The sequence below is a fragment of the Piliocolobus tephrosceles genome, chromosome 14, assembly GCF_002776525.5.
Source record: "Piliocolobus tephrosceles isolate RC106 chromosome 14, ASM277652v3, whole genome shotgun sequence".
In the NCBI taxonomy this organism is placed as follows: domain Eukaryota; kingdom Metazoa; phylum Chordata; class Mammalia; order Primates; family Cercopithecidae; genus Piliocolobus; species Piliocolobus tephrosceles.
The window spans coordinates 102,315,731-102,373,301 of NC_045447.1; the positions used below are offsets into that span (position 1 = coordinate 102,315,731).

At 39.7% G+C, this 57,571-nt stretch overlaps 1 long non-coding RNA gene across 1 annotated transcript; it reads right to left on the reverse strand.

The window, feature by feature from the left end:
* Nucleotides 1-11,472: 11,472 nt before the first annotated feature.
* Nucleotides 11,473-35,403, reverse strand: LOC111527960. Its single transcript, XR_002726824.2, has 4 exons — nt 35,205-35,403; nt 30,862-31,606; nt 12,538-12,627; nt 11,473-11,686 (listed from the first exon to the last, which is right to left on the reverse strand). It is a non-coding gene; the product is annotated as an uncharacterized LOC111527960 (long non-coding RNA).
* Between the last annotated feature and the right edge of the window lie 22,168 nt (nt 35,404-57,571).

Genomic DNA, 57,571 nt, shown 5'->3' on the forward strand with positions numbered 1-57,571 from the left:
TTTGATTGCAAACAAAAATTTATACTTTTACTTCTCCCCCTCACATTTTAGTTTATTAATGTTACAATTTATATCTTTTTACATTGTGTATCCAATAACAAATTATTGTAGTTACAGTTATTTTTAATATGTTTGTTTTTTAACTTTTATACCAGAATTAAAACTGATTTATGCATCATTATTACAATACTAGGGAATTCTGACATTGATTATATATTTACCTTTATGGTGAGGCTTATACATTCATATGTTTTTATGTTGTTGATTACTGTTCTTTTGTTTCAGCTTGAAAAACTTCCTTTAGTGTTTCTTATAAGGCAGGTCTGGTGGTGATAAACTCCTTCAGTTGTTGTTTGTTTGGGAAACTCTTTATCTCTTTTATTTCTGAAGTATAGCTTTTCCAGGTATAGTATTCTTGGTTCAGAGTATTTTTTCTTTCACTATTTTGAATATATCATCCAACTCCTTCCTGGCCTGCAAGGTTTCTGTTAAGAAAATCTACTGGTAGTCTTAAGGGGGCTTACACGTATGTAATGAGTTGCTTTTCTCTTGCTGCTTTTAAGTTTCTCCTTGTCTTTGACTTTTGCCAATTTGATTATAATGTGTCTTGGTGTAGACTTTTTGAACCCAACCTATTTGGAGACTTTTGGGCCTCATGAGTGTGGATGTTCATTTCTCTTCTCAAATTTTAGAAGTTTTCAGCCATTTTTTTTTGTCAAATTAACACTTTTTAATTTTTTTTATTTTTAAAATTAAGTTCTGGGGTACAAGTGTAGGATGCAGAAGTTTGTTACATAGGTAAATGTGTGCCATGGTGGTTTGCTGCACCTTTCAACCCATCACCTAGGTATTAAGCTCAGCATGCATCAGCTGTTTCCCCAATGCTCTCCCACCCCTGCCCTCCCCCAACAGGCCCCAGTAAGTGTTCTTCCCCTCCCTGTGCCCATGTGTTCTCATTGTTCAGCTCTCACTTATAAGTGAGAACATGCAGTGTTTGGTTTTGTGCTCCTGCATTAGTTTGCTGAGGATAATGGCTTCCAACTTCATCGATGTCCCTGCAAAGGACATGATCTCATTCTTTTTTATGGCTGGATAGTATTCCATGGTGTACACGTACCACATTTTCTTTATCCAGCTATCACTGATGGGCGTTTGTGTTGATTCCATGTCTTTGCTGTTATGAATAGTGCTGCAGTGAAAATACATGTGCATGTATCTTTATAACAGAATTATTTATATTACTTTGGGTATATACCCAGTAATAGGGTGGCTGGGTCAAATGGTATTTCTGGTTCTAAATCTTTGAGGAATCATCACACTGTCTTCCACAATGGCTGAACTAATTTGCATTCCCACCAACAGTGTAAAAGCGCTCCTATTTCTCCACAACCTCACCAGCATCTGTTGTTTCCTGACTTTTTAATAATCGTCATTCTGACTGGTGTGAGATGGTATCTCACTGTGGTTTTGATTTGCATTTATCTAATGATCAGTGATGTTAAGCTATTTTTCTTTCTTTTCTTAAACAGTTTATTTTAATTTCCGGGATACATGTGCAGAATGTGTAGGTTTGTTATATAGGTTTACATGTGCCATGGTGGTTTGCTGCACCTATCAACCCATCATCTAAGTTTTAAGCCCCACATGCATTAGGTATTTGTCCTAATGCTCTCCCTCCCCTTGTCCCCCACCCTCCGACAGGTCCCGGTGTGTGCTGTTCCTCTCCCTGTGTCCAAGTGTTGTCATTGTTCAACTCCCACTTATAAGAACATGTGGTGTTTGGTTTTCTGTTCCTGTGTTAGTTTGCTGAGGATGAGGGCTTCCAGCTTCATCCATGTCCCTGCAAAGGACATGATCTCATTCCTTTTTATGGCTGCACAGTATTCCATGGTGTATATGTACTACATTTTCTTTATTCAGTCTATCACTGATGGACATTTGGGTTGGCTCCATGTCTTTGCTATTAACTAGCACTGCAGTAAATATACGTGTGCATGTGTATTTATAGTAGAATGATTTATATCACTTTGGGTATATACCCAGCAATGAGATAGCTGGGTCAAATGGTATTTCTGGTTCTAGATTCTTTTTTTTTTTTTTTTTTTTTTTGAGATGTAGTTTTGCTCTGTCACCCAGGCTGGAGTGCAGTGGTGCGATCTCGGCTCACTGCAAGCTCCGCCTCCCGGGTTCCCGCCATTCTCCTGCCTCAGCCTCCCAAGTAGATGGGACCACAGGCGCCCGCCACCAGGCCTGGCTAAATTTTTTGTATTTTTAGTAGAGATGGGGTTTCACCGTGTTAGCCAGGATGGTCTCCATCTCCTGACCTCATGATCCGCCTGCCTTGGCCTCCCAAAGTGCTGGGATTACAGGCATAAGCCACCGTGCCTGGCCTGTAGATTCTTGAGGAACCACCACACTGTCTTCCACAATGGTTGAACTAATTTACATCCCCACCAACAGCGTAAAAGTGTTCCTATTTATCCACAGCCTTGCCAGCATCTATTGTTTCTTGACTTTTTAATAATCACCATTCTGACTGACATGAGATGGTATCTCACTGTAGTTTCGATTTGCATTTCTCTGATGATCAGGGATGTTGAGCTTTTTTCTTATGTTTGTTGACTATGTAAATGTCTTATTTTGAGACGTGTCTGTTCGTATTCTTTGCCCACTTTTTAATTGGGTTGTTTATTTTTTTCTTGTAAATTTGATTAAGTTCCTCGTAGATTCTGGATATTAAACCTTGTCAGATGGATAGATTGCACACATTTTTTTCCCATTCTTTAGGTTGTCTGTTCACTCTGATGATAGTTTTGCTTGCTATGCAGAAGCTCTTTAATTAGATCTCATTTGTCAATTTTTGCTTTTGTTGCAATTGCTTTTAGTGATTTCTTCATAACATTTTTGCCCATGCCTATATCCTGAATGGCCTATTGCCCGAATTTTCTTCTAGGATTTTTATAGTTTTGGGTTTTACATTTAAGTCTTTAATCCATCTTGAGTTAATTTTTGTATAAGGTGTAAGGAAGAGATCCAGTTTCAATTTTCTGGATATGGTTTCAGCCTTATTTATTTATTTATTTATTTTTGAGACAGAGTCTCACTCTGTCACCCAGGCTGGAGTGCAATTGCACAATCTCAGTTCACTGCAACCTCTGCCTTTCAGATTCAAGCAGTTCTCTAGCCTCAGCCTCACAAATAGCTGGGACTACAGGTGCACACCACCATGCCTGGCTAATTTTTGTATTTTTAGTAGAAATGGGGTTTCACCATGTTGGCCAGGCTGCTCTTGAACTCCTGACCTCAACTGATCCTCCTGCCGTGGCCTCCCAAAGTGCTGGGATTACAGGTGTGAGCCACTGCAACTGGCCAGTCATTATTTTTAAAAACACATTCTATCCTTTTCTCTCTCCATCTTCTCCTGGAATTTCTATAATGCAAATTTATTTCTCTTGGTTGTGTCCCATACATCTTGTAGGTTTTCCTCACTGCTTTTTGTTTTTTTTCCTTTTGCCCTCTGATCAGATCATTCCAAATGACCTATCTTCTGGTCCTCTGATTCTTTATTGTGCTTGACTGAGTCTGCTGTTGAAGTTCTCTACTGACCTTTTCAGTTCAGTCACTGCAATCCTAATCTGTGGGATTTCTATTTGGGATTTTAAAACATTTATATTGTCTTTTGTTTCTTTGTTGAACTACTCATTTTGTTCATGTGCTGTTTTTTGGAATATCGTTTAGCTATCTACTTATGTTTTCTTGTAGTTCATCAAACTTTCCTAAGAGGATTATTCTGAATTATTTTTTAGACTGTTTATAGATCTCCATCTCTTTTGGGTAAATTATTGGAGCTTTGTTAGTTTCCTTTGATGGTGTCGTGTTCCCTGACTCTTTCCAGTTTTTGTATTCTTGTGTTTGTTTCTGTGCATTTGTGGAAGTGCTCTCCTTGTCTAGCTTTACAAGTTCACTTTGGCAGGGATATACCTTAACCATTCAGTCCAACCTGGGGTCTGGACAGACCAGTTGGTAGTGTCATTGGGCAGGTGGGGCTTGCTGTTAATTCTCTAGTTGGGCAGGACCACTGACTGTACTCTGAGCTTGGGTGGGGTTGCTGGATGGACTCTGAAGTCAGGTGGGTCAGCTAGCAGGGCTTGTAGTCAAGCAAGGCTGCTGGCTGGGCTCCGAGTTCAGGCAGGTTGTTGGCTGGGCTTCTTAGTTGTGTGGTGCCACTAACTGGGCTCCACAATTGCCTCTGGTTGTGGAGTTGTGGGCTGTGGTCCTGGCAAGGTGATGATAATGGTTGGACCCCACAATTAGGTGGAATGTCAGCCTCACCCCCCAGGTTCTGGGATTGTCATAAAGGTGTTCTTGTCTGTGAGTAGTTGCTAGTTGGACTTCGTGTGTTGGGAAATAAAGCTGAAAACTTCCTAATCTGACATCTTACTGATGTCACTAACACCTTTAGTGTTTTCAATTTTAGCCATTCTAATAGAAATGCAGTAGTATAGTATCTCATTGTTTTAATTGCTTTTTTATTTTAATTTTAATTTTTTTTTTTGAGACAGAGTCTCACTCTGTCACCCAGGCTGGAGTGCAATGGGGCGATCTCGGCCCACTGCATCCTCTGCCTCCTGGGTTCAAGCGATTCTCCTACCACAGCCTCCTGAGTAGCTGGGATTACAGGTGCATGCCACCATGCCTGGCTAATTTTTGTATTTTTAGTAGAGACAGGGTTTCACCATGTTGGTCAGGCAGGTCTCAAACTCCCGATCTTGTGATCCACCCGCCTCAGCCTCCCAAAGTGCTGGGATTACAGGCGTGAGCCACTGCGACTGGCCTTAATTGCTTTTCAAAAACTTCCTTAATGACATATAATGTTGAACATATTTTCATATGCTTATTTGCTATCTGTGTATCTTCTTCAGTGAAGCGTCTGTTCAGATCTGTGGCCTCATTTTCAGTTGGGTTGTTTATTGTCTCATTACTGAATTTTAAGAGGCCTTTGTATATTTTGGAGGCCAGTCCTTTAACAGATATATGTTTTGGAAATGTTTTTTCTAGTCTGTGTGTTTTTTTTATTGTCATAATCTTTTGCAAAGCATATATTTTTGATTTTACTGAAGTCCAACTTATCAATGTTCTCTTTCATGGATTGTGTCTTTGGTGTGGCATCTAAATACTAAATCCAAGGACACTTAGGTTTTCTTCTACATTACCTTCTAGGAATTTTATAATTTAGCATTTTACGATTAGGCCTAGGATCCATTTTGAGTTAATTTTTGTAAATGGGTAAAGGCTATGTCTGGATCCTTATTTTTCCTGTGAATGTCCTACTGTTTCAACCTAATTTGTTGAAAACACTACCCTTTCTTCACCAAAATGTTTTTGCTCCTTTGTTAAAGATCAGATGACTGTATTTATGTGGGTCTGTTTCTGGTATCTGGATTCTGTTCACTGATCTATTTATTTATTCTTCTGCCAATACCACATTGTTTTTATTACTTTAGCTTTATCGTAAGTCTTGAAATTAGTTTCTGTCCTTCAACTTTGCTGTTTTATAATATTGTCTTGACTATTCTGGGTCTCTTGCCCCTCCATATAAACTTTAGAGTCTTGTTGTCCTTATCCACACAATAGCTTGCTGAGATTATAATTGGGATTATGTTGAATCTACAGATCAAGTTGGGAAGAGCTGACATTTTGACAATATTAAATCTTTCTATTTATGTACATGAAATATCTCTCCATTTATTTAGGTATTCTTCAACTTCCATCATAGTTTTGTGGTTTTTATGCAACTCATATAGGTCTTGTACATATTTTGTTAGGTTTTGTTTAAAAGCCCCTAGCTAAATTGGTGTTCCAGTACCACAGTGGCTAGTAACCCTACCCTAACAGGAAATGAAGGGTAGTAGATGGGGGTGTTTATAGACTGGCTTTCATGGGATCCTTATTTTACTTGGTAGACAGCCTAATGCCTCATTGTCTGACCTATGGCCAGTGTCCCTCACACAGGAAACTTGTTTACCTTAGCAGATGACCTTGTGGTTCTTGTTTGAGCTGTGTCCGATTTATGCCTACCTGAGTATTGCTTCAGTGCCGGGAGCCCAACCTTGAGTTCTCCTCAGTTTCCCAGGGAAAACCCAGCCTGGGGTAGCCCTTGGTTCTTCAGATGGAAGGCACAAATTCAGATTGAAGGCTCATCTGCTTAAAGGAAGCAGTAGAAAAAACAGAGAGCCCAGTCTGCTAGGCAGGAAAGATACCTCTAAGTTCTTATCTTTGGCCACTGGCTTGAGCTATTTGAACGTGGTGTTCTATTTCTAATGCCTAGACACAGCAACCTTTGCTGTGCCATTTCCATTACAGATTTATACACAAGGACTTCACTTTTTGGTGATAATAAAACCAATATTGTGTTTTTAATGTTCAATTTCAGTGTTCATTGTTGCTCTGTAAGAAAGCAATTAACTTTTTAAAAAAATTATTACCTTGCATTCTGCAACTTGCCTGTAGGTTAATTCTCCTGTGGATCCTTGGCTGAAGAAAGCTGTGATGAGAAAACTCTGGGAACAGATTTAGGCCTTCTGAGGTTTCTGAGCCTGTCATTCATTCAACAGATAATTATTTACTACTTCTCTATGACAAGGTACTGTGGGAGGCTAAGGATGCAGGATTCCTACCCTGGAGAGGCGAATAGCCCCATAGGCATTGCTAATGACAAGTTTGCACATGTTATCAGAGGGGAAGAGAAAGAATTTCCAGGTGTGAGGGAAGACTCTTCTTCTTCTTAGATGTCTCACTAAGAGGAGAGCATAGTGGCCCCAGAAAATTAAGCCGACTGGGTGCCACTAGGAAGATATTTTCCTAGTCTATATCTCCCAGGGCAGAACATTAAAAATTGTTTTCCTCCAATATATATTTTCATGGAAGATAAAGATCAGAATTATACTGACCAGGAGAGATGGTGAATTAGAATGAATCTCATCTTTAGTGCTATTGATTTTGTTCAGGAAGCTAATCTCCAGATAGGGGTCACAGTATGCCTAGGTAAGACACTGCAAATATCAATTCATGTAATGAAACACACAAGTTAGGAATAATTATGAAAATATATTTGCATAATGTGAAATAATCTTAAGTGCATGTGAAAATACATTCAAAATGCCACAAAGCATTAACTGAACATATTGTTTGTGTATGTTTTTTTCTACTAGTCATTTGTTCTTTATTCATTTTGTTTTCTACCAGTTCTCAGTGGATAATTGGTACCAAGCTTCTAAATTTAAGAAAAATTTAGGAGACAAAAACTTAAAATAAAGAAAATTTTATCCAATATTCTATAGGTATGAGTATTTGGTAAAAATTTGGCATAATTTAATTTTAGCAGCAGGACATCTTGTTCAGGGTAGAGAGAAAGGGCATTATTTGAAAACTACTAATCTGAAAATCATGGAGGAGGATCATGTAGGAAATTCTCCTGAAATGGCAGAAACCTTCTCTTTATCTCCTGCCTGCAAGTCATTCTTTATTCCATCCCATGAGGAACTTCATTATGAACCCTCATTGCCTCCCTCTGTAATGGAAAAGCAGAGGTGGAAAACCCTGTCAACTATAAGTTCGAGATCTGGTCTCAGCTGCATCATTACTTGGTTACTTAGGGCAAGTCAAAGATTGTTTTTGCTCCATTTTTCTCATCCACAAAAAGGAAATAATACCTCTTTGCTGGCATCACATTAATTTTTTCCATGAAAATAAACGAACCAATGAATAAATATAAAGAAGAATTAATTTGGTTGCTTGAGGATTATGTGTTCACTGTTCTATCTTTTCCTGGGTCATAAGATGATGAGTTCCTTATGGTAGATAGCCTCCATGGCAGTTCCCAACCTCCCAAGATTCCCACCTCCAAAGATTCATGCCTTTGTGGGTTACTTTCTGGATTATTCTGTGTGATTCACAGAATATAGCAGGAGTAATGACATATCACTTCAATAGGCTATAAAAGACTCTGTTGCTTCTGTTTTTTTCTCTCTCTCTCTCTCTCTCTCTCTCTGATCACTCACTCTGGGAGAAGTCAGCTGCTATTTCACTAAAAGTCTATCATGTTAGTCTATTTGCATTGCTATAAAGAAAACCAGAGGCTGGGTAATTTATAAAGAAAAGATGTTTATTTAGCTCATGGTTCTGCAGGCTGTACAGGAAGCGTGGTGCCAGCATCGACTTTTGGGGAGGGCCTCAGGGAGCTTCCGATCATGGCAGAAAGTGAAGGCAGGGGGCAACATGTCACATGATGAGAGATGGAGCGAGAGACAAAAAGGGTGCCACATTCTTTTAAACAACCAGATCTTGTGTGAAATCAGAGTGAGAGCTCACTCATTACTGTGAGGAGGACACTAAGCCATTCATGAGGGATCCACCCCCAAAACTCAAACCCTCCCACTAGGCCCACCTTCAACATTGGGGATTACATTTCAACATGGGATTTGGAGGGGACAAACCATATCATTCTGCCCCCAGCCCTCCAAATCTCATGTCCTTTCACATGGCAAAAAACAATAATCCCTTCTCAATAGTCCCCCAAAGTCTTAACTCATTCTAGCATTAACTCAAAAGTCTCAAGTTCAAAGTCCTAAGTCTCATCAGAGACTCAAGGCAAGTTTTTTCTACCTATGAGCCTGTAAAATTATAAAAAACAAGTCATTTACTTACAAGATACAATGATGGAAAAGGTATTGGGTAAAGATTTCCATTCCAAATGGAAAATAATTGGCCAAAAGAAAGGGGCAACACGACCCACACAAGTCTGAAACCCAGCAGGAGAGACATTAAACCTTAAAGCTCCAACATAATCTTCCTTGACACCATGTCCAACATGCTGGGCACAGTGGTGCAAGGTGTGGGTTCCCAAGGCCCTAGTAGTTCTGCCCCTGTGATTTTGCAGGGTGCAACCCCTCTGGCTGTTTCATGGGTTAGAGTTGAATGCCTGGAGCTTTTCTAGGCTCAGGGTATAAACTGCTGATGGCTCTACATTTTCTGGTTTGGAGGGCAGTGACTCTCTTCCCACAGCTCCACTAAACAGTGCCCTGGTGGTGGAGACTCTGTGTGGGGGCTCCAACCCCATATTTCCCTTCAGCATGTCTTTAGCAGAGTTTCTCTGTGAGGGCTCCACCCATGTTGCAGGCATCTGCCTGGGCACTCAGGCTTTCCAATACATCCTCTGAAACCTAGGAGGAAGCTTCCAAACCTCCTTCACTTCTGCATTCTGCACATCTGCAGGCTTAACACCATGTGGAAACCACCAAGGTTTATGGCTTGTGCCATTTGGAGTTGTGGCCTGAACTGTATCTGTGGTCCTTTTCACTGAGGCTGGAGATGGAGTTGCCAGGATTCTGGGAGCAGGGCAGTGGAGCCCTGGGCCTGGCCCCTGAAACTATTCTTTCCTCTCGGCCCTCTAGGTCTGTGATGGGAGGGTCTGCCTCAGAGATTCTGAAATGCCTTCAAGCACTTTTTTTTGTTGTCTTGACTATTAGCACTTGGCTCCCTTTTAGTTATGTTAGTCTCTCTAACAAGTGGTTATTTCTTAGCCTGCTTGGATTCTTCGCCTGAAAATGCTCTTTTCTTCTCTACCACATAGTGAGACTGCAGATTTTCCAAATTTTTACACTATACTTGCCTTTTAACGACAAGTTCCAACTTAAGTTTTTCCTCTGCTTCCATATCTGATCTTAGATTGTTAGAAGCAGCTAGGGCACATCTTGCATGCTTTGCTGCTTAGAAATTTCTTCTGCCAGATATGCTAAGTCATCACTCTTAAGTTCAGCCTTTCATAAAACTGTAAGACATGGACACAATGAAGCAAAGCTCTTTGCTAGGGTATAATAAGGGTGACCTTTGCTGTAGCTCCCAGTAACTTCTTCATTTTTGTCTGGGACCTTATCAGCTTGGCCTTCACTGTCTGTATTTCTTTTTTTTTTAAGTTTTGTTTGTTCTTATAGTTTCTTGTCGGAAAAACACTGTCTATATTTCTATCAGTACCTTGGTCACAACCAGTTAACCAGTCTCTAAGAAGTTTCAAACTTTCCCTTGTCTTCCTGTCTTCTTCTGAGCTCTCCAAACTCTTCCAACGTCTGTCTGTTACCCAACTTCAAAGCTTCTTCCACATCTTCAAGTATCTTTATAGCAGCATCCCACTCCTCAGTAACAATTTTCTGTGTTAGTCCACTTGTATTGATATAAAGAAATACCAGAAACTGGGTAATTTATAAAGAAAAGAGGTTTATTTTGGCTCATGATTCTGCAGGATGTACAGGAAGCATGGTGATGGCATCTGCTTCTGGTGAGGGCCTCAGCAAGCTTCTAATGATGGTGGAATGTGAAGAGGGAGCAGTATGTCACATGGTGAGAAAGGGAGCAAGAAAAAGGGAGGAGAGAGCTGCCTGGCTCTTTGAAGTGACCACATCTTACGTGAAATCATAGTGAGAACTTACTCATTACTGCAAGGAGGGCACTAAGCCACTCATGAGGGATCCACCTCCATGACCCAAATACCTTTCACTGGGTCCACCTCCAATATCGGGGATCACATTTCAACATGAGATTTGGAGGGCAAGCACATCCCAACCATATCACCTATGGAGGAGTCTACATAATGAGAAACTGAGGCCTCTTGCCAATGGCATGTGAATGACTTGAAGTGGCTATTTCTTGGAAGCAGATCTTCCAGCCCTGGTCAAGCCTTCAGATAACTGCAGTCCTGGCCAACAACTCGACTGAAACCTCATAACAGAGCCTGAGTCAGAAAGACCCAGATAAACCACTCCAAGATTTTTGACTGTCCGGAACTTTGTGAGTTAATAGAGAATTGTTGCTTTAAGTTGCTAAGTTTTGGGGGTAATTTGTTATGCAGCAATAGGTAACTAACGAATTCCTCAAGTACGAAAATACATGTATTTGCCCATGGAATCCAACCCAGTGCTGGTCACATAGAGGGCATGGAATTCAACAAATACTTGAAAAACGAAGTGAAATTAAAGGGAAGAATGACAGGGAAGCAGAATGTATGTAGGCACACTTGCCATTTATCCCCAGCTAGGAGGCTGGCTGTTTGTCTTACACAGATGGCCAGAATGATGCCATGAAGGTCTTTCTTCCAACTTCCTTGGCCTGATAACAAATGTGCTTCCAGGTGTGACAACCTGAGCCATTGTTTCAAATGAGCCCAGCCTTCTTCCCCTCTTTTTTGAAAAAAGCTCTCACTTTATTGAGGTATAATTGTAGCACAAAAAAACTGTATTTAATTAATGTATACAATCTGATGAATTTGGAGATAAATATATGCCCATGAAACCATCCTACAATCAATCTGCCTCTTTGTGGATGCAGTTCTGTGTGTGACCCTGTAGTTAGGGCAGACTTTCAGCATAACAACCTCAGAAGCCCAAGTGTGGAAAGACATGATAATATCACAATGAGGAGGAGGAGGTCATTGTATCTTTCAATATAACTGTGTCCATGACTTCCTGTCTCTGTACACACATTTTTCCTTCCCCACCTTTAGTTAGATCCTTTTAATTGCTCTAGTGTGTTATATGCCATTCAGGGATTTGACCTTAGGTAGGGGTGGGAGCTGGTGATGGCAGTCGCCTTCATATTTGGTGCTGGAGCTTGAAGGCACCCACATAAAGGGTACCTGGAAAATAAGATGAATATGAAAAGGGGAGAGCAAGAAGGAGCTGAAATGCATCAGCTGGAGCCCAGGAGAACAGATAGAAATGCAGACCCTTTATTGTGTTCCTTCTGCCCTTGATGGTCTGCATGTCCTGGAGGGGCCAGGTCTTTCATCACACACAGCTGGCCCAGCAGTCAGAGAACCTGAAGGAGGATTGGGGGGAAAGTGGAGCAGCAGGAGGCCTGGCTGTGCCTTGCGCCAAGGAGGTGCATCCACAGATGAGGGGTGAATACCAAAGGCATGTGAATGACTTGAAGTGGCTATTTCTTGGAAGCAGACATGGTAAGGTGATTTACAAGATGGTGGTTGCTTCATGTCTGTGCTTCAAATACTGCACTAGAGCCTTTCTTTGGCTCCCTCTGGCCAGAAACACATGAGAAAGGCAACTGTGGAAATGTGTTTCAGCCTGGCCAAGTGGACACCTTACAAAGCTGCCATATCTAGCCCCAAAGAGATTCTATCAGACAAGGCCAAAATAAAATAAGCCAATTTAATAAAATTGTTTGTTTTAAATTGTACTAGAAAAGTAGTAATCAATTTTTCTGTCATTTCTCTTTGACATTCTTAAACATAATTGAGGATCCCAAATAGCTTTTGTTTATGTGGATCATAGCTATTGATATTTATCGTTTTAGAAATGAAAACAAATAAATCTAAAAATTAACTTATTTATTTAAAAATAAGAATATAAACCATTACATGTTAATATAAATAAAATCTTTTTATAAAAATAACTACATTTCCCAAAATAAAGGCTATTTAGGGAGATGAATGGCATTGTGTTACCTTTTTAAAATATCTTTAATGCCTACCTTAATAGAAGGCAGCTGGATTCTTATAGCTGGCTCTGCACTCAGTCTGTCGTGATGTCACTCATCATGTAGCCTCTGGAAAATTCCATTCTAGACTCATAAGAGGATGAGACAAATAATGTCTTAGTGTTATCATGAAAATAGTTTTGACTTCATGAATCCCTTGAAAGGATCTTGGAAACTCCTGGAGTCCCTGGACCATACTTTGAGAACCACTTTACTGGAGAAAAATGCGTTGTTCTCTAATTTTGGTGAAGCACTGGGGAAAAAAACTACACTTGGAAGTTTTAGTTCTAAACCTCTGAGTTATAAAACCTACGGCTATCCACGAGTGAATTCCTGAGGCAATGGTCTGGATAATATAACTCCAAGCAATATGCTAATGGCTCCATTATTTGACTAACTCAGATATTTGTCCCTATCATTGCAAGAAAATCACAACAACATTTTGTCTCTGTAGATACTAATAGTAAGAGACAAAATAATTGGGAAGAGAGAGGGCTAGAGAAAGAACAGGGACGGGAAGAGAGAAGAAACAGATAATGTCACTGGTGCAAGCATCTGTCTGCAGACCCCAGAGCCCATTTGCTGTTAAGGAACATGCTCTGGAATTATGTGTATGGACTCAGAAGAGGTTGACCTTAGAAGGTGTTTCAACAGCCTCAGGAATCAGTTTCCACACATTTCCTGAAGTTGTAAACAGTGGACCAAGAATTTTCCTGGGTGGGAGGAGTGAGCTGATTGTGAATATTTACAGATTTTCAATGCCCATGGCTCATCCCTAGTATGTTTACCAGCAGAATGTAAACCACATTATTGTACCGTTTGCCTGTTTAGAGCTTTTCATGTGACTCAAAATATTTTTGCAGGTTTCTTTCAAGAAGTATTTGTTTTAAAGATGATTATAAGGCAAAACTCTTTTCTCCTAGAAAATATGAACATATTCATTGAGCAGCTAACTGCTGTTCAAGATAATATAAATTTTTATAATATCCTTATTATAAATCAAAGCCCTTATTTGGAATCAAAGTCCCTAGAATATCAACACTTTTTTGTTTTCATGAAGTCGTGGGCCTTAGCCCAGTTTTCAGAAATATTTTGGAAAAGTACCAGCTTGTGATACTAATCATCCAGATATTATCTGGACATAGCCACTATTTTTATAATCATTACCCTCTCATTGAACCTTCATGGAATGAAGATAAAATCATGGTCAATGTTTTCCTGAAAATAAACTTTAAAAATGCAACATGATTTTCTTTCAAATTAAATTAAAATGATGAGGCATTAAAAACAATTTTATTTCAATAGTTTTTGAGGTACAGGTGGTTCTTGGTTACAAGGATAAGTTATTTGGTGGTGATTTCTGAGATTTTAGGGCACCTGTCACCTGCGCAGTGTACGATGTACCCAGTATGTAGTCTTTTATCCCTTACCCCGTTCCAGCCTTCCCCACTGAGTCCTCAAAGTCCATTATGCCATTCTTGTGTCTTTGAGTCCTCATAGCTTAGCTGCCTCTTATAAGCAGGAAATATGATATTTGGTTTTCCATTCCTGAGTTACTTCACTTAGAATAATGGCCTCCAGCTCCATCTAAGTTGCTGCAAAAGACATTATTTCATTCCTTTGTATGGCTGAGAAGCATTCCATGCTATGTATATACACTTTCTTCATCTACTTGCTTGTCCATGGGCGCTTAGGTTGGTTCCATATCTTTGCCATTGCAAATTTTGTTGCTATAACCATGTGTGTGCAAGTGTCTTTTTCATATAGTGACTTCTTTTCCTTTGGGTAGATACCCAGTAGTGGGATTGCTGGATCAAATGATAGCTATGCTTTTAGTTCTTTAAATAATCTCCATACTGTTTTCCAGAGTGGTTGTATTAATTCACATTTCCAGCAGTAGCGTAAAAGTTTTCCCTTTTCACCACATTTTTGACATTTTCTTATGGCAATTATTGCAGGAGTCAGGTGGTTTAAATAATCATTTCCCAGGTGATTATTGGTGTTGAGTAATTTTTCTTTTTTATTTACTGTCGAGTATTTTTATTTAATATGTTCATGACATTCATTCAAGTTGCTGCAATTAGTCGTAGTTAGTTAAGTTATGCTCTTCTTTTGGTGTTTTATTTTATGACTTACAATTTATTGTTATTTTTTAAACTTTTATTTTAGGTTTGAGGGTACATGTGAAGGTTTGCTACATAGGCAAACATGTGTCATGGGGGTTTGTTTTACATATTATTTCTTCATCCAGGTATTAAGCCAAGTACCCAATAGTTATCTTTCTGCTCCTCTCCCTCCTCTCATGCTCCCTCTTTGAGCAGACCCCAGTGTCTGTTATTTCCTTCTTTGTGTTCATAAGTTCTTATCATTTAGCTCCCACTTGTAAGTGAGAACATACAGTATTTAGTTTTCTGTTTCTGCGTTAGTTTGCTAAGGATAAGAGCCTCCTGCTCCATCCATGTTCCCACAAAAGACATAGTCCCATTCTTTTTTATGACTGCGTAGTATTCTGTGGTGTATATGTATTTAACATTTACACCATTTTCTTTAACCAATCTGTCATTGATGGATATTTAGGTTGATTCCATGACTTTGCTATTGTGAATAGTGCTGCAATGAACATTTGTATACATCTGTCTTTATGGTAGAATGATTTATATTCCTCTGGGTATGTACCCAGTAGCGGGATTGCTGGGTCAAATTATAGTTCTGCTTTCAGCTCTTTGAGGAATTGCCATAATGCCTTCCACAATGGTTAAACTAATTTACACTTTCACTGACAGTGTGCAAGTGTTCCCTTCTCTGCAAACTCACCAGCCTCTGTTATTTTTTGACTTTTTAATAGTAGCCATTCAGACTGGTGTGAGATGGTATATCGTTGGCTTTGATTTGCATTTCTCTAATGATCAGTGATGTCGAGCTTTTTAAAATATGCTTGTTGGCTGCATGTATGTCTTCTTTTGAGAGGTGTCTGTTCATATCCTTTGCCCACTTTTTAATGGGGTTGTTTGTTTTTCTGTTGTAAATTTGTTTAGGTTCCTTATGGATGCTGGATATTAGACTTTGTCAGATGCTTAGTTTGCAAATGTTTTCTCCCATTCTGTAGGTTTTCTGTTTACTCTGTTGATAATTTATTTTGCTGTTCAGGAGCGCTTAAGTTTAATTAGATAACATTTGTCAATTTTCCTGTGTCCAGGATGGTATTGCCTAGGTTGTCTTCCACGGTTTTTATGGTTTTGGGTTTCACATGAAAGTCCTTAATCCATGTTGAGTTATTTTTTGTATATGATGTCGGGGTCCAGTATCAATCTTCTGCATATGGCTAACCAGTTATCCCAGCACCATTTATTGAATAGGGAGTCCTTTCCCCATTGCTTGTTTTTGTCAGTTTTGTCAAAGATCAGATGGCTGTAGATGTGTGACCTTATTTTTGGGATCTCTGTTCTGTTCCATTGGTTTATGTGCCTGCATTTGCACCAGTACATGCTATTCTGGTTACTGTAGCCTTGTAATATAGTTTGAAGTCAGCTGATGTGATGCCTCTAGCTTTGTTCTTCTTGCTTATGATTGCGTTGACTATTTGGGCTTTTTTTTGCTTTCATGTGAATTTAAAATAGCTTTTTTCCAGTTCTGTGAAGAATGTAATTGGTAGTTTGATAGGAATAGCATTGAATCTATAAATTGCTTTGGGCAGTATAGCCATTTTAATGATATTGGTTCTTCCTATCCATGAGCATGGAATGTCTTTCCATTTGTTTGTATCTTCTCTGATTTCTTTGAGCCATGCTTTGTAATTCTCATTGTAGAGATCTTTCACCTTTCTTGTTAGCTCTATTCCTAGGTATTTTATTCTTTTTGTGGCAGTTATGAATGGGATGGCTTTTCTGATTAGGCTGTTGTTGGTGTATAGGAATGCTGGTGATTTTTGTATTGATTTTGTATCCTGCAACTTTGCTGAGGTTGTTTATCAGCTGGAGGTACTTTTGGGATGAGACTATGGGGTGTTCTAGGTATAAAATCATGTCGTTTGCAAACAGAGGTAGTTTGACTTCCTCTTTTTCTATTTTATGCCCTTGATTTCTTTCCCTTGCCTGATTGATCTGGCTAGGACTTTCAATACTATGTTGAATAGAAGTGGTGAGAGATGGCATCCTTGTCTTGTGCCGCTTTTCAAGGTGAATGCTTCCAGCTTTTGCCCATTCAATATAATGTTGGCTGTGGGTTTGTAATCGGCGGCTCTTACTTCAATATAATGTTGGCTGTGGGTTTGTAATCGGCGGCTCTTACTGGTGTCTTTCTTCAATACCTAGTTCATTGAGTGTTTTTAACATGAAGGGGTGTTGAATTTTGTCAAAAGCCTTTTCTTCTGCATCTATTGAGATAATCATGTGGTTTTTGTCTTTAGTTCTGTTTATGAGATGAATCACATTTATTGATTTGAGTGTGTTGAACCAACCTCTCATCCTGGGGATGAAGCTTACTTGATCATGGTGGATTAACTTTTTTTTCTTTTTTTTTTTTGAGACAGAGTCTTGCTTTGTCACCCAGGCTGGAGTGCAGTGGCGTGATCTTGGCTCACTGCAACCTCCACCTCCCGGGTTCAAGCAATTCTCCCGCCTCAGCCTCCTGAGTAACTGGGATTAGAGGTGCCCCTGACCATGCCCAGCTAATTTTTTGTATTTTTGTAGAGAGAGGGTTTCGCCATGTTGGCTAGGTTAATTTTGAACTCCTGAGCTCAGGCAATCCTCCTGCCTTGGCCTCCTAAAGTGCTGGGATTACAGGCGTGAGCCACTGCACCTAGCCTGGATTAACTTTTTGATGTGCTACTGGATCCAGTTTGCAAGTATTTTGTTGAGACCTTTTGCATCAATGTTCATCAAGGATATTGGCCTGAAGTTTTCTTTTTTGTGTGTGTCTCTGCCAGGTTTTGGTATCAAGTTGATGCTGGCCTCATAGAATGAGTTGGGGAGAAGTTTCTCCTCAATTTTTTGGAATAGTTTCTGTAGAAACGGTACCAGCTCTTCTTTGTACATCTGGCAGAATTTGGCTATGAATTCATTAGGTCCCAGGTTTTTTTTTTTTTTTTTTTTTTTTCTGGTTGGTAAGCTATCTATCGCTGATTTAATTTCAGAGCTCATTATTGGTCTGTTCCGGGAATCGATTTCTTCTTGGTTGAGTACTTTTTCATATGTTTGTTGGCTGTTTGTATATCTTATTTTGAGAATTGTCTATTCATGTCTTTTGCCCATTTTTTAATGGGATTGTTTTTTCCTTACTGATTTGAGTTCTTTGCAGATTCTGGATATTAATCCTTTGTTGGATGCATAGTCAGTGAATATTTTATTCCACTCTGTGGGCTGTCTGTTTACTCTGCTGATTATTTCCTTTGCTGTGCTAAAGCTTTTAAGTCTAATTAGGTTCCGGCTATTTATTTTTGATTTTGTCGTATTTGCTTTTGGGGTCTTAGTCATGAATTATTTGCCTAAGCCAATGTCAAAAATAATTTTTCCAATGTTATCTTCTAGAATTTTTACAATTTCTGGTTTAGGTTTAAGTTTTTGATCCATCTTGAGTTGATTTTTGTATAAGGTGAGAGATGAGGATTCAGTTTCATTCCTCTACGTGTGGCTTGTCAGATTTTTCCAGCAACATTTGTTGAATAGTATGTCCTTTCCCCAATTTATGCTTTTGTATGCTTATGGAAGATCAGTTAGCTCTAAGTATTTGGCGTTATTTATAGGTTCTCTATTTTGTTCCATTGACTGATGTGCCTATTTTTATACCAGTACCATGCTGTTTGACATTGGGTAATGTGATGTTTCCAGATTTTTTCATTTTGCTTAGTATTGGTTTGGTTATGCAGATTCTTTTCTGGTTTCATATGAATTTTAGTATTGTTTTCTAGTTCTATGAAGAATGACAATGGCATTTTGATGGGAATTGCATTGAATGTGTAGATGGCTTTTGGCAATGTGGTCATTTTCACAATATTGATTCTTTCTATCCATGAGCATGGGATTGTTTCCATTTGTGTCCTCTATGATTTATTTCAGCAGTGTTTTGTAGTTTTCCTTGTAGAGATCTTTCACCTCCTTGGTTAAGTATATTTCTACATATTTTACTCATTTTTTTGGCAGCTGTTGTGAAAGGGACTGAGTTCTTGATTTGACTCTCAGCATGGTCATTGTTGGTGTATAGCAGTGCTATTGATTTGTGTACATTTATTCTGTATATTGAGACTTTATTGAATTCATTTATCAAATCTAAAGAACGTTCAGGGTGAGTCTTTAGGGTTTTCTAGGCATACAATCATATCATCAATAAACAGCAATAGGTTGACTTCCTCTTTTCCAAATTGGATGCCCTTTATTTCTTTCTCTTGTCTGATTGCTCTGGTTAGGACTTCCAGTATTATGTTGAACATAAGGGGTTAAAGTGGGCATTCTTGTCTTGTTCTCATTCTCAGGGGAATACTTTCAACTCTTCCCCATTCAGTATAATGTTGGCTGTGAGTTTGTCATATATGGCTTTTATTACTTTGAGGTAAGTCCCTTCTATGTCTATTTTGTTGAGTTTTATTTTTTTAATCATAAAGCATTACTGGATTTCATCAAATGCTTTCTCTGCATATTCAGATGATCATATGATTTTTAAAGAAATTTTCTGTTCATGTAATGTATCACATTTATTGACTTGTATATGTTAAACCATCCCTGCATCTCTGGTATGAAACCCACTTGATCAAGATGTGTTATCTGTTTGATATGCTGTTGGATTCAGTTAGCTAGTATTTTGTGGATGATTTTTACATCTATATTTGTTAGGGATATTGGTCTGTAGTTTTCTTTTTTTGTAATTTTTTTTTCCTGGTTTTGGTATTAGAGTGATTCTGGCTTCATAAAATGATTTAGGGAGGATTCTCTTTATCTTTTGGAATAGTTTCAGTAGAATTGGTACCAATTATTCTTTGAATGTCTGACAGAATTCAGCTGTGAATCCATCTGGTCCTGAACTTGTTTTGTTGTTGGCATTTAAAAAATTACTAATTCAATATTGCTGCTGGTTATTGTTCTATTCATCATTTCTATTTATTCCTGACTTAATCTAGGAAGGTTGCATATTTCCAGGAATTTATCCATTTTCCCTAGATTTTGTAGTTTGTGTGCATAAAGCTGTTCATAGTACCCTTGAATGATCTTTTGTATTTCTGTGGTATTGGTTGTAATATCTCCAGTTTCTTTCTAATTGAGCTTATTTGTATCTTTTCTCTTCCTTTCTTGGTTCATCTTGCTAATGGTCTATCAATTTTGTTTATCTTTACAAAGAAACAGCTTTTTGTTTCATTTCTCTTTTGTATTTGTTTTCTTTTTGTAAGACTGAGTCTCCCTCTGTCACACAGGCTGGAGTGCAGTGACATGACCTCGACTCACTGCAACCTCTGCCTCCCTGGTTCAAGTGATTCTCCTGTCTCAGCCTCCCAAGTAGCTAAGATGACAGGTGCACACCACCGTGCCTGGATAATTTTTGTATTTTTACAAAAAAATTCAAATTTATTTTATATTCTTTGGGAGATGAGTTTCACCATGCTGGCCAAGCTCTTCTCAAACTCCTGAGCTCGAGTGATCTGATTGCTATGGCCTCCCAAAGTGTTGAGATTACAGGCATGAGCCACTGCACCCAGCCATTGTGTCGTTTTTGTAGTAGTTGTTGTTGTTTTCTTTCAATTTCATTTAGTTCTGCTCTTATCTTTGCTTTTTTTTTTTTTCTCCTGGGTTTAGGTTTAGTTTGTTGCTGTTTCTGTAGTTCCTTGCAGTATAACCTTAGATGGTCTATTTGTGCTCTTTCAGATGTTTTGATGTCGGCATTGAATGCTATGAACCTTTTTCTTAGTACCACTTTTGCTGTATCGCATAGGTTTTGGTAAGTTGTGTCACTATTTTTGTTTATTTCAAATAATTTTTATATTTCCATCTTGATTTGATTGTTAACCGAAAAATTATTTAAGAGCAGATTATTTAATTTCCATGTATTTGCATAGTTTTGAGGGTTCCCTTTGGAGTTGATTTCCCATTTTATTCTACCGTGGTCTGGGAAGATACTTTATATGATTTCTACGTTCTTAAATTTATTGAGACTTGTTTCGTGGTCTATCATATGGTCTATCTTGGAGAATGTTTCATGTGCTGATGAGAAGAATGTATATTCTGCAGTTGTTTGGTAGAATGTTCTGTGAATATCTGTTAAGTCCATTTGTTCTAGGGTATAGTTTAAGTCCATTGTTTCTTTATTGACCCTCTATCTTGATGATCTGTCTAATGCTATCAGTGGAGTATTGAGGTCCCCCACTATTATTGTGTTGCTGTCTGTTTTATTTCTTAGGTCTAGTAGTAATTGCCTTATAAATCTGGGAGTGCCTGTGTTGAGTGCATACAAATTTAGGATTGTAATATCTTCCTGTTGGACTAATCCTTTTATCATTATATAATGCCTTTCTTTGTCTTTCTTTTGTTTTTTTTTTTATTGTTGTTGCTTTAAAGTCTGTTTAGTCTGATATGAGAATAGCTACCCTTGCTTGCTTTTAGTTTATATTTGCATGAAATATCTTTTTCCGCCCCTTTATCTTAAGTTTATATGAATCCTTATGTGTTAGGTGAGTCTCTTGAAGTCAGCAGTTATTTGGTTGGTGATTTTTTTTATCCATTGTGTCATTCTGTATCTTTTAAGTGGAGCATCTAGGCCACTTATATTCAACTTTAATACTGAAATATGAGGTACTGTTCTATTTATATTGTTAGTTGTTGCCTAAATACTTTGTTTTTACATTGTGTTATTGTTTTATAGGCCCTTTGAAATTTATGCCTTAAGGAGGTTCTATCTTAGTTTATATTGAGCTTCTGTTTCAAGGTTTAGAACTCCTTTCAACATTTCTTGTAGTGTTGGTTTGGTAGTGGCGAATTCCCTTAGCATTTGTTTGTCTGAAAAAGAATTCATCTCTCCTTCATTTATGAAGCTTAGTGTTGTTGATTACACAATTCTTGGCTGACAATTATTTTGTTTAAGAAGGCTAATGATATGTCCTGGGTCTCTTCTGGCTTGTAAGGCTTCTGCTGAGAAATCTGCTGTTAGACTGATAGGTTTTCCTTTGTAGATTACCTGATGCTTTTGTCTCACAGCTCTTAAAATTATTTCCTTCATGTTGACTTTAAATAACCTGATGACTATGTGCCTTGGTGATGATCTTTTTGCAATGCATTTCCCAGGAGTTCTTTGAGCTTCTTGTATTTGGATATCTAGATCTCTCAGACCAAGGAAGTATCTAAGACCAGGGAAGTTTTCCTCAATTATTCTCTTAAATAAGTTTTCCAAACTTTTAGAATTCTTTTCTTCCTCAGGAGCACCAATTATTCTTAGAGTTGGCTGTTTTACAAAATTCCATATTTACTGATGACTTTATTTTGATTCTTTTTTTCTTTGTCTTTTCTGATTGGGCTAATCCTAAAGCCTTGTCTTCAAGCCCTAAAATTCTTTCTTCTGCTTGTTCTAGTCTCATGGGCAATTTTTATGTCATGTCTTTTCTGATTCTAAAACTGTTGCATATTTATTATACCAAAATCGAATAAAGCAGGGAATTAAAAAATCACTTGTAAATCTACTACTACTCAAACATGTGTTTTAGTGTATGTTCTTCCAATAACTTTTTCTAACCCTATCTATATATACTGTATATACATTCATGCATATATGTACGTATGACATTTAAACAAAATTGAGTATTGCATCAAAGTTTTGATAAGCCCAGGGCATCCATTTTGAGTATCTCAATGAGTTGAAATTTCCCTTGGGTGAGAGAAGGAGCTGGCTTGCATCTCTGCGTGGTGATTTGGGCTGGGAGTGACTCCAGTATTGCTGCACGGTCATCAGCTTATGAAAAGCTCCCTGCAGGTAGAAGTAAGGTGCCCAGAGACAAAGTGGCTTTGAGTCCCTATGTGTCAGTAAAGGGCACAGGGTGAGGGCAGGTTTGGGATGTTGGGCATATTCATTCTCAGCCAAGAGAAGGAGAAAACCTTGCCTACCCCAGCTCTTGGCTGGCAGCATGGCAGCACTGGGCACTCAGCCTCACAAAGGTGCTGGGCTCAGAGAGCAGGAACTGGTCAGGAAAGAGGGGCCAGAGACGGCAGCAGAAGCAACTTCAGTCTATCCTCTGTAAGGGTCCCCCTTTACTAATGAAGAGGAAGCTGTCAGGAAACTAGCAGGAAGAGGGTAAGAGAAATAGTAAGAAAGAGGAAGAGAAAGAGCAAGTATGTGACTGAGAACATGTGTGTGTGTGTGATGTATGTGTGGTGTGTGTATAGTGTGCCTAGTGTGTATGGTATGTAAAGGAGAATAAAAAATACCAGGACTCCCAGACTGAAGCAGGGAGGCTGAGCCATGCAACACCAGCTTCCAAATGAATAGCTCTAGCATTGTGCACTAGCCAGGTTCCCATGGACAGGTAGGAAGCCTCAGGGATCTACCATGGGCTGCCCCACAGATCATTCAGGAGTAAATTTTTTGCTGGCCTCTCATAAACAAGGACATGTCCATTGTAATTTTAGGTGTACCATCTAAGTCTAGCTCCTAAAACTAAAGTCTACTCATTCCATATTGATAATGTCAATTACAAGCTTATCTTCCCAGGTTCGGAATGAGGAGTCCTCCCTCCTACCCAGAGGTGGCTGCTTAATTCACTCTTCCTTTGCTCCCTTTGTTTCCCTTCAAATAGTCACCTTTTCTTATGTGAAATGTAGATTAACTGGGCACTAACTAAAGTCTAACAGGAATGTAACCATTTGCTTTACTACCTGCCTGCCCCTCTTTCTGTCTGCCATCCCTCAATTTCAGGAAATGTATAAATACTAAGCCTCCTGAAAACATCTTTGGAAAAACAGCCACAGATGTGTCTGTGGCTCATTTTTCTTTTTTTCCCAGACGTGCCCTAAAGCTAGCTTAATAAGCCTTGGTACCTTAGCCACTCATCTTGGTTCTCGTGTGTGTGCGTGTGCAATGTGTGGAGGGTGTGTGTGATGTATGTGATAAATAACCAGCATTTGGAAGCTGACACCACAGGAGTGGCCACTCAAGGCCCAGCCATTGGAAGGGCACACCAGACAGGGACAGAAGACCCCAGGAGTGACAGAGACTGACCAGTTCAGGGTCCAGAGCTCATCCCAGTCTCTCTTCTGGAGACCTCCCTCTTGGTCTAGAGCTGGTGTCAAGAACTCTAAGCCTAGGTGGAGTGAAGGAGGAGCAACAATGCCATACCTTGCCCAGAGCGCAGAGCGGAATGTGAGAATGAAAGTTCTGGCTTGAACTCCTCTAAGGCTCCCCATGTCCTCCGGATCGAACCCCAGTCCCTCCCTGGGCCCCGGACTCTGTGGCTCCTTGTGGGTTCATCTGCCCACAGGCCACATGTGGGGGGCTGCTGCTTGTGTCCTGTACCCTGCCTTGCTTTCCCAGCTCTGGACTGTGAATCCGTCTCCTTAGGACATGTGTCAGCTCCCTTTGTTGAATTCCTTAGGATTCTGTCTCACTGCTTTCTTTCTCCAGAGACTTTTCTCTAACGACACCCAATCTCGGTCAGGTGTCCTCTGTGTGGCCCCTGGTAAAATCTCTTGTCTTGGCCTGCCCTGACCAGAGTAACTAGGAACAAACTGTTTTGCTTCAATGGGCTTCCGGCTTCTTCATCTAGAAAATCAGAGTTGGACCATGCGATGTGAAATCCTCTTGGGTGAGAACCTTTATGATTCTCCAAATTATTTTTTAATATTAGTTATTTAACCAGCTTTTAACTTCTACTCCTCTAAGCAGCTGGAGGAGAGAGGAGGAGGAAGGTGACCTGGCAATTCACCTTTGGAAACTCTTTCAGCTCTTTGCCCAAAAATGGGAACTTGATTTCTGGGCTGTCCTGGCCATGTTCAAAGGCTGGAAACTACTTGGATTGATCGAATGAGACCAAGGATATGCGGAGATAAGAAACTGTGTTATGGTTCCTAGTTTTCCCTTCCAAGGTCAGTTGCTCCCCTGTCTTCATACCTAGAGGGGCATGTGGTCATTAGCCAGCTGCTTTGAAAGGAAAGGAAATCACCTCTCTAGAAGCAGACCCCTCCCACATCCAGGTTCAGGAAGCTTCGGCAATTGACTAACTTTTCAGACCAGTGAGGAATGGTTTGGGCTTTTGAATCACAATCTAAGAATAAGAAGGTCCACCAGACACCTGCCTTTAATGACAAGAAGAATTTTGTTTGAATTAGTTGTTTCATTACAGCTGCATGTACATGATAAGCTGTTCCAGGTTGAGAACTAGAGCAACACAGGAGCTCGCCAGGTACTTCCACACGTCCCACCCTGTTTTGTTATTGCTGCTGTCATTTCTTTCCTTTTAACAATCTCTCGTTTTGAAATAATTTTGGACTTACAAGAAATTGCAAAAAATAGTATAATGTTACCGAGTATTTGGTTCTCATCCCAGTCCCGTGTGTGCGTGTGTGTATGTGTGCACACTTGTTCGTGTGTATAGTTCACAGTTTTTTTTTTTGACGTATTTAAGAATAAATTGCAGACATGTGGTTCCCTTATTGGAACACTTAACTGTGCATATCCAAAACCCAGGGGTATTCTCTTTTATAACTGTAGTGCAACTATCAAAGCAGGAAATTAACATCAATACCATTCTATTGTCTAATCTACAGACCTTATTCCAGTATTTCTAGGTGTCGCACTATTATTATTTTTCTGATCCAACATCCCACATTGCTTTTCGTTGTCCTGTCTCCTTGGTATCCTTTAATCTGGAATAGTTCTTTAGTCTTTTTTTAATCTTCCATAGCTTTGATGTTTGTGAAGAGTGGTGTTCATTATTTTGTTGAATATCCCTCCAAATGGGTTTGCCTGATGTTTCCGCAGAACATGTGTGTGTGTATGTGTGTGTGTGCACGTGCGTGTGCGGTGTGTGTTTGTGATGCATGTGTGGGCATACAGTTCATGCATTTTTGGCAGAGATACAACAGAAGTGGTGCTGTGTCAGATCAGGAGGAACATGGTAGCAATTTGCCCCATTGCTGGTGATGGTAGCGAGAGTTACTTGGTGAACACAGTGCCACAGGTTTCTTCACTGCTAAGTTCCTATTTTTCCCCTTTGTCATTAATGAGAATCTTGGGAGGTGATACTTTGAGACTATGCAAATATCCTGCTTCTTATCACACATTTGCCAGTTGATTTTAGCATCTTTTGATGATTTTTGCCTAAAACAGTCATTACAGTTGTGGGTGCCAAGTGGATTTCTAATTCTGTCATTCCTTTTGCATATATGAGTTGGCATTCTCCTGCAAGGAAGAGCTGGCCCTTCTCCCATATTTATTTGCTCATATCTGTGTGGGTGCATGGATTCCTTATCTATGATATAGGTTATAATCCCTCATTATCACTATTTAGTTCAAATTATTCCAAATTTGACCAGTGGATGCCTTTTTCAGCTGGCTCCTGCGTCCTCTTGCTGTGTCTCCATCCTCTTCTAACACTTCCTTAATTTCCAGGGCTGTGTGACCCTCCAGGCTCATGCTATGTGTTCCCTACACCAGACTTGGGACCAGATATTTCTCTGAGGAGCCCTCCTTCCTGTTGCTGGAGAATGGCATTGAGCAGGCATGATGATCTGAGTGTTCTGACTCACCACCCCCAACCCAGCTTGTCCTGGGTTGGGGTTTCCTACAGCCACCTGCACCTCTCAATCAGTTTCCCTCTCAGACTCTCTGTCTCCCAGCACAGTCCCCTCCCAGCACAGTCCTCTCTTCTGTGCTCTAGGCTTCATGGTATAATGGCCTGATAAATATTTTCATTTGGATCTTAAAGGAAGCATGTCCTTGTGGGCTGAAGTGCATCCCCCCCACCAAAAAAAAAAAAAAAAATCATATTTTGAAGTCCTAACCCTCAGTAATTCAGAATGTGATGTATTTGGAGACAGCATCTTTAAAGAGGCAATTAAGGTAAAATGAGATCCTTCCAGTGGACTCTAATCCAACCTGACTGGTATGTTATAGGCAGAGGAGATGAGGACACAGACACACACAGAGGGATGACCATGTGAGTATACAGGGAGAAGACAGTGATCTGCAAGCCAAGGAGAGAGGCCTTAGAGAAACCAACCCTGCCAACACCTTGATCTTGGACATCCAGCCTGCAAGATTGTGAGACAGTAGATTTCTGCTGTTTCAGCACCTCCCCCAACAGCTCATCTGTGGTCCTTTGTAACGACAACTGAAGCAGGTGAATGTAATCCTTAACAGAACTCATGCCTTCTCACTGCCTTGCTTCTCAACTTAGTGTGCCCCACCTCAGGAAAAGGTGCCACCATTCAGCTGTTTGTTTGTGTCTGTCCTATCAATATTTCTTCTTCATCTTCTTCTTCCTTTTCCTCCTCCTCTCCTCCTCCTCTGCCTCCTCCTCCTCTTCTTCTTCTTGTTCCTCTTCCTCTTCCCCTTCTCCTTCTCCCCTTCCCTCTCCCCCTTCTTCTGCTCCTCCTCCACGTTCTCCTTCTCCTCTTCTTCATTTTCATCTTCATTTTTAAAGCTGGAATAATTCTATAAAGAGAGTTTCCTCACAATTTTTTTGTTATTTTGACATCTCATTTGTATGGGAAAAGCAGGATTAGAATGTTTGATTCTTTTTTATTTTCTAGTTTTCAAAATAATGAGTTGGCTTCTTAGCATCTTTTAAGTGTGGCAAAAAAGTTTTTTTTTTTTTTAAGTATTATTATGGACTCATGGGAATAAACATATTTTATGTACTTCAAATTGTTGCAGTTATTTTTATTGATGTTCAAATGGTCCCATCCTTGGTAAATGGGAGATTAACAAGGTGCCTCCTGAACTCATTTGGCATGGTTCTAGTGGACCTCATAAGAGGCTTTTCTCTTTCTATAACAAGATATTCCAGGATTGTCCTATATATTTCCTGCTCAGATCTTGAAATGCACCTTTCTTTAAGGGTTCTTAGTTGTTTTTTTTTTTTTTTTTTTTTTTGGGGAAAAGGTACTTAGAGACAACTTAGGTACTAGGCTAGGATGCTTATTGCTGTTGTGTTGATTTTTGTTATTTGGCCTTTTCAGTAGACAGAGCTAGGAAATAGAAAAATAAAATATAAAGATTAAATACATCATGAATCCAAACTGCGACTTCAAATTTAAATTTAAGTGATAGACTTCCCCCCCATTTTTTAGAGCAGTAATCTCTCTCTCTCTCTCTTTCTCTCTCTATAAGTAATACTGTATATGATTTGCCATTTAAGCCATTTTAAGTATACAATTAGTGCCATTAATTACTTTCATAATCTTGTGCACCATCACCACTATTTATTTATGATTGTTTCATCATCCCAAACAGAAACTCTACTCATTAAGAATTTTCTATTCCCCCTCCCCTCCAGCCCCTAGCAACCTTTAACTTAACTTTTTGTTTTCAGGAATTGTCCTATTCTGAACATTTCATATAAGTGGAATCTACAGTATTTGTTCTTTTGTGTCTGGCTGATTTCACTTAGCATAATGTTTTCAAGCCTCATCCACGTTGTTACATGTGTCAGAGCTTCATTCCTTTTTATGGCCGAGTAATAAATATCCCACTGTAGGCATAAACAACACTTCATTTATCCACTCATCTGTTGATGGGCACCTGGCTTGTTTGCCCCTTTTGGCTGTCGTGAATAGTGCTGCAATGAGCACTGGCATAGAAGTATCTCTTTGAGTCCTTGTTTTCAGATTTTTTGGGTATATACCTAGGTGTAGAATTGCTGAGTTATATGGTAATTCTGTTTGGCTTTTTGAAGAACCACCAAACTGTTTTCCATAGTGCGGCACCATCTTACATTCCCACCCACAATATCCTAGCATTCTGATTTCTCCGCATTCTTGACAACACTTGTGATTTTTTTTTCCTTAGTCATCCTAACCTGTATGAAGTGATATCTCATTGTGGTTTTGATTTTCATTTTCCTAATCATTAGTGATGTTGAGCATCTCTTCAGCTGCTTACTGGCCATTCATATATCTTCTTTGGAGTGTTGACTATTCAAGTCCTTCGACAATTCTTTGATTGGGTTGTTTGTCTTTTTGTTGTTGAGTTGAAGGACTTCTTTCTATATTCCCAAGTCCCAGCTGGGCCTCAAAGATCCAATCTCTTCAATCAGTAAATAGCAAGAAAAAGCAAAACAAATGTAAATGAAATCTAGATATTAAAATCTTCTTATCTGATTTGAACATATTTTCTCTCTGTCTGTAGGTTGTCTTTTCACTTTCCTGATAATAAGCCTTGATACACAAAAATTAGATGAAGTCTAATTTATCTATTTTTTTCTTTTGCTGCTGTTGCTTTTTAGTGTCATATCTAAGAGTCCAGTGCCAAATCCAAGATTATGAAGATTTATTTCTTTGTTTTATTCTGAGGCTTTTATTAGCTTTAGTAGATGCTTAAATTATAATTTTCCATTGTATGAGTCAGGATAAGTTATACTGTTTTGCAAACAACAAACCCTGAAATCTCAGGATATTAACACAATTTAAAATTATATATTGTTTGGCACACAATGCATTATGGATTAGGCAATCCTCCTATATCTTGTAGCATGGAGTAAAAAAAACCTGTGAGAGATGTTTTTAAAGATCACCCTTGGGCTGGACGTAGTGGCTCATGCCTATAATCCCAGCACTTTAGGAAGCTGAGGCAGGCAGATCACCTGAGGTCAGGAGTTCAAGAGCAGCTGGCCAACATGGTGAAACCCCATCTCTACTAAAAATACAAAAATTAGCCAGACGTGGTGGTGTGCCCCTGCAGTCTTAGCTACTTGGGTTACTGAGGCAGGAGAATTGCTTGAACCCGGGAGGTGGAGGTTATAGTGAACTGAGATCATGCCACTGCCCTCCAGCCTCCAGCCTGGGCAACAGAGCAAGACTCTGTCAAAAACAAACAAACAAACAAACAAACAAACAAACAAACAAAAAACCCAAAACCAAAAAAACAAAAAACAAACAAACAAAAATCCCACACCTGGAAGTATGCGATTTTCACCTATTTTCCATCAGCTGGAACTCAGTCACATGGTCTCAACCTAACTGCAATGGAGGCTGGGAAACATAGTCTTTCTGCCTGCCTACTTGACTGTTTTAAATTAAGAAATTATTGGAAAATATAATTTAATCAGGTATGCTATTTTTGCTTTTTGTGTCCTTGAATATTATAAGATGATAACCCAATTCATTCATGTTGCAAATACAAGACAGTTTATTGTGTTAATTTTAATATTTTATAATTTATGTTAGTTGCTATTTTCTAGCACTGAAACCAGCACTCATTAGAGCTAATGACATTCTATAATGGAGAATCAGGCAGTCCCCTTAGGGAGGTAAGGTCTGTGAAGTGTTTACAATGCCCTTTAGACGGCAGCCTGCTACCAGATAAAGAATGTGAAACAGTTTTGTCACTTTTGGTTCAGAGGATGCTCTCTTTATAAATGTGTTTTGAAAGCAGGAAACAGGACAAAAGCAAAGAAGAAAGCAGTAACAGGAAAGAAAGAAAAGAATGGAGATGAGGGGAAAGAAAAGAGAAGGATATGGGACAGACAGAGAAGAAAAGGGGGAAGGCTACAGGACTGCAAGAGATACAGTCACTTGCTGCTGTGCCTGTCTCAGCACTGCACCCGAGCCAGGACAGAAGAAAGCAGTGCTGAGCACTGCCATGTCCCCATGCTTGTTGAGAGAAACCTGTGACCAGACCTTGAGAACCTCATCACAGCATGCTTGTCATTTTCAAAAAACAGACGTGTTAGGAGGTGTTGATTAATACAAAGTTATCTCAGGATGGAGTATGAATCCAGTGGCCTCCAGAGGAAAGACAGGGCTATGTGTCCTTTGTCACCAGGGCAAACAGTGCCTCCATGCCAGGCAAAAAGCAAATCATGTGGGACCTCTTGCTTCAGTCACGCGGAAGATTCTCCCTGGCCAGAATGTGAGCCTGCAGTAGATGTGGACCACAAAGAATGAGCATCTACTGAAGGTCAAGCAAGTTTATGCAACTGGAGCATTTTATTGGGAAATCACTGGGGCTCTTCGATCTGCATCAAGGTTAAATTAATACAAAATGTGGTGAAATGCTGTGCCCCAAGGGCAAGAGAACACAGCCCTTATGCTCCCTTATGCTTTTGCAAGCTCAGATTCCTGGTGTCTCTAGTCTGTGGGTATTAATGAGGTCAGAATTCTCATGACAGTTATTTTCTTTGGTTCTTGCACATACCTGCACAATACAGAATGTCTCTCCCTTGCTAATGCACTGCCCACCACAGAGGCTGTCCAACCTGTGGGCGTGGATCATCCTCATACTTTTCCCTTCTACACTCATTGAGCTCTGTCACTTGAGAAGCCGTTAGAGGGTGCAACTGTCACCTGCGGGAAAGCTGATGTCAGGCATGACATCTCCCAGGGTTTCCAAATCACAATCCACCCAGCATGAGCACTGCTCAATGTTCCTGGACAAGAAGGTATCATCTCACAAATTTATTCATGCAAATAGAATCACTTGACTACCCCACCTGCTCACCCGATTTTCCTTTACAGTTTGAATCCTGGCTGAGTCCCAAGAAGGACCCTGTTATACAACTAGCACATTCTCAGTTTCGAGGACTCTGTATTCTGTAACTTCTTGTATTATAAACCAAACTAACATGATTTCCTGCCTCCCCTGATTTCACTGGTGCCATCATCATTCATTGAGAGGTTGATGTGCAGAGCTTTTCTCTAGACACATGACGGAGAAGACGACAGGCTGGCCAGCCACTGGGAAGCATGTCCCATGTCTGCCACTCATATAAGCTCTTCAATGTATTTTCTCTGTTTATCATCACACAAACATAATGAGTTATCATCGCTCCTGTTTTGTATCTGATGAACATCATTTCCAGGTCTCAGCAGTGAGTAAGGGGTTGGATTAAGCACTATGCTTTTCACTGCTATTCTTTGCTGTCTTCCTGCTCTGAGTTTATCTGAAACAGAAAGGAGACAGAGTAAGTGTCTACACTGTGGTTCTCCAAACTGACCTCCTTCAATGTACCTAAGAAAGAAGAAAGAGTAATCATCTTATTATCAGAAAATGATTCTAACGATTGAACTGCTGATCTGTGTTATGAACACAAATCTCAGCCCTAAAACTCATATGTGTAGGTTTTTAAAAAATCACCTGTAATTCAGCTTAATATCTACATCAGGCCTCATTCCTCTGAGCTGGTGGAGCAGGGTAATTCCATTTCTTTTAGGGCCCCCTCACCCTGGAGACAGGTGAAATTTGTGGGGCTTGTGTGGTGACCCACTCTCAAGGTGGTGGTTGGTGCCCAGTTGATCTTCATCATCTCTGTACACAGGTAATAACTTGGTCTTGGTCTTAGTCATTGTCCTGGGATGAGGTGTAAAAAAAGTGTTGTTTTATGCCTCGCATTAAGCCACACCAATCTTTCCAAGGATGCCAAGGCAGGCAGGCTTCCACGCAGCCAGGGCCTTGCTGTTTCTCTGTAGTTTGCTGGAAAGCTTGCACAGCCATGGCCCGTTCACGAGAGCAGTTCCCCTGCATCCACCCAAACCACTTTTCACAAAAGCCATAAAACCTGGAAGCAATGAGACCAAAATGGTCTCATAAAGCAAAGTAAAATCCTACCCAGACACATAAATTAAAAAATTTCCAATTATTATAAAATGCCTTTCTTCTTCCCTCTTTCTCTTTATCTGTGCATACTCTTGGGGTTTAGCTCTCTTCTAGAAACTTTCCCTAATTGCTCTGATGCCAGAAATATTCTTTTGTCTGAACTCCCATTTTTCAATTAACATCTGACACATCTTTTATTAGCTTAAAAAACAAAGTTAGCATCTTGTCTCCTTAACAGATTTTGCTCCCCTAGGTCTGGGGCTGTGTCCAACTTCTTTATCCTTTTTTTTTTTTTTAAATACTTACATAGTGCTAGGTATAGGGAGTAGCCTAAAGAAAAGTGTATTGAATGTTTAAATTACTAAATAAGTACATGTTCAAATATACATGTACCTATATAGGCTACATGTTGTATTATTTGATTTTTTTCAAATAATACAAGAGTGCATAAAGTCATTTCCAATTCCTTCTTTATCACTGGAAATATTCTTTACTCGGAAATAAACTTTGTCTGATATTAATATAGCCACTTCAGTCTTTTGTTTTGTTTTGTTTTGAGACAGAGTCTCCTTCTGTTACCCAGGCTGGGGTGCAGTGGCATTATCTTGTCTCACTGCAGCCTCTGCCTCCCAGGTTTAAATGATTCTCCTGCCTCAGCCTCCCAAGTAGCTGGGATTACAGGCTTCACCACCATGCCTGACTAAGTTTTGTATTTTTAGTAGAGATGGGGTTTCACCACGTTGGCCAGTTTGGTCTTGAACTCCTGACCTCAAGTCGTCCGCCTGCCTTGGCCTCCCAAATTGCTGGGATTACAGGTGTATCCAGTCTTTTTTTGAGAAGGGTTAGCACAGTGTATCGTTGTTGAACATTTTAGTTTTAATCAGTTTGTCTATTTATATTTAAAGAGAATTTCTTGTGTTTATTAGGTCTTGTTTTTTTGATTCAATACGACAATCTCGGACTTTTTATTGTGGTATTTAAACCATTTATACTTAATATGATTATTGCTGTGGTTAGGTCTAAGTATCTCCTCCTGCTATTTGCTTTCTATTTGTAACATTATTCAGTGTTACCCTTTTCCTCTATTTTTGCCTTTTTAAAAATTAATTGAAAGTTTTTATGGTTCCATTTTATCTTCATTGTTGGATTTTAGCTGTAACTCCTTGTTTTGTTCTTTTACTAGTTGGTGTAGGGTTTAAAATCTTTAACTTAACGTAGTCTACCTTCAAGTCATATTATACAGGTTCACTGACAGTATAAGAAGCTTAAATAACATACTTCTATTTGCCCTTTTCCACTTATGTAGTCTTTATGGTTTTGTTGTCATACATTCACTTATACGTATGTTATGAATTCCATAGTACATTGGTATTACTCTTGATTAAACAATCATATTTTCAAAAGATTTAAATTCTAAAGTATATATATTTACCGGTGTATTTACTAGTTATCATTTCTGGTACAGTTTATTCATTTTCATCTGTTTTTCATTTCATTTTCCTTCTGCCTAGAAGACTTCTTTCAATATTTCTTATAATATATGTGTATCTAGAGTCTCTAAAGGAGAGAGGTTGTGGGAAGGGCAGAAAAAATATTTGAAGAAATAATGACTGAAAAATCTCCAAATTTGATAAAATGATAAAGCCACAGATCAAAATATGCTTAAGGGGCCCTTTGCACATGAGGTATGAGTGTCACATAAAACTGTCCTGCCACTCACTGTTGCTATTTTTGTGTTTTTCTTTTAAATTCTGTTTGTCTTTTTCATTTTGAATAGTTTCTATTGTTATGTCTTCAAGTTCACTAAAAGTTCAGTTTGGATCTTTTTTTTTTAATCTTTTTTTAAGAGACAGGATCTCACTGTGTCCCTCAGGCTGGAGTACAGTGGAGCTATCATAGCTTATTGCAGCCTCAAACTCCTGGGCTAAAGCGGTCCTCTTGTCTTGGCCTTCCAACGTTCTGGGATTACAAGTGTGAGCCACCACACCCCATCAATTTGGGTGTTTTTTAAAAAAAATATTTCATAAAATGCTCATCATCACTGGCCATCACGGAAGTGCAAACCAAAACCACAATGAGATACCATCTCACACTAGTTAAAATGGTGATCATTAAAAAGTCAGCAATGCCTTGTTAGGCATTTTGTTTTGTATCCTGTGAACAACAGTAACTCTTTAAGGGCTTTACTTAAGCTCAGATTTGCAGAAAAATCACTCTGATTTCAATGTGAAGAACAGTTTGAATGAGTTTCAGAATAGAAGGGGTGTCGAGTTAGGAAGCCACTGTAGATTTCTGAGTGAGAGATGAGCGTAGTTGGGGCCAGGATGGGAGCAGAGATGGAAAGAGGTAGGCTGACCTGAGATACAAGGTGTGGGGTGACTCTTGACCCTTCCCAACTGTACCCTATTAGATCAATCACCAAGTTCATGTGAACGCCTTTCTAAGGGGAGTATTATTTTCACAGAGTAAACACATTTTTTATTAATATGTTCATGAATATACTTTGTCACAGTTCTGACCATTGCATGCAGTACCTCAGAAAGGAAACCTATTTATTAACTTGTACCCAGAAAGGACTCTAGTGAATCTCTTCTGATATTTACCCAAGAATTCCCCTAAAACACTCAGTAAAGAAAAACCTCATTCCAAAGGCCTAGTTCAATATTCCTCAAACTGTAGTGTGCATGAGAATCACCTGGCAAGCTTGTTCAAACAAATATTTCTGGGCCTCATTCCCCAGAGTTTCTGATTCAGTAAGTCTGAGTTGAGGCCAGTGATTTTTCATCTCTATCAAGTTCCTGGGTGATTTTGATGCCGCTGGCCCAGGGACCACCGTGTGGGAATCACTGGTGAATCAGAAGCACTGTAGCCAAGAGGTGAACTTCCTGGATTTGACACAAAAACTCTGTCCCTTTCCCGTGCTGTGACTTGGTCAAGTGACTCACCCCTCTGTGCCTTTGTCTCCTCATCTGGGTCTTGGTGAGGCTTAGAGTGAGGACTGTTTGGAAAGCATTAGGACAGATGTATAAGGAGCATATACAAGCTTTTATACATAAGAAAGTAAGTTCCATGTGCCTTGCATATTCTACAGTTCTCAGTGTATGGTGAGACAGATCCTGCTTTCAGTTCATTCTTGGCGAATGCAAGTCAAAATTCTATGTGATGTCACCACAGAAATCTTCAGTTAACAGTCTTGGAAAGGACCCAAGCTCTGCTCCATTTCCACCTCCTTGGGTTTGGGTAAATTCTCAGCAGGACTGTGCATTAGGTGAGTGTCTGCTTCTCCCCTGGGTCCCCATAACTTTGCCTGCTCCTAAGCAGGCAGTCACATCTGGGAAGAGACAGTAGATAATGGAGCCAGAGAGCTGACTCACCACGTGGGATGGCTGTGGGCAAGTTTCCCAGGTTGCACAAGCCACGGGGTTTTCTGAAACAGATGGAAAGACCGCCTCTGCTGGCCGCTGGCTGACTTCAAGATAGTCGTGCTGTGTTAAGAGGTGTGAGAAGAAAAGACCTGTAAGAGACCCTGTCATCCAAGTTTTAGATTCCCCCGGATTCCTTAGCGATAAGCCATGCATGGCTCATTACACATCTATTTATGAAATTTCCACGGGCAAAGACTTGAATGCCCTTTAACTGGGTGTGCACATGGGCATCGCGTAGTTTTCCAGAGTAACCCAAGATACTGGGGTGGAGAGAAAAATGGAAGCAGAAGACAAGCCGGCTTCTACAAAAGCCACCCAGCAGTCAGACAGCCCAGACTCTCAAATCGGGACCTGGGGGCCAGCCCTAGGTAGACAGGCAAGACGTCTTCCAAAGGCTCCCCATGTCCTCTTAAAGTGAAAGCCAGACATTAGCAATCATTCTTACAATTTTTTAAAACCATGTTTTCAGCTGTTATTTTAAATATCCCTAACCTAGGATAGTTAATAACAGAAACAGAAAACATTTAAGATTTTTAAGATATAATAATTGAAGATCTTGAGACAGGCTTTAAAATTAAAGTAACTTTGAAATGAGGTCAAAGTTAGAACATTCAGCAAGGAATCTTAATTAGAAAAGTGTGACTGGGCAAGACTAGAACAGTTCTGAGCAAATGATTTTGCTACCAGGAATGGTAAATTCCAAAGAGGCAAATTAGCAGTAAGTTGCAGAGATGGTCACTTGAGTAAAACACAAACAGGGTTAATTTTTTTCACTCGGTCAATTGTATTTCTCATACCAAGCTGAAAAATGCTCTCTTGTAATTTTCATTTTATAATACTGATTCTTTTGTTTTGCATTGCCCCTGCCATTGCAATCTGGACAAAGCAACTTTTTCCATCCTATTTTAGTTCTCAAAGTATATTGATTTTTAATTTCCTGGAGCCAGTTTTCCACACAATAATATTTTGTTCACCATGAGAAGTAGTGTCGGTTTTAAACATTTATGGACTTGTTTCTCCAGGGAAAAACACAAGCTAGAAAGAAAAGCTAAAATTTCATTTGATGAGATTCAAGTGGCAGTTGGGGTTGAATGTAGAAGTGTTGTTTTCTTACCCAGAAGAGTCACTGGAAGTCCATTAAGGAAATGCTATCTGCTCAATTTTTGTTTACTTTCTGGAGATTCGACATTTTCTGAGGATTCAAAACAAGTGGGAAATTGCCAGTCTTGCAAGCCTGATTTCAGAAAAAAAAGAAGAGACAACATGTAAAGTTTTCTCTTTGTATATATGAACACACATATATATTTAAGTTAATACATTAATGGATCATATTATAACATTTCGTTTCAAAAATATTTTTGTTTTTTTGCTCTTCTTCTTCTCTTTCCCTTCCCAAACTTTCTGCCTTCTGCACAGGTCACTCATGATAACAGTATGTGGCCTATAATTTTCAGCTCACTTGCACTTACCTGCATGTACGTGCACAGATGTTAGAGACTGCTTTTCTTCATTTTTGTTAGAAATGGGATAAGAAAACAGACTTTTTTTTCTGCATTTGGTTTTATTTACTCCATAATTGCTCATGGAAATCTCCCAGAGTCATCAATGTGGCTCTAATTCATTCTTTTCAATGGCTGTATAATAGGTTGTGGTGTGGAGGAGCCAGAATTTATTTAGTCATTCCTCTGTCATTAGGCATTTGTTTGAGTTCCAGCTTTTTGCCACTGGGAAAAATACTGCAGTAAATTCTTATGTCCTTGCGTTTTCATTGCAGTGGGGTAGATGAATGTGGCTCTAGACATTTTAGTTTTGAGTTTAACCTCTTTTTGCCCATCTTTATTTGCTGTAGGGCTACAAAGATAAAAAAACAAACAAACAAAACAACTTAACCTTTATCAAGCCCTCATAGCTGAGAATGGCCACAGAGCTCAGTTTAAGGCAGAGAAGTGGCTTTGGCTGAGCCTCTTCTGATACAGGCTGAGCATGCCTAGTGAGAAAATCCGAAATCCAAAATGCTCCAAAATCCAAAACGCTTTGAGTGCTGATGTGATGCTCAAAGAAATGCTCATTGGAGCATTTCAGATTTTTGTATTAGGGATGCTGAACCAGTCAGTATAATACATACATTTCAAAATTTGAAAACAATTAAAATTCAGAACACTTCTGGTCCCAAACATTTTGGATGAGGGATACATACCCAACCTGTACCTCTTTCTTCCTGCTTGGAATGCAGCTGTTGCTAAAAGTGGCAGAGGTGTGAGAGAGAGCGAAAGAAAGAAGGAGCCTGCGAGGTATAATTTAGCCATGGTATAATTTAGCCATGTTTCAACAAATATTTTTGAGCATCTAATCACAAAGATATGGAATCATTCTAAGTGTCCATCAATGGATGATTGGATAAATAAAATGTGAGGCATGTATATATATATATGTAGGAATACTACTTAGCTATAAGAAGGAAGAAAAATCACGTCTTGCAGCAACATGGATGGAACTGGAGGCTGTTATCTTAAGTGAAACAGATCAGAAACAGGAAGTCAGATACCACATGTTCTCACATAAGTGGGAGCGAAATAAAGTGTACACATGGACATAGAGTGTGGAATAATAGGCTTTGGAACGGGGAAGGGTGGGAAGGTAAGCAGGGTGAGGAATAAGAAATTACTCAATGGGCATGCTCTACACTATTCAGGGGATGATTTCACTAAAAGCCTGGACTTCACCACCACGCAATATAGCCACATAACAAAGCTTCACTTGTATCCCTTACATTTATAAAAATAAGAAAAAGAAGACTAGAGATACCAAAGAAAGAGACATGGTCCCTGGCTTCATGAAATGTGTAAGTGCTTTGCAGGTACAAGACGAGGTGGCATGAAGCCATGATGCATAGGGAGCTAGAGTGATCTGGGGCAGGTCGTGATCACAGAAGCCCTGAAGGAGGGTGGCGTTGGTTAGGAAAGGCGGGGTAGGGGTGGGGGTGGGGAAACCTTCTGGACAGGAGTGCTATAGTGGTAAGACCTTGGCTTGTTTCTTGGAACACAGAAAAGGTCAGCATGGCCAAAGCCCAGCACTGGACGGGGCAGGCCAGGTTTGGTCTTGTTGGTCTTTCAAGGTACTTGAACTTTCCTGTTGGTGAGGAAGAGAGGTAGGGGTTTCTGGAGGCAAGTGTGAGAGAGCCCTTGTGAGCGTATTGGGTGAGAGATGACACTGGGTTAGATCAACAAGGTGCAACTGAATTTAGAAAACAGTTGACAGTTTTGAGATATAACTTTCCTTCATTTTAAAGATTATTATAAAACAATGGCTGCAATGAAAACAACTTTTTTTTTTCTGACTTGCCTGATCGTCTTTTTAGAATAAACTAGAAGAGGCCCTCTTGATTAGAATTGATGCCTATTGAATGGAAAACCAAACACTGCATTTTCTCACCTATATGTGGAAGCTAAGATATGAGGATGCAAAGACAGAAGAATAATACAATGGACTTTGGGAATTTGGAGGGAAGGGTGGGAGAGGGGCAAGGGATAAAAGACAACATATATGGTGCAGTGTATGCTACTCCGATGATGTGTACACCAAGATCTCACAAATCACCACTAAAGAACTTACTCATGTAACCAAATACCAACTGTACCCTAATAACTTATGGGAAAATAAAATAAAATGATAATAATTAAAAAAAAGAAAAACATGGATGCCCATTAAGATGCTGCCACCTGTGATCAGACTGCCATCCTCAACTGCTATGTGGTGAGCACTCCCACAGAGCAGCAAGGATGGAGTTTCCAAGACCCTCGTCAGCACTGAGGGACTCTGGTCCGACTCAGACATCCCCAATCCAATGGTGGAAAAGAGAGTTTTGGTGGTATTTGGATTTCTTTTATTGGTACTGTGGTTGAATTTCTCAGTAATATTACAACATCACAAAACATCCATTTGCCTTTAGGAGTTTACAATTTCTTAAAATGAAACGCATAATTAAATAAAATCCAAGAAGAATGAATTTAGGACTTTCCATCTTTTAAAGCCACACCTCCCACTAGTTACCTTAGGATTTGCTCTTCTCTAGAGATGTAGTGTGCACTTGGAATAGGTTTAAGCTCACTTTCCGTAGTAAAAATGTGATGCCATTACTAAAGGCTGGTGGGGAAAATGCCTTCACTTTTTTTTTTTTTTTGAAACAGGGTCTCACTCTGTTGCCCAGGTTGGAGTGCAGATCTCAGCTTACAACAGCCTTGGCCTCCTGGGCTCAAAGGATCCTCCCACCTCAGCCTCCCAAGTAGCTGGGATTACAGGCACCTGCCACCATGCTCAGCTAATTTTTGTATTTTTTTGGTAGAGATGGGGTTTCACCATATTGCCCAGGCTGGTCTCAAACTCTTGGGTTCAAGCAATCCATCCATCTCGGCCCCCTGAAGTGCTGGGATTATGGGCATGAGCCACCATGTCCAGCCCGTAGTCTTACTATTACGGCTACTCATTTCCTCATAGAATTACAGTGAGGATTAAACCAGAGGATACAGAGACACCCTGATACAACACTCACTCTTTAAAAAAATTTCCACCAAATGCTACTTGCTTTTTCCTGCTGTTTGTTTTCCAAATATATTCATAACAATATCTACAAACCAATGAACCAGTAGTTTCAATAAACCAAAGGAAAAAATTATGGCACTAGGTTTTTAAAAACATGCATGTCATCAGTAAAAGCAAGGTGAAGTAACAGATGTACTAAATAATTTTTATATGAATAATTCAGTATGTACCAGGCATGGTAGCACATGTCTATAATCTCAGCTACTCAGGAGGCTGAGGTGGGAGGATTGCTTGAATCCAGGAGTTTGAGACCGGCCTGGCCAATATAACGAGATACCATTTCAAAACAACAATAAAATAATTCAGTATGAATACGGCTTATCTTCTTGTTGGGCTACAGAAATGAGCAAAAGAGACAATTAGCTTTGAAAATACTGAATGTGTGTGAACTACCTTATCCATCATCCAGTAGGCACTGACGAGGTTCTGGGTACTGTGTGATGTGTGAACACATTTCTAGTTCTGAGATAGGCCTGTTAGTTAACAATGCTAACATGAGCATAAACCTAAAAATACCAGTACAAACGCCCAGATTATGCCAAAGCTCTGACACCTTGCGTAGTCCCATGTCTGTCCACGGACAGTTATCACTGGTGGTGACCTGAAGCATGGAGTTGTCAATATAAATCCAAAGTTTGTTAATTATATACATATACGTATGTGTGTGTTTATATGTGTGCGTGTGTATATATGTATATATAGGTTATTGGTTGGGTGTAGATATGCGTATACACACACACAACCAGTAACAGCTAGTAGACATGAGAAAAGGATTTGAGAAAAGAATGTCAATTCCCTTCTCTCAAGACAAGTATTTTTATGCCTTTGCAGTTTTATAGAAAATTCATTGCTTCTCAAACACCATTCTTCAAGCATTTGAGTTAATACCAATCAGATTAAATGGGATTCCATTGTAGAAAAGTAAACAGGAACATGGGACCCACAAGGAGTATTTGTGCACGGTGAATGTAAAGCCTTGGGGTCAAAAGTTTCGGGAAATGCTTCAGCCTCCAGGCTCCTGGCCACCCAAGAGGCACAGCCTGGGAGAATCATGTCAGCATCATTATCCTGAAGTCACTGGCCTCGTTAACATTATCAGGGCCTGCTGGCATCTGAACCCAGGGAACTGATTCAGTTATAGATGAACTAGTCTGAAAACATCCCCAATGAAGCATCTGTCCTTTTTGGTTTCTTCTTCTTTAATGTGCCTTTAAAATTAGTGAGAAAATAGGCTGCTGTGTTAACCTCACATGCAAGGAACACCATTACATTTCCACATACTTACTGTTTTTTCCAGACGTTCAGAGCAAGGCGCATGTTCATTAGTGATCTTGGAATCACTTCTCAGGCCTGGAGATAATAAACGATTCTATCATATGCTCTGGGGACTTAGTTATTGCTCAAAGCCTGGGTTTTCAATGGCAAAAAGCATGAGTCACAAATTTAAGAATCATTTCTGGCCGGCTCCCAATGTCATGCCATCCAAAAGGAGATTTGCTTGTCAAGAGTTTATGTTCTTTTGGTTCCGTTTGGTGGATATGGCAGGATGCCAACCATTCAAGTAAGTTCAAAGCAGTAAGGTAGGTGCTTCACTGTGTTCGGTCAAGACAAAGGTTGGCCTTTTAACCTGGGCAACCAACCTCAGTGTGTGAGCAGGGAAAATGGGACGAGAGAGGAGCAGCCCTGATGTCCTCTTTATATAAAACCCTCCTGCCAACAGTAACCCACACGAGGGAGGCTAAGCAGTTCGGGAAATTTCAGCTGGGGTGCTGAAAGATAGCTTCCAGGTGGGTTAACAACACAGAAGCTTAAGTTTTTTGTAGATAACCTTAATAATTCAACTTTTTTTTGAGAACATGTTATTACAACCTTTTTAAAATTGGTACTTATGAAAGGTTTACATACATAGGTTTAAAATGTAAATGTAAGCATACTTCTTTAAATATGCAACTTGTGGTGTTTTCTCCAGTGAATAGAAGTGTTCAACAAAGAAAGAACGGTGGGATCAAGGAATAATTCAACATTTTATTCTAGATTATCAGTTTGATTTGGCTTATCAATTATGGAAATAAATTCTAAATAATTTTGCACTGATGTGCTGTTTCCATTATTGTGTTAGTATAGGAAGGGGATATTTGGGATAATATTCTTCCTGGCTGCTCGTGCAGAGAAATGAGTGATTGCTAATAAGAATCCTCAAGCCTGCACATGCCCACGAATGCCCCTCCTTCAGGTGGCTCTCTAAGAGGCTGAGCTCACCTGCCAAAGCTGCTGGCATGGCTCACAGCACTGCTGGAATCCTTTCTGGGAATTCCCCTCAGAATATGCATGACAGGCCTGTAATCCCAGCACTTTGGGAGGCCAAGGCAGGTGGATCAGGAGTTCAAGACCAGCTTGGCCAACATGGAGAAACCCTGTCTGTACTAAAAATACAAAAATTAGCTGGGTATGATGGCACGGGCCTGTAATCCCAGCTACTTGGGAGGCTGAGCGGAGAGAATCGCTTAAACCCAGGAGGTGGAGGTTGCAGTGAGCCGAGATCACATGACTGCACTGCAGCCTCCAGCCTGGGTGACAGAGTGAGACTTCCTCTCAAAAAAAAAAAAAGAAAAGAAAAAATAAATAAAAAAAGAACACGCATTACAGCTTCAATTGCCAACAGTTCACCTTTGTTCTCTAAGATGAGTTTGAATCTAAAAATCAGTCAAGTATCAGTAGGTGTCAAATCTTATTAAGAAAGCTAGTCGTGAAGCAGCGTAATCAAACAGAAGTAGAACAAACTGACTGCTCTTTCATCCATGACCTATAAACTGGTTGTGAAGTTGGTTCCATGTGAGGAAGCTAGTATTTATGGTACCACATTCGGAAGGGAGGGGCCCCAGCAGGTATTCAGGAACTAGCACTTCACTGTCAGAATTTAATGTGTACAACTCATTTAGTAAGTCTGATGCTCTATTTAAAGAACACTCCTGGCCCGGTGTGGTGGCTCATGCCTGTTGGGGAGGCTAAGGTGGGAGGAGCACTTGAGACCAGGAGTTTGAGACCAGCCTGGGCAACATAGCAAAACCCTGTCTCTACAAAAATAAAAAAGAAAGTATCTGGGTGTGGTGGCATGTGCCTGTGGTCCCAACTACTTGGGAGGCTGAGGCGGGAGGATCACTTGAGCCCAGGAGTTAGAGGTTACAGTGAGCTATGATTGTGCCGCTGCACTCCAGCCTGGGTGACAGAAACCCTGTCTCTCTGTCTCTTAAGAAAAAAATAAATAAATAGAAGGAACACTTCTACCTTGCAGGAGAGCTGGGGTAGCAATGTGGCAATGGAGACTTGAAATATCTCAAGAATACCATGAAACAGGGCCAGCTGCAGGCTGAGTACTGTGTCTGGGCCCTAATTTCCTTGTGATTGGGCTACTGGTGATCATGCAGTTGTCTTCTGGATGAAAGGAGCTGGTCTGTGGAGAGATCTCTGGCCACCTGAAGATAAGGGGAAGAGGTGAGTCTTTAGGGCCCCAACCCAACTTCAACCAGAGTACCTTTTCTTTCATTAGTTTGATACGGTTTTTTAAAATTAAAACAAACTTTTAATTGCTGTGAGTACACACACACACACACACACACACACACACACACACACTTATGGGGTACATGAGATGTTTGGATACAGGCATACAATCCATAATAATTACATGATGGAAAACAGAGATGTTCATTCCCTCAAGCATTTATTCTTTGTGTTACAAACAATCCAATTGTACTTTGTAAGTTATTTTACAATGTACAATTAAATTATTATTGACTACTGTCACCCTGTTTTGCTAGCAAGTACTAGGTCTTATTCATTCTTTCTATCTCCTCCTACCCCCTAGCCCCCTACTACCCTTCCCAGCCTCATGTAACCATCCTTCTATTTTCTATTTTCATGAGTTCAATCATTTTGAATTTTAGATCCCACAAATAAGTGTCTTTCTGAGTCTGGCTTACGTTACTTAACATAATGACTTCCAGTTCCATCCATGTTGTTGCAAATGATAGGATCTCTTTTTTTGTGTGTGTGGCTGAATAATACTCCATTGTGTATATGTACCACATTTTCTTTACTTGTTCATCTGTTGATGGATACTTAGCTTGCTTCCAAATCTTGGCTATTGTGAACAGTGCTGCAAAAAATACAGGAGTGCAGTTATCTCTTCAATATATTGATTTCCTTTTGAGCATGTACCCAGCAGTGGGATTGCTGGATCATATGGTAGCTCTATTTTTAGTTTTTTCAGGAACCTCCAGATTGTTCTCCATAGTAGTTATACTAATTTACATTTCCACCAACAGTGTACGAGCGTTTCCTTTTCTCTACATTCTTTTCTGCATTTGTTGTTGCCTGACTTTTGGGTAAAAGCCATTTTAACTGGGATGAGATGATATCTCATTGTAGTTTTGGTTTGCATTTCCCTGGTGATCAATGACGTTGAGCACCTGTTCATATGTCTGTTTGCCATTTGTATGTTTTCTTTTGAGAAATGTCTATTCAAATATTTTGCCTTTTCTTTTGATTGGATTAGTAAATTCTTTCCTTTAGAGTTGTTTGAGCTCCTTATATATTTTGGTTATTGATCCCTTGTTAGAGTGTTAGTTTGGAGATATTTTCTCCCATTCTGTGAGTTGTCTGTTCACTTTGTTGATTGTTCCTTTGCTGTGCAGAAGCTTTTTAACTTGATGTGTTCCAATTTGTCCATTTTTACTTTGGCTGCCTGCACTTGTGGGGTATTATTCAAGAAACCAGACCAACGTCCTGGAGAGCTTCCCCAATGTTTTCCTGTAAGTTTCACAGTTTGAGATCTTAGATCTAAGTCTTTAATCCATTTTAATTTGATTTTTGTATATGGCAAGAGATAGGTGTCTAGTTTCATTCTTCTGCATACAGATATCCAGTTTTCCTGGAACCATTTATTGAAGAGACTGACCTTTCTCCAATGTATGTTCTTGGCACCTTTGTTGAAAATGAGTTCACTGTAGGTGTGCGGATTTGTTTCTGGGTTCTCTATTCTGCTCCATTGGCCTATGTGTCTGTTTTTATGCCAGCACCATGCTGTTTTGGTTACTACAGCTCTGTAGTATAATTTGAAGTCAGGTAATGTGATCCTTCCAGTTTTGTTCTTTTTGCTTACGATAGCACTGGTTATTCTGGGTCTTTTGTGATTCCACATAAATTTTAAGATTCTCAAAAATTTTAAGATTTTTTTTTCTATTTCTGTGAAGAATGTCATTGTTATTTTAATATTGTTATTTAATAGGGACTGCATTTAATCTGTAGATAGATTTGGATAATACAGACATTCTAACAATATTGATTCTTCCAATCCATGGAAATGAAATATCTTTTCATCTTTGTTGTCCTCTTCAATTTCTTTCAGTCCCCTTGCCTCACAGACTGAATCCCAGGCCACCACATAGGAGCTGAAGAGGCCAGGCTCCTCTCTCCTGCCTGCAGCTCTGCCCCGTTCTTCCAGTACTCATGTGGGCATGCTCAGACAAGGCCCTGGGCAGGTTCCCTCACCTGCAAAAAAGCACCTGATGTAAACACTTGTGGGGTAGGTCATAAATTCTCTGAGGACCCCTTTTTGTCTGCCTAGACATTTGGCCTTCTCATTTGCATGATGTTAAACGTTATCTTTGTCACCTAAATAAACTGCAAGTTCTGTTAATGTTGCTCAGTCAGTCACTACTTGTGCTGATGGCCTAGGTCTGTGCAACCAGAGTCTAAACTGCTCCTAACAATGAAGCCTTCAGCCTCTGTCACTTCCTCAGGGAGGCGATTGCAGAGCCGGATAGATCCTTTCGATTGGCTCTTAAGAACTTTCCATTTTATCTCTCTCCTTTTTCTCTCTTCAAATGAATACATTTCACAAAGGTATAGAAGGTTACTGTGGGAGCATCTCTCTTCCTGAAAATGAAGGCAGCCATCACTGAAACATTGCTTAGAGCCACTTTGAGAGTAAAATGATGACAAGTTTTAATGACTACAAATGTCAACCTCAACCAGATATAAGATCAAGAAATAAGAACATTCATTACTATTCTTATTTGTCAGCAATAAACAGCTGGAAAATAAAATGGCACCATGAAAATGAACTACCTAGGCATGATCTAATAAGAATGTATAAGACATTTATGGAGGAAAAACTTAATTCACTATTACGGGACATGAAAGAATACCTGAATAAATGGAAAGATAAACCATATTAATGGAGGGGAAGACGTCATTTATCAAGAAGCTGGTTTTTCAAATGTTTAACATAACAGCAACGAAAATCCTAGCAGAATATCTAGAGAACAAAAAAGTGATTTTAGGCCGGGTGATGTGGCTCAAGCCTATAACCCCAGAACTTTGGGAGGCCGAGGCGGGTGGATTGCTTGAGGTCTGGAGTTCGAGACCAGCCTGGCCAATGTGGTAAAACTCCATCTCTACTAAAATACAAAAACTAGTCAGGTGAGCTGGTGGGCGCCTTTAATCCCAGCTGCTAGGGAAGCTGAGGCAGGAGAATTGCTTGAACCCAGGAGGCAGAGGTTACAGTGAGCTGAGATCACGCCATTGCACTCCAGCCTGGGCGACAGAGTGAGACTCTATCTTAAAAAAAAAAAAGTGATTCTAAAATTTATTTGGAGAAATAGAGATTCTCTATTTTGAGCAAAGAGCCAAGGGGATGGGTTAAGAAACACCTTACACACTGTTTAGACATATTACAAAACCACAGTAATAAAACAAACCCCCAAACACCATGGTACCAAGAAAGGATTATGCAAAGAGACGAGTGAAACAGAATGGAGGGCCCAGTAACAGATCCAAGGGTTCACGTATATCTTTTACATATGAGGTGACATCACAGCTTTACAAGAAAAGGTAGATTATCCAGTAAATGTGGATGGAAAAATTGGCTTTCTAAACTGAGTAAAATAAAGCTGCATCCTGATATCGTGCCATATTTGAACAATATGGGTATAGACCTAAATGCAAAAGGTAAGACTATAAAGTAAATGAAAGAAAAAATAAAATATTTCAGCAATCTTGGAATGTGAGATGATGTTTTAAACAAGGCCCTAAAAACATGAAGAATAAGGCAAAAATTTAATAAATTTGATGGTATCAAAATTGGAAAATTTTTCTTCCATGAAGAACATGAAATCTATTCCATGAAGTTAACAGAAAGAACACTGGTAGGTGTTTGTAATGTCTAAATCAGTAAGATGATTTACATTTAGAATATATGAAGTATTCACACATCAACAAGGATAGAAGGCAAGAAACAGAGAAATCAGCAAAGGATATTATTAGGTTAATTTACAGAAGGAGCAATCTAACAAGACAAGATGTCATGCTCACTAATAGTGAGAAAAATCCAATTAATTCAATTCAAATTAGTCTAGTATAATCAAATTAGTAAAAATGTAATAGTTGACTAATAAAAAGATCTCTATTTGCAATGCATTTAACCATTTCTCCTTTTCCAAAACCTACTAAGATCACGTAAATGTATAGTTTTACTTTTATGTTTAAGTCTTTACTAAAGTGAATAAATAAATGAATCAGTAAATAAGTAAACAAGATCTACCTACAAGAACAAAGAGAACAAAAGAAAAGAAAATGCAGATAAAAGACACCAACATTTTGGAGATGTAAATTGGATGGAGGATGAAGCTAACCTAACAGAGAAGATGAGATGAGCATCCAGTGCCTGCAGGGGGTGATACTGATGAAGAGTGAGCACATTTACCTTGAAGAATCGTTGAACGCTCCGAATGGAAGACAGCAGGTACTCTGGCAGGTGAGGTTGAGTGTGAGCCTGAACACAGCATGAAAGCTGGGAAGTCTCTGTGAAGCAGCTGTGTTCCCTGGGTCCCTATCTCCACCACCCCTTGCAGCAGGTGTCTGCATGTCTCCTTCTGCCCTCTAGGATCCCAGAGATTTATTCCTGAGATGTTGAAATACAGAGGCTTTGCACATGAGGGCACTTAGACAAAGGAGCTACAGATATTGGCTGGGAGACCTCAAAAAAAAAGTGCTGCCTTATTTTGTTACAGTGAGGTGCACATACAGCACTACTAATAAATCTTTTAAGGCCTCCCTCAAGCATAAATGACAACGATAAAACATCAAACACTTGAGGAAAACCTCCAACGTGAACAAGAAAGATCTACCTTCCCCCTCCTTCTACCAAAAAAAAGAAAAAAAAAAAAAAAAAGGAAAAAGAAAGGGGAATGGGCAAATCTATAGAGAAGAAAAATTAGCAGTTGCCTTGGGCTGAGGGGATACGTGTTGGGGGAAAATGACAGGTATTTGCTTTCTTTTTGGGATGCTGAAATTTTTCAAAAATTGATTGTGATGACAGTTGTCTAACTGAACATACTAAAACCCATTGAATTGTATACCTTAAATGGGTGATTTGTATGTATGTGACTTATATCTCAACAAGGGTGTTATACAAGAACAATAAAAGACAAGGGATAGGCCGGGCACGGTGGCTCAAGCCTGTAATCCTAGCACTTTGGGAGGCCGAGACGGGCGGATCACGAGGTCAGGAGATCGAGAGCATCCTGGCTAACATGGTGAAACCCCGTCTCTACTAAAAAATTAAAAAAAAAAAAATTAGCCGGGTGAGGTGGCGGGCGCCTGTAGTCCCAGCTACTTGGGAGGCTGAGGCAGGAGAATGGCATGAACCTGGGAGGCGGAGCTTGCAGTGAGCTGAGATCCAGCCACAGCACTCCAGCCTGGGCGGCAGAGCGAGACTCCGTCTCCAAAAAAAAAAAAAAAAAAGACAAGGGATATACAATGAAAATACTTCAGAGTATAAGAAAAATTGGATTGCATACAATTAAGAATGTCTTTTAATCAAAAGATGACTTGTGGAAAGACAAGTCAGAGGGCAGGAGAGGCGTTTGCTCTGTGATGTGTGATGTGTGTATGTGTGTGTATAAATACACACATATATGACAGGGACTCTATCCAGAATATGTAAAGAACTCAGTAGGAAAAAGATAGGCAATGAGATAGAAAGATGGTCAAAACAGTTGAACAGGAAGTTCGATAAGTAAAATGTTCAAATCAATAATAAAAATATGAAAATTTCTCAACTTTGTTAGCCCGGGGGAACTGAAAATCAAGATCTCAGTGTAATACTACTACACACTACCACATCGGCTCCAGTGAAAGTCATAAACAGCACCACATGGTGGGGACACGGAGCTGGCACAAATGTAAGTTGGTTTATCCACTCCGGAAAGCCTTCAGCAGAATCTCCTAAGGCTGAAATATACATATCTTCTGACCCTGCTATTTCACTCCCAGGTGTATTAGTGTGTTAATATGTTTACTAAGAAGCATATACATGTTTCATGGCAGCACTATTCATAATAGCCCAAATTGGAAACAACTCCAAAGTCCATCAACAATAGAAATTTACATTTCATACAAAAGAATAATATTTAACCATGAGAAGAAAAATATAAATCTATCTCTCAAATTATTTTGAGTGAAAGCAACATAAAAGTGTATGATCCCATTGATATGAAATTTTTAAAAGTCAAAGCTTACCGACAGGTTTAGAAGGCAGGATATTAGCTCCCCTCGGAGGGCACTGATGGGGACTGGGATAGGTACAGGGCTGCTCTGGGGTGATGGTCCTGTCTCGTGATTAGGGTGCTGGTTCCATGGTGCATTTCATTTGAAAATTCACTGAGCTGTACAGTCAGGATTTGTGTACTTTTTGTGTGCATATTACACCTCGATAAAATATGCATTTACAAAACTGTACTTGGAAAGATAATAGAAAATACTTTGTTCATTAAGAAAAACAGGGTGCTATAAAGCAATAATAAGAAACACTTATTGGAAACAGAAGGTGAAATAAACAGTAAAGATATCAATTATTAACAAATTGATCAATTCCTATCAAAGCCCTAGCAAGATTATTTTTGATAGACATAAAAAAGGTTATTCTAAAATTTATATGGAAAGGTACAGACCTTAGAATGGCTAAAACACTCTTCAAAAAAGGTAAAATGAGAGGCATCACTGTAGCCGACATTAAGTCTTCCTCTATAGCCACAGCAGTGAAGACAGTGTAGAATTGGCAGATGAGTAGACACATTGCTCAATGGGACAGAACAGAGAACCCAGAAATAGGCCCATGCAAACGTGCCAAACTTATTTTTGATCAATGTACAAAAGCAATTCAATGAAGGAAGGGTAAACTTTCAATAAAGATGCTGGAACTCCAGCCTGGGCAACACAGTGAAACCCTGTCTCTACAAAAAACACAAAAATTAGCTGGGTGTGGTGGTGCATATCTGTAGTCCCAGCTACTTGGGAGGCTGAAGCAGAGTATTAAGTGAGCCTGGGGAAGTTGAGGCTGCCATGAGCCATGATTGCTCCACTGACCTCCAGCCTGGGTGACAGGGCAAGACCTTGTCTCAAAAAAAGAAAAAAAAAAGATGCTAGAACAATTACATAGCCATTGGCCAGAAAGAGAACCTTGATTTAAACCTTACATCTTATATAAAAATTAACTTAAAATGGATCTTGGATGCAAATGCAAACTATTAAAAAAACTTTTAGAAGAAAACATAAAAAACCTTTGGGATCTAGGTCTTGGCAAAAAGTTCTTAGACTTGACACTGAAAGCATAATTGATACTAGGAAAAATTGCCAAATTGAACCTTACCAAAATAAAAAAAAAATCTTGCTTGGTGTAATATCTTGTTGGGAGGATGTACAGATCATCCACAGACTGGTAGAAAATATTTGCAAACTATATAGTGACTGGATCATTCTACTATCTATAATATAATATAAAAAGAACTCTCAAAAGTCAACAGTAAAAAAACATTCAAATTACAAAATGGGTAACAGACACTTAACAGACACTTTATTGAAGAGAATATATGGATGGCAAATAAGCACAAGAAAATGTTGAACATCACTAGTCACTAGGGGAATACAAATACAAATTAATAGCACAGTGAGATATCACCGGACACTTACCAGAATGGCTAAGATACATAATATTGACAAGAAAGATCAAATGCTAGTGGAGAAATTACATCATTTGTACATTACTGGTGAGAACTTGAAATGGTTCAGTGACTTTGGCAACCAGCTTGGCAGCTTCTTATAAAATGATACATAAAACTACCACATGACCCAGCACTCTTGGGGATTTATCTCAGAGAAATGATAACATGGTGTTGCAGGTTGTCAGTGGGTGGTTATAAAAGGACAAAATGAGAGATCCTTGTGGTTATGGAAAAGTTCAGTATCTCAGCTCTGATGATGGATACAGGAATGTATGCATGTGGTAAAATTGCACAGAACTAAACATATGTGCATTCTCACAGATGAGTACTAGTAACTGGGGTGATCTGAATATGATCATGGAGTGTATCTGTGTTAATCCCATAGTTGCGATATCGTACTATAGTTATGCAAGATGTTGCCACTGGGGGAAGCTGGGCAAAGAGCACACAAGACCTCTCTGTATCATTTCTCACCACAGCTCCTACATCTACAATAATCTGAAAAAATATTTAGTTGAAGAAACTTATGTCTTCTTGACAGAATATTGGCCAGAGTGGAAAGGAGACTCAGTAAATGGTAAGATAGGCGAGAAACAATGATCTAGAGTGCAGTGTGGAGGAGAAAGGAGCTGTGAAGGAAATAATAGATTAATCTTACTGGCCAGTTAGGGTCCCAGTGGAGAGGAGTGGGAAATTGGGGCAGAAAAAATGTTTGAGAATATTCCCAAACTGATGAAACACACCAGTCTTTCCCAACAAATCTCAAGTGATAGTTATACAAAAAGACTCCACACCCAGGCACAATATAATAAAACTGAAGTCTCCTAAAAGTGCTCAGGGCCAAGACAGAGCACTTGCAGATGAGCAGTGCTTCTACCAACAGCTGATTTCTCTGCGTCAACCACTAAAGCTCGGAGACAATGTGAGGACATGACATGAAAATAACACTATGCATCTTTGTTAAGAAACTGCATCCATCCAAAAAACATGATGATGAACTGTGAGAACATCTTAAAATACAATAGCAAGAGTAGGTATTAGAGCGTGGGTCCCCAGCCCTCACGCCATGGAATGCTACCGGTCTGTGTCCTGTTAGGACCTGGGCCGCACAGCAGGAGATCAGTGGCTGGCAGGCGAATGAAGGTTCTTCTGTATTTATAGCTACTCCCATGGCTTGCATTACTGCCTGAGCTCTGCCTCCTGTTAGATCAGCGGGGGCATTAGATTCTCATAGGAGTGTGAACCCTACTGTGAATTGTGCGTGTGAGAGAACTAGGTTGCATGCTCCTTATGGGAATGTAATGCCTGATAATCTGTCATCATCTCCCATAACCCCCAGATGGGACCATCTAGATGCAGGAAAACAAGCTCAGGGCTCCTACTGATTCTACATAATGGTGAGTTGTAAAATTATTTAATTATGTACTACAGTGTAATAATAATAGAAATAAAGTCCACAATAAATGTAATGCACTTGAATCATCCTAAAACCATTACCTGCACCCACCCCATTTGTGGGAAAATGGTCTTCCACAAAACCGGTCTCTGGTGCCAAAAAGGTTGGAGACTGCTGTATTAGTAGAACAGAAATGGACCTGGTTGTGAGAGAGATGAGGAGGAAAAGTAATGAGGTCAAGTAAACCAAGGAGGAGTCTTGCAGGAGCCATTAACAAGCACGTGCCATGAACAAGGGGACATCGTTTAGGCAGCTCTATGTATCTTAGCAAAGAAGAGAAAACAAAATAAAAGCAGTGAAGATTGTTATAACAATTGAGACAATGACAAGTCGTCTTAGTTTAGGTTCCCCTAGAAGGAGACTTGAGGCAAGAAGTTTGTTTAGAAGGTGTATTAGTCCATTCTCGCATTGCTATAAAGAAACACTCAAGACTGGGTAATTTTTAAAGAAAAGAGGTTTAATTGGCTCATGGTTTCACAGACTGTGCAGGAAGCATGATGGCATCTGCTTCTGAGGGAGCTTACAATCATGGCGGAAGGCAAAGGAGGAGTCAGCACCTCACATGGCCGCAGCAGGAGGAGGAGAGAGAGGGGAGGTACTACACACTTTTAAAGAGCCAGATCTCATGAAAACTCACTCACCACACAGTACAAAGGGGAACTGATGCTAAACCAGTCGTGAGAACTCTCCCCTTCTGATCCAATCACTTTCCACGAGGCCCCACATCCAATCCTGGGGATTACAATTCGACATGAGATTTGGATGGGGACATATGTCCAAACCATATCAGACGGTGATCCCAAGAGATGTTGGGGGGACAGTAGGGAAATGAGACAGGGAAGAGAGGACGCCCATAAAGGCGAGTTACCAAGCAAAACGTCAAGGAGGGCAACTAGAGCTTAGCTTAGCTCCCAAAGGAGCTCCCGGGGCTGGTATAAATAGCCCTCAGCTGTGTGCCCCGAGGAGCTGAGGAATTGAGGTATTTACATACCAACCTCCATCAGTCTGGTTGGCAGTTGCTTCTAGATGTGCATTCTCCGGCATTCCTGGTCTATGGCATGCTTGGGCTGGGTGCACTCCACAAAGCCATTTAGTACATGCACTGCACCAGCACGCACAGACGACTGACCCCAGGAGCTGTTGGGGGCATGAGGGCACCTGCCACAGAGTGCCCACATTTGGAGAAAAACTCTTCCTGCATTTCCCTTCTCTGATTTCCACATCTCTAGAATAACCATCATGAGCAGTTGTGTTTCCTCCCAGAATTGTTCCTGGCACATGCAAATTACAGGTACATGTACACATATGCAAACGCATTCTCATGTGTACACAAACATGTGTTTTGCTTACAAAATGGAAACTCTGTATATTGTTTTTCAACTCATTTAAAAAAAACCTCAACACATATATGGCCATTCTTCCACGTGTATTTCTGTCATTCTTTAGATTTGCAGACATTGCACAGAGTGACTCAATGATTATTTATTAAATAGAGTCTTTAGGGATGGAATTGAAGTTGTCTCCATATTTTGCCTCTATAAACAATTAACAACTTCCTGTCTATAGCCTGGAGGACATGTGCAAATGTTTCTGAACTATGAATTCCTGGAGTTAAATCGCTGCTAATTACTCTCTAAAAGGTTGTTTCAATTTATGCTCCAATCCTTTCCTTCACTCTTTTCGTTCAATTTTTATTTTAAGTTCAGAGGTACAGGTGCAGGATGTGCAGGTTTGTTACATAGGTAAGTGTGTGCCATGGTGGTTTGCTGCACAGATCATCCCATTACCTAGGTATTAAACCCAGCATCCCTTAGTTATTCTTCCCGATGCTCTCCTTACCCCACTCCCCCTCTGACAGACTCCAGTGTTTTGTTCCCCCTATATGTCCCTGTGTTCTCATCATTCAGTTCCCACTTATAAGTGAGAATATGCAGTGTTTGGTTTTCTGTTCCTACATTAGTTTGCTGAGGATAACGGCTTCCAACTCCATCCATGTCCCTACAAAGGACATGATCTCACTCCTTTTTATGGCTGCATAGCATTCAATGGTGTATATATACTACATTTTCTTTATCCAGTCTACCATTTACAGGCATTTAGGTTGATTCTATGTCTTCGATATTGTGAATAGTGCTACAATAAATATATGTGTACATGCATATTTATACTAGAATAATTTATATTCCTTTGGGTATATATCCAGTAATGGGATTGTTGGATCAAATGGTATTCTGCTCCTAGGTCTTTGAGGAATCACCACACTGTCTTTCACAATGGTTGAACTAATTTACAATCCCACCAGTAGTGTAAAAGGATTACTTTTTCTGCACAACCTCTCTAGCATCTGCTGTTTCTTGCCTTTTAATAATAGCCATTCAGACAGGTGTGAGACAGTATCTCATTGTGGTTTTGATTTTCATTTCTCTAATGATCAGTGATGTTGAGCTTTTTTTCATATGTTTGTTGCCTGCATGTATGTCTTCTTTTGAGAAGTGTCTGTTCATGCCCTTTGCCCACTTTTTAAATGGGATTCTTTGTTTTTTGCTTGTAAATTTAAGTTCCTTGTAGATTCTGGATATTAGACAATTGTCAGCTGGATAGATTGCAAAATTTTTCTCCCATTCTGTAGGTTGTCTGTTCACTCTGATGACAGTTTCTTTTGCTTGCACAAGCTTTTTAGTTTAATTAGATCCCGTTTGTCAATTTTTGCTTTTATTTCTATTGTTTTTGGCATTTTAATCATGAAATCTTTGCCCAGGCCTATGTTCTGAATGGTATTGCCTAGATTTTCTACTAGGGTTTTTGTAGTTTTGGGTTTTACATTTAAGTCTTTAATCCATCTTGAGTTAATTTTTGTATATAGTGTAAGGAAGGGGTTCAGCTTCAGTTTTCTTCATATGGCTAGCCCGTTCTTGCAGCACCATTTGTTAAATAGGGAATCCTTTCCCCATTGCTTGTTTTTGTCAGATTTGTTGAAGATCAGATGGTTGCAGGTGTGTAGTCTTAATTCTGAGTTCTCGATTCTGTTCCATTGGTCTGTATGTCTGTTCTTGTACCAGTACCATGCTGTTTAGATTACTGTAGCCTTGTAGTATAGTTTGCAGTTGGGGAGTGTGATGTCTCCAACTTTGTTCCTTTTGCTTCGGATTTTCTTGGCTATGCAGACTCTTTTTTGGTTCCATATGAATTTAAAAATAGTTTTTCTAATTCTGTGAAGAATGTCAATGGTAGTTTAATAGGAATTGCATTGAATCTATAAATTACTTTGGGCCGTATGGCCATTTTCACAATATTGATTCTTCCTATTCATGAGCATGGAATGTTTTTCCATTTCTTTGTGTCTTCTCTGATTTCTTTAAACAGTGGTTTGTAGTTCTCCTTGAAGAGGTCCCTCACTTCACTTGTTAGCTGTATTCCAACGCATTTTGTTCTTTTTGTGGCAATTTGTGGATGGGAGTGCATTCATGATTTGGCTCTCTGCTTTCCTGTTGTTGGTGTATAGGAATGCTAGCAATTTTTGCACATTAATTTTGTATCCTGAGACTGCCGAAGTTGCTTATCATCTTAAGAAGCTTTTGGGCTGAGACGATGGGGTTTTTAAGGCATAGGATCATGTCTTCTGCAAGCAAAGATAATTTGACTTCTTCTCTTCCTATTTGAATATCATTTATTTATTTCTCTTGCCTGATTGCCCTAGCCAGTACTTCCAATACCATATTGAATAGAAGTGGTGACAGAGGGCATCCTTGTCTCGTGCCAGTTTTCAAGGCCTTCCCCTCACTCTTGTCAACACTAGATACTTCTACTCTTCTACATCCTTATCAGCCTAGTCAAAGAAAAATGATCTTATTGCTTTAATTTATGTTATTTGATCACTACCATATCTTTGCATTTCTTCTATGTATTGTCTGTTAGCTCTTCGAATGATTTTGGTCAAAAAATGTCGACTTTCTCAGCATGTCCTTTCCTAGTTTAAGATTGTTCATGGGCATGCAGTGGGACTTACTGTTTAGTGCTGAGGTATGTGGCTGTTTTCTAAGGTTAACATTTATTGAGCACATACTATGGGCTAGACACTAGACAGCACCGTCCCTGCCTTGTCTTATGTAACTCTCATCATAATTCTTGGGAGGTGAACTGCGGTGACACACTGAGACTTAGAGAGAGTGTCTCACTCTTCAACAGCTAATCACCTGCAGGATTACCTAGGTGCTTTATTAGCGTTATCTAAAGGTGACTACATCGCATATGGAGCAAGTTGGCAGTGAGAAAAAATGACTCTCGAGCATGGTGGGATAGTGGATTAACACATGGTGTTTGCTTTGGGCTCCCAGTTATGCGCTTCCATCCTCAAGGCCTTGCTGCAGGGCCCTTATCAAGACTTAAGTGAATTGCAAATCTGCTCTTTCTGGTGTGTGTGGTGTGTGCGTGTGTGTACAGTGTGTGTAGTGTGTGTGAGTGTATGGTGTGTGTATGAATGTGTGTGCTGTGTGTGTGGTGTGCAGTGTGTGTGATATTTGTGTGAGATTGTGTGTTGGGTGCGTGTTGTGTGCATTGCGTGCTTATGTTGTGGACATGTTTGTACTATGTGTGGTGTTAGGATATGTGGAATGTATGTATGGTGTATATGGTGTGTCTATAGTTTGCGTGCATGGTGTGTGTATGTGTGTAGTGTGTGCACTGTATGTGTTGTGGATATGTGTTGTGTTTATTGTGTGTGGTGTATAGGATGTGTGGAGTGTGTCTATGGTGTGTATGTGTGGTGTGTG